The sequence below is a fragment of the Parasteatoda tepidariorum genome, chromosome 3, assembly GCF_982258835.1.
Source record: "Parasteatoda tepidariorum strain Cologne lab strain chromosome 3, Ptep-v5.0, whole genome shotgun sequence".
Taxonomy (NCBI): Eukaryota; Metazoa; Arthropoda; class Arachnida; order Araneae; family Theridiidae; genus Parasteatoda; species Parasteatoda tepidariorum.
Genome location: NC_141757.1, coordinates 59,442,310 through 59,497,168, shown reverse-complemented (window position 1 = coordinate 59,497,168; position 54,859 = coordinate 59,442,310). Strand labels below are relative to the sequence as shown.

The 54,859-nt window shown below is 29.2% G+C and overlaps 3 protein-coding genes across 11 annotated transcripts; all 3 read right to left on the bottom strand.

Moving 5' to 3' along the window:
• Nucleotides 1–6,033: 6,033 nt before the first annotated feature.
• Nucleotides 6,034–18,348, bottom strand: LOC107437930 (peptidoglycan recognition protein). The gene is made up of 5 exons (XM_016050076.4): nucleotides 18,210–18,348; nucleotides 11,784–11,855; nucleotides 10,542–10,736; nucleotides 9,088–9,293; nucleotides 6,034–7,267 (listed from the first exon to the last, which is right to left on the bottom strand). The coding sequence occupies exons 2-5, from the start codon at nucleotides 11,845–11,847 to the stop codon at nucleotides 7,127–7,129; spliced, it is 606 nt and encodes a 201-aa protein (XP_015905562.3). The 5' UTR covers nucleotides 11,848–11,855; nucleotides 18,210–18,348; the 3' UTR covers nucleotides 6,034–7,126.
• A 2,019-nt stretch (nucleotides 18,349–20,367) lies between these two features.
• LOC139425388 (peptidoglycan recognition protein 1) lies at nucleotides 20,368–36,609 on the bottom strand. Of its 7 annotated transcripts, none has more exons than XM_087159393.1 (6): nucleotides 36,492–36,609; nucleotides 31,348–31,419; nucleotides 31,163–31,230; nucleotides 27,535–27,732; nucleotides 26,469–26,674; nucleotides 20,368–20,723 (listed from the first exon to the last, which is right to left on the bottom strand). In XM_087159393.1, exons 3-6 carry the CDS (start codon nucleotides 31,227–31,229, stop codon nucleotides 20,535–20,537), a joined length of 660 nt encoding a protein of 219 aa, XP_087015519.1. In that variant the 5' UTR covers nucleotide 31,230; nucleotides 31,348–31,419; nucleotides 36,492–36,609; the 3' UTR covers nucleotides 20,368–20,534. The 7 variants fall into 7 exon arrangements, with proteins under 7 accessions (XP_087015519.1, XP_087015516.1, XP_087015517.1 ...); XM_087159390.1 differs by lacking the exon at nucleotides 36,492–36,609 and adding an exon at nucleotides 36,351–36,486; XM_087159391.1 differs by lacking the exon at nucleotides 36,492–36,609 and adding an exon at nucleotides 36,204–36,430.
• A 918-nt stretch (nucleotides 36,610–37,527) lies between these two features.
• Nucleotides 37,528–54,531, bottom strand: LOC107437177 (peptidoglycan-recognition protein LF). Of its 3 annotated transcripts, XM_043051675.3 has the most exons (8): nucleotides 54,375–54,531; nucleotides 52,239–52,295; nucleotides 49,107–49,440; nucleotides 48,739–48,813; nucleotides 48,112–48,192; nucleotides 45,184–45,381; nucleotides 38,871–39,076; nucleotides 37,528–37,896 (listed from the first exon to the last, which is right to left on the bottom strand). In XM_043051675.3, exons 3-8 carry the CDS (start codon nucleotides 49,417–49,419, stop codon nucleotides 37,741–37,743), a joined length of 1,029 nt encoding a protein of 342 aa, XP_042907609.2. In that variant the 5' UTR covers nucleotides 49,420–49,440; nucleotides 52,239–52,295; nucleotides 54,375–54,531; the 3' UTR covers nucleotides 37,528–37,740. The 3 variants fall into 3 exon arrangements, with proteins under 3 accessions (XP_042907609.2, XP_071036144.2, XP_087015515.1); XM_071180043.2 differs by lacking the exon at nucleotides 52,239–52,295; XM_087159389.1 differs by lacking the exons at nucleotides 52,239–52,295; nucleotides 54,375–54,531 and adding an exon at nucleotides 54,253–54,344.
• Nucleotides 54,532–54,859: the final 328 nt, after the last annotated feature.

The following is a 54,859-nucleotide window of genomic DNA, read 5'->3' as shown; positions in this document are numbered from 1 at the left end:
TTAGAAAATTAATTCATTATTATATAATTTATTATTTTAGCTATTCATTTGCAATTTAACACAAGAAAGGAAAACTGAAGACGATAGTGATTCCCATTTGGGTATTGCACGTCGTATTCAAAAATGGGTACTTGGTCGTGGATATTAATAGTTATTATTGTACTGCCTCAATACAATACAATATTTTATAATATTTTATTCCTTATGTTCATTGTACTAACGCGTTGTCTTAAACACCCAAAGCCTAATGTTCAAATTGTAAAACTTTTTTAAGAAGTGGGATTATTAAGAATGAGTAATTGGTAGACTTCGAAGTTTTAGATTTCGACAGAGTATGTCTCAATGATGATATGTGCGCTAAAAAAAGAAAGAAAAATTGTAGTGATGTAATTGATTCATCTGATGTAATTTCTCAATTTGGCTGCTTAGATATATTTCAATCGTAGCTACCATCATGCATTTCATTACCAATGATATGTAATTAAAACACGAAACAAAGTTTTTCCATGGAGCCTTTCTGGATGAACGGTTTCGACTATTCGCCAAGCATTCTGCAATGGGAGATAGCTGTTTCGAATTCTGCCACGGCCCTGGATGTGTTTTTGTGGTGACTTTCTGTAATTTTTTATAGTATCTACCGCCTTAAACAAAAATCTTTTTAAGTGTATTTGTTAATTACCACTCATTTTTTAAAAACGGATTTCTAATCCTCAATATCAGATTCGTTGGCGACATTGTTTCATGAAAATTAGTTAGCTAAAAAATCATAAAGTTTGTAATAGAGATCACGAATATTTCTGTGGGTAAAAATAACATCATTTCTAAAAGATTCAAGCACGATCTTTCAAATTGTGCCAACAGTTTTGACATGTAAAATCTTTAAAAAAAAAGAGCATTTGCTGTTAAGAGAAAGATTGTTTACATAAAGTTAGCATTTAAGTGTTTCCATATTTTTGTATCATCCCCTGTATGCGTAACAAATAAATAAATCGATAGATATGTGTTAGAAAGTGCTGCACGCATTTAGTAACTATATTATTGTATGATTGTCAGTTATTAAATAAAAATATTATACTTATTTTAATGCACTCGGATCACAGAAGATTATAAAAAGTCTGTTAAGAAAGAAAACAAAAGTACTGATTTTCTATTAAGGTAGTTCTTTACTTTTAAAAGAACTTATTTTTAATGAATAACTTCATATTAGTTAATTTAAACTATTATTGCAATAATAGCAGGGATGCCAACTGCACCGCTTTCTGTAAAAGTTTTAATAAATTGGTAGCGAATGAAATAGTAAGTTTGCGGAATGAGGATAATTACGTATACTCTTCAAAAGAGTAAACGCGAGATAAATGCATTAACCCTTTAATGGGCCATATATTTCAAGTAAAGGTAAATAAAAGCATTTTTGGAATTGAAATTGATATAAGAATCGTAATTGATATAAGGAAATAAAAATAATTTAGCTTATAAAAAATTAATCTACATTTTAATACCATTTTTTTGGTGATAATTATATTTACCACGATCTATTTGGAACTTATTGACTTTTATTTTTCGCTGTTTATAAAATAAATTTTATAACTGCTTCAAACTTCAAAAGGAATTATGTATTTTATGACTTTTATACGTTATCTTAAACTAACAAATGGTTACCAAATTTATTCAAACCCTCTTCAAGGAATCTGAAGTTATTAACAAATGGAAACCTAAATTAAAACTGGTAAAAAAGTTTGCCATGGACTTTAAAAAGTGGTGGTAAGTATACTTACCACGGCTTTCGAAAGGGTTAAAGATGCATTTCGTATGATACTTCGAATTTTCGATACGTAGTGGTGAAAAAATGACTTAAAATGAAAAACACTGAACTAAAAATAACTAAATTTCGTTACCACTAGAAAATACTTCTTACGAAGTGGAAAAAGTAGGTATCTCTGTAAAAAGTATATTTTCATCTCGCGTTTACTCTTTTGAAAAGTATGCGTAATTATCCTTATTCCGCAAACTTTACTGTTTAATTCGCTACCAATTTATTAAAAGTTTTACAGAAAGCGGAGCAGTTGACCTCCCTGCTTTTATTGCAATAATATTTTAGATTCCACGATGAATGGGATAGGGGCCGCTTCGCGTCAAAGGTGCGTAGTAAAATTAAAACGCTAGGGCTAGAAAAGTATATCTTAAAGAAATAAAGTCATATTTCAACATAAAACATTTTCTGAGGAGTACGTTTTATTAACAGTTAATAGTAAAATAACAATTTATGCTACTATGGAAAATGCATGTACACAATATAGTAAATGTAGTAAGTAGTAACTATATGGCAAATGCATATAATACTAATCACACAGTAAATATAAGTTAAGTAGAACTATCCTCCAAAGAAACCTGTGTAGATGAAATGTCTTAATAATGAAAACATCTACCAAAAAAAAAGGAATTGTTTAGTATATTCTAAGAAAAGAAACATTTATTATCGAAATATTCAAATAATACACATATTTATTATTATCTACAATACATATCGACTTTCTAAGTCAGGCATGGAGCTTGCTTTTACATTATGTAGCAGAAATAGGGCCAAAAGAACAAAAAAGCAACAGAAATTTAAAAAAGAAGAACAAATTATTTAGTGGTCTTTATTAAGTAATAGATTACTTTTAGTTGTTGCAGTAATTGGAGACTAGATAACTATCGACCTAATCATGGCTGTATTCACTTCTTTTTTAAAGGCAATTTATGTAAATCATCGATCAAGTTGTAAAAATTTCTAATCATGGTTATTTTTATGTTACCACACTGTTACATAAATCAAAATGTTATATTCACTGTAATAATATTTTTAAGATGGATGGGTTAGGGGCCGCTGCGTGGCCTAGGCACCCAGTTGTTTAAATAAAGCAAGCAAGCAAGACTATATAACTACTCAATTATGTCTTTCATTTTTCAAAAATCAATTATTGCACATATCAAATCATATATTATCTTTTTTTTTAATTTAAGTCTACAATCAATATTTCTAATGCTATGTAAAAACGTCAATTTGTCATATTGAATTTTTTCATTGTTTTATTACTTTTCAAGCAAACGGGTTGATTTCTTATAGCTTCCACAATGTTTGCCAAATCAATGTATTTTACTTTACTGCATGTAATTTAATGATGAATGGGATAGGGGCCGCTTCGCTGCCCAGGTGCCCAATTTATTTAAATAAAGCAAGCAAGCAAGACTAACTACTGCGGATTCTTCGAAGTTTTAGAAAACAATTTTACTTGTGGTAACAAGACAAGGTTAATTAGCTATTGTCTACTAACCTTGATAGCAAGGGTAATGTATTTGTATTTTAATAAATTAAAATTAAAAGAACTTCGCTCACCACTAAATGTAAGTAATTTAAACCGATACACATAACGTCATATGGACGAATACTTAAGTTCTTAAGTTATAATAATTTTTGTTTTAAAAAATCTGTTTGTTTGAAGAAATTCTGAATTGTTCACTACCATTCAAAAATAGTTGGAGTCTCTGAGAAATGGTGCTGTTACTATGACTTCAGTCAAAAATAATTGGAAATAATCTGCCAATTGTTGCGATTGGCTGTATTCTCTATACAGCGATGCCAACTTACTCCGGACTGCGGATAAATATTTTCCAATTATAGTGCTTTAATGTATGATAATTGTAAATTCGATTTACAGGATTTTCAGTCACCACTATTATTAAATAATTGAAAGTCTTTCGTGAAACGTCACTTCGTTACAGATATGTCGTGTTGAGTGATTGACAAAATTATTTGAAAATCTGCAAATTTTCGTTTATTGTTCGCAACCTTTTTTTAAAAATATTTTATGGAACCCGGGGTAGTTGGCATCTCTGTCATAACGCCAGTCAAAGCATACTTTAGACTTCCAAAGACATATTCTACCAGACAACGTTGCTGAACAAGCTCAAAATATTGACTCAGATGTTTTAAGCATGCCGATCGGTATGTGTAGGAGTCAGGGAACAGGTTCTGGGTTCAAATTCCGGGCAAGGCATTCCTTCCTTCTCTGCACTATCTGTCCTTACTGTGGGAGCAACGTTGGCCCATTTAATATGGTGCCCCTGAAAGAGAAGTAAAAAAATCTGCCCTTCAGATGCCTGTATGGCGAAAGGTCATTCTCCAGGTGGGCATTGGAGAAGGAAATTATTTTAAGAAAAATTTTATATTAATGTATAAGTTTTTGTGTACACATAAGAAACTGGAAAAAATATTACCCATGTTCTCTCTCACTCGACTTTTTTTTTATGGGTGAAAATAATATTTCGATAGGGATTAAAAAGGAATTGCTTTATATCATTTGTTGAGAACAGCTTTTTAGTGATTGTAACAGAAATACGATCTAATCTTGCTCTTTAGATTTTTATAGGTTCACGTAATTTTATAATTTTCCTTTTCTATTTAAGGTTTATAAAGATGGGAAACTATAAATAATAATAATTGCTTGGCTTTATATTTTACAGAAAGTTAACCCTTTGAAGCAGATGGAAAACCTGCGGCCATTTCATATTTTTTTCTGACACTCTAATTACAGTGTAAAATATATTTTGGTATTTTTTTAATTATAAAATACAGTCTAATAGCTACTAAAAAAGCTGTTAGATTATCGAAATTGTATATGTACTAAAATATTGAAAAAGAAATTCATTCATATTAAAAAATTAATCAATGATTTGTTTTTCAATTAATCAATCAAAAAATTAATCAATGATTAATCAATGATTAAAAAATTAATCAATGATAATGATTTTGTAAATTAAAGAAATTTCAATAATGAATAATTGTTTCTCTTAAATTTAAATAATCGCAGATAAGTGCAATTTGAAAAAATATTATTTGTAAGTGAACCATGTTCGGAACATTTTACCTTTAACGCAGAAAAAGACACAGGTTTCTTGCTATGCTTCATAACCATAAATTCTTAAAATGCTAAATATAATATTTTTCACTTATTTTGACCTGAAGTATTAAAAAATGATGAAAATAATAGGAAAAATAAGCTTAAAAAAATTATACGACAATGGGTTGAATGTCAGTCTACCATTAAGGGTAATGTCTGTTAACATTTTAGACGGTCCAAAAAAATCCTTGAAAGTTGTTATCGGAAATTTGAAAGTAGTGAACAGCAATAAAAAGCATAATACCCCATCCAATATCGGAAGAATAATGTATCTTAAAATATTTTCTCCAATTCTTGCATAATTAAACTTAAAACCTAAACTGTATAAAACATCTGGGCACCTGAGGCTGCTTGCGGCCCTTTTCCCATTCATCTTTAGCTTGATCTTTGTGGTGTTTCGATGAGGTTGTGGAACGCAAATGAAGTATTCATGTGGATCATTGAGGTTCTGACTGTGTAATTATATGCAGTGGGGTGATAAGACTATATTGTAAAAGTATGAACTTTAGCTAAGCTGATATGATGAAAATGAGGTTATGTGTATGCTATTGATGTCGGGAATATGATGCATCACTACAATAGTATGGTGCTATTGGTCTGATGCTCTTGTCTTCAGTTAAATTTTAAAATGGTAATATTTCATTGAAATTTGATGCCGAGTAAGAGGTGGCTTTTTCGTAGAATTTGAAATTTAATTTAACTATATGTTTGTCTGTTGCATCTATTTTGAGATCATGGTGTATTGTATCTTTTCTTAAGAACCATCTGGCTTTTGCTATCCTTCTTAGTATTTTATTCTGGCAGACTATAAATTTATTTAGCTGAGTTTGTGTTATATTTGTCAAGACTGGTGAAGTATGTGTAAGGATGGGGCGAATTAAGGATAAATAGAGCAATCTTTTGAGTTTTAATGCCATGTTGGATTGATAGAGTAGTACCTGGAGTTTGCTGCATGCTGCTTGTGCTTTACCGGTTATGCTTTTGATGTGGTCATTCTTGTTGAATTTACTATTAAGGATGAGTCCAAGGTATTTGGCTTTGTCAACTATTGGTATTGTTTCATTAAATAGAATTAACTTGTTTTGTTGTAGTATTTTTTTTATTTATTTATTTATTTATTTATTATTTATTTCGGATGATCAAAAGTTGTCATTTTTGGCCGTTTACTTGAAATTTCTAATCTAGGCACCACTTTTCTATGTCTTGCGTCTTTTCTTGTAGTTTACTGAGGGCTATATTTGGATTTTTGGATTTTACTATTATCCCGGTATCATCAGCATAGAGGGCAGTTATGCTATTGTAGTCTTGTTTGTCCATTGGAAAATCATATGGGTAAAAAATATATAAGATTGGCCCTAGAATACTTCCTTCCTGGGACTCCTGGTTTTATGTTTCTTCTTGTAGATTTAATGTTTTGAAAGCTGATTTGGAAGTTTCTGTTATTTATTTAATGTTAAATGATCTTAATCATGCCAGTTTTGAAGTTTAGTCGGATTAGTTTGCAGATGATACCAGGGTGCCAGTATCTGTCAAAAGCTTTTGATATATCAAGCATTAATATGACTGAGCATTCTTAGTCCTGGAGTCCTTTTCCAACGTAATCTACTATCCTATATTGACTTGCATAAACAGGACTGCCAACTTTCTACGTTTTCTATGAAAACTTATTCATGTAGTAGCTAAATTTATGTTTTAATGGATCATTTTTAATTCTTTTGATTTATTTTCCACAACTTAACATACAAATTATTTAAAAGTTCATATGCAACGCCATTTTTTCTCTAGCTCTTTCGTGGCGAGGCTTTTAAAAAGTTGAACAAAAAGCGTTACAAAAAGCGTAGTAGTTGTGGTCTAATTTTTTAATATTTGAGAACTTACTCCAATGCTACATTACTTGGACTTTAAAAAAATGTGCGAAAACTGAGAATGAGGCAGTGATTTTGGTAATTTTCATCTAGGGGAAAAATGCCGCCAAACTGGCAGTTTTTAAAGAAGTTTAATAACTTTTATAATATTTAAGTTATTTGTCTGTTCTAAAGCCCAGATAATTCTTCACGGCGAGATTATGTATATAGTTTAAAATCATCGCATATTTTAAGTGTATGGCACTTAAACTATAGCTTTTTTACTTTCCTTGGAGACAGAGCTTCGTAAAACAGAGTTAATGAAGTTTACTAGATGTTTCATCACAGACAAGAGTAATTTGAAATTCGTCCTCCTTTGTAATTCTTCCAATAACGAATGACGGAGTATAAATTATTTCCAGGTGATTCGGTACAAATAACATCTCGGTGACCATGTATTTCACGAGTTGGTGTCAAAAAACCCTGAAAGAAAAAACAAAGTAAATTTTAAGAGGGTGTGTGTAGTGTTTAAAAAATGAAGTGAAAATCACGAAAAAATAGGTATTTTTTGGTTTTGTGGGAAGTATAATATATTTAAATGTAGCAGTTTTTCTATATTTTTACCACATATAAAGAGAAACAGGGAGTTTATATTTTTGATAAAATATTTTATTTAAAAAAACAATGAAGATTAATTTATAATTACCTTTACCTTAACTACCTTTAACTTAATGTTTTGAAAGATGTGAATTTCATGGTGTGCAGCTTTTTAACTACATGTCTCAGATTAGGTTCAAAATTTAAGGTTTTAGCAGTTTTAGTTGTCAAATATATACTTTAGATAATAAGTTAATATGTGACAAATTTTACTTAACAATCGTTTAACAAAAACCTTGATTACTATTTTTAACAATTTAATAACATAATTGTAGTTTCATTCAATTTTTAAATTAATTACGACAACGGCGAAGGAAGGAACTCTTAATCTGCTGAACACCACACCAATGCGTTAAGTTTCTCAATTAAAGGTAATCATCTAATAGAGTCTCAATACTTTGTTGTTTCATAAGACATCGCCTCTATATGCATGATGTATTTAAAAAATATGAATTTTTGAGACTTGTCTTTACTAAATTCTAAAAAAAAGATAAGATTTAAGTTAAAATTCGTGTTTAAATTAATCGTTTTAAAATTCATTATATTTATTTCAGAGCCTTCCGGAGAATATTAGAAATTGTTTGAATCTTAAAAACTGCCAATTTGTTTCTGAAGGTTGTATATTGAATATATTGTGAAAGATTGTTTGAATCTGAAATTCGCTATTTCAGAAAGGAAAAAAAAATTCATATATTATGGTATCATGTATCACCATAGACTAATTGAATTATCCGGGTGTTTTCTAACTACAAACGTCACTCTGCAATGCGTTTGCAAGGTTCATTGCAATAGTCTTAACAGCGTCGACAATGTGAAAAGAGCCGAAATTTCCAATTAGCCTACGATACATAAACTGAAAATATAGAATATTTTTCTTCGCATAATTCTTATAGTTAATCTTATGCAGGCTTACTGTAACAATTGCACGTGATCCTTAAATTAATAAAATTTAGTAAAAATGCATTAAAAAATAGCAAAAACTTTAAAATAACTAAAGTAGCTTTAACAAAATATTTATTTTCCGAAGGCTGTGTCGATTAAATATTTTGTTGAAGGTTGTCTGAAGAATCCGAAATTCCCTTTTTCGTAGAAGAAAAGAACTTCATGTAGTTTGTCTACGGTAAGAACTCCCCACCCCGGCAACAAAGTCTGAGGACGTCTGCTGCCATGGTAACAAGAATAGCGCATTTCAGCGAGGGTAGCTTCTCTTCACTCTAGGTTTAACACAATAGACCGAAGAAAAATATTTTCTGTCGTCGACCCGAGTCAAAACCTGTCCTAAACAATGACCCCACACCCCTACTTAAAATAGTTATACCTCGTTACCATAGTCACCACCACGGGTCCAGACGAATGGCTAGGGAAGTTATTACTTTAGACAAACTATATATGCTATAGGCTCGTTGGATTCCCCGGCTATTTGCCAACTGCAAACGTCACTTTGCAATGCTTCTAAAAATCTCACTAATAGTAACAAATAATGTCGACAATTTGAAAACAGCCGGAATTTCCAAATAGCCTACAATAAACTGAAAACATAGATTATTTTTTTGCACAATTCTTATTGTTAGTCTTATTCAGGCTAACTATAACAATTGTACATGATCCTTCAGAGTTAAAAAAAATATTATTTTAACAATTTTTACTTGTTTCACTCCACAGTTAATAAGGCTTAAAGCAGCGTTAATGACTTTCTGAGTGGGTTTCTCAATATTGTAATTGCCTATAAAACCAATACCAATAGAAATGTAATTATATTTGATAGTATGAGACCCAACTTGTCTCCAACCTCCACCTTCGTAAACTCTTCCATCTCCACCAATCAGAAAGTTATATGAAATGTCGAACATTCCTGGAAATAGAATAAAGAATTTTATAATTCACTTGAACTTTTGTATGAACTGAGTACTTCAAATAATATACATATACAATTTGAAGGCTTGATGAAAAACAACGTTAAAGTTATCGCCTTATTAAGCAAATCCTTAAATAGTAGAGAATTTAATCTTCAAGAATTTAATATTTATTGCTTCGATTTTAAAATTTATATAAACCGAATTTTAAAATAAAATGTGCACTTTATCTGTACGCTTTAAAAATTTTTACGATAACTACAACAGTGGCATGACACCATATTCCAGTCAAAAATTTATTAAAAAAAACAAATAAAAATCAACAGTAAATTTATTTTGCAGTCAGTAGCAATTTATTAATTACTAGCAAAACAAAATTGCTACACATTTCCAGATTTAGGGAGTTTGTTGAAAATTATTATAATGGTTTATTATATGCGTATTATTCCTTTAGGTACTTGCAACTCAAGAAGAAGGGAAGTGATTATACGTAACCAAGTGATTTAAATCAGATTTAATTGGATACCTGCATGCGACGTCACGCATGTGGGTCGAACCTAATTGGTTTCTGAGTGGACAAATACATCTATTTAATACGATGACGTCACTTGCAGGTATCCAATTGATAAGACATCTATGAACAACATATATTACTTAAAATTTATTCAATTTTCCTAAATTATTTACGCAAAGTTTTAACTACCAAAATGAGGTAATTTTAGCCTATAATAGCTCTTTTTTAAGAAAATAACACTTTATTATTGGAAGAACGAAATGAATAGCAGAATAAATATTTTATTCGAAGAAAATATATATGGGTGCAGAAAGTAACTCGTGAATAATTTCGCAATTCACAAATGAAAGATAAATGTAAGTATCTTTCAGCAGTCTTAAAAATTTTAGTTACCACTCATTAATTTTTTCCAGGGTGTGGGAGTCCTGTAATATAAATACACTAATTGAAACTAGAATCTCAATATTGTTATTTTGCTTTATCAAAGTGGTATCTAAAAGAAGAAAATCTCCATCAAATTTAAATATAAGAGTTCTCTCCCATTTTTATGGTAAATTTGGTTTTAAAAAAGGAAAATTTAAAATTCCCAGCTAGTATGAAAAGTTTATAAAGTATAAGAAATATATATTTTATATTTCAATTATATTCTAATTTTAGGAATGAATTTGTCACTTAAACGAAGAAAATCTAATAATCACGAATAAAAAGTTTTATTTTTAGGACTATACATTACCATTGTAATCCATGCAGAAATCCTGAATCATTTGGACATTTCGAACGCATTGTGGTTTCGTTCGACAGAATGTGGTTACAGTATGAGCTATTATAACTTTATTGACTGGTGAAACCAAAGTTTTATTGTGAACTATGGGACGAGCTTTCCAATCTTCTCTCCAAACAATTTCAACGCCATCACAGTCTCTTTTATCTTTAAAGAAAAAAACAACATTTTTCTAATTTATGAAAGTATTTAAACATTAAAATTAGATTGTAACATATTTTTTCAATGTGATGTACTGTTTTTATTTCAGAGAAACACAATATGTATTTTGTTTCGCAACTGTATTGTCAAAGTATCGCAAATTGAACAAGCATATTTTTTGACATTTAAACTGCCCCGAAATTACGAATAATTGATTTTGAAGGATGGAAGTGATTGGTCTTAAAAGCAATTTTTTAAAAAAAATATTGGGAAATAAATAAAAAAATGGATTAATAATTAACGATTAATGAATATCGCAACATTAATTATTTATTTATCTCCAGAACACATCCCACAGCAAATTTAAAGTAATTAACAAAAGCAGTTGAAATAATTAACATAAATTATTTTTAAAAAATATATGTTGCTAATTTATATTTTTCCACCAAAAAATAATTAAATAATACAAATAACAGGGCTGTCAACTTTCAATGCTTTCTGGGAAAATTCCTTCCAGTGGTAGCAAAGTTTATGTTTTAATATATTTTTCCGTACCACTACCTGAGAATAATTCAAAAATTTTCCTAAAAATCCACATCGTTGTGTTTCCTTTGTGGTAAAAATTCGCAAAAAGCGTAGCAAGTTGACAGCACGACATACCTATAGTGCTGTATATTTACCAGAGGGAAAGTAAGTAGTGATGAATGGTTTATATTTAAAATTGTTAAAGCTTATTTTATTCCTCATAAAAGGCAGCTAAAAATATAGTGGTTTCACTATCAATGTAATCTCTTTTTTTAATTTTCAGCCCTGATATTGCGTACTGAACTTGACATGTCAATGCTGATGAGCACTAGAAACCGATTATCGCAATTATATTGAAAACTTATCGACAGAATAGTAAATTAAATACAAGTACAATAAAATAATAACAGTAATTTAATAAAATTTTCATTGGTTCAAAAAGTGATGATGATATTGATACATTATTTAGATTAGAATTTGATAAGATAACGATAAAAAACCAAAGTAATTTTTCTCTACTTAAATTACCTTTTAATGACGTAGTAGCGCAAAGAATTTCCAAAAATATTATGAATGATATCTTACTCATCATTATGAATTCTGCAAAATAATAAAACAACATATAAGCAAAATAATAAACACTTCAGTAATTATGATTGAAAAAAGTAATTTTGTTCATAAATCACTATCACTGTATATGTTTTGAATATAGTAACTTTTTCATAGAAAAATCCAGGAGCCGAAATTATTGAAAAACTCTATACTAGAATACTGATAGATTCATTCATTTGAAAAGATAATTCATGATATAATCCCATAGAAATATTACAAACACAGTTCGGAAGAAACGTAACAAAATTCTTCAAGTGATTACAAACATGTTTCAGAGACATCATTATTGAAATGTTTCAAGAAAGTGCTTACAGAACCATTTCCCTGGTGATTCATTTCAAATATTTCAAAACAGATACTTGAGAGCAAGCGCAACATCTGAAGTTAAAACAGTACGTTTTGAAGTCGTAACTTCCATTAATTCACACTCACGCTGCTACAAATTTTAGAGCGTGTGGTGCCCTGATATCGTTCGAATTTGCTTCAACAAAAACTATATCTTCTAAACTATTTCGGGGGAAAAAGGAAAAAAAAGGGAAAAGAAAAATTAAAAAAAGAGCGACTGAGAGAGAGAAGAAAAAACCTTTAGCAAAACCATTTTATGTCTAGCTCATTCTCTCGGAAAAAAATTCTCTGTGATTATAAAGACCAGAGGTCGCCAAAGTGGTCTATATAGACCCCCAGGGGTCTATTTAACAAAAGCGGGGGTCGATCTGAGACAGGGGGGCGAATGGGGGTCGATCCGAATCGGAAGGGTAGATTGTGGGTCGAAAGGAAAAACAGTTCTCAATACGCAAATCACACATACCTAATTAAGTATGTAAAATTTGTGAATTTTTTTTATAATTGACTCAATATCAGTTTCTTTATAAAACATAAATTAATAAACATATATTTATTGGGGTGAAACAAGTATTTACGTACCACCGCGTAGTGGCACGAACTCAGCGCAGTTTATAAGTCATATGCATATGTGCGCTTGTTCAAATGTCACGTGTGACGAGCATTGACGCTACAAATGCAAATATCATACGCAGTTTCAGCTATCTTTGCAAACTGTGTTGAATATTTGCAATGTCATTATTAAAACTTTTATAGTTTTGGATAATTAGTTATTGTTTCGATAAAACCATTCGTTTGGTTTAGATATCAATTTTAATTATCAATGCACAAAAAAGAAGGTAAGCATTAATAATATGGATTAGTACAGCCCGCGACAAAACTATAGCACACTTTGTATTTTTTTACAAAAATTGCAAAATTGACCAATTTTGACGAAAATTAAAATTGGCCAATTTTGAACCCAATATAGCGAACCTTGCAAAAAAAAAAAAAACATCTGGCACACCCATCTCATTGATCATGAAGCAGTAAATCTTTAGTTACTTTACTTTTAATTTCAATATTAATATATTTTTCATAAAACTATTGTTACACAATGTATTATTACTTTAATAAATGTTTAAAATCATAAAATAAATGTACAAACACAGTATCTAATAGAGTTTTATTTTAATTAACAGAAAATTACTTTTGTGGGGGTTGATGGAGATTTCGAAAAATTATGTAGGGGTCGATGATCAAAAAAGTTTGGTGACCCCTGATCTAGACCTATTAATATGACTTTTCCGACAGAGGAAATAGCAAAGAATATACGTAAAATTTTTAAATAAGGCAGAGTTTTTTAATTTTTTTTTTATCTCTTCCTTAAATAAGTTAGACAGGCCTGTATAATAGCGTAATTTCTTCCTTAAACTATATCACATGATATTATAGATCAATTTTCATAGAAAAAACAGCCTATTAAGTTGCATTAAATATGCACAGCATTATTTTTTAAAGTACCTAAATTATAGTTCAACGTTAAACCGATTATTCTAGAAGTGTAGCAGACTCCTAGATGAGAGATTCAAATTGCATTTTAACACGTTGAATGCCACAGGGGTCACCGGTGACCGGCACTGAGTTTGTTCATAGCGCCACGGGGGTCACCGGTGACCGGGGAAGCAAGATTATTAGAAACACATAATTTGAGTAAATTTTTATTACTTTTAATTTTTTAAATATTATTATCGTTACTATAATGGTTTGAAGAAATTAATGCAATATGGACAAAAATAGTTTTATTTATATACATAGAGATGCCAACTTGTTCCGGACAGCGAATAAATATTTTCAAGTGGTAGTTTATTAATTGTGATTCTTGGTTTAATAAATTCAATTTGGTAGATTTTTATCTATCACTATTTCTAAACAGTTTGTAGGCTTATATAATTCACCACTTTTTTCACCTTTTTTGGCAATTTATGTAAATCACCGCTCAAGTCAGTATATACCTCAAATCACGTTTATATTTTTGTAAGTGTTACCACAATGTCACAAAAACAAAATGTCTTATTCACTGCATAATTTTCATGATGTATGGGGTAGGGGCCGCTGCTCGGCCCAGGCACCCAATTTGTTTTAAATAAAGAAAAGAAAAGACACCTTTTAAATAACTAGCAAAATCTGTCTAATATTTACAAATTAAGTTCGTAGTTATTTACCGTTTGGTCAGACGGGCAAGCCATGTACAATTAGCGTGGAATTCAACGTGTTAAGAATTTGAATTCAAATTTGTCACAAACATTTTAGAAACTGAGGTTCAAATAAGTTGTCAGTATGCTGACAGTCTTACGTGAAATTGAATAATTGGAACTATTTTTGAAATCCCTTGGGTACCATTTTCGTCTGCAACTATTCTGTTAACTATTTTGACCTTAAATCACTGCTCAAGATGAGAATTTTTTGCTGTTGTTCAACTACGCGTGACTACGAAGGGCATACCTCCATTTGAAAAGGTAAATAAACTATAAACTTTAAATGATTTATTTCGCAAGAAAATTTTTAAACTATTTCTATCCCAAGGTGAATATATTTGTTTTAGTTTTTCATGTGATAGAGGAACGTGCATATACCATTACTTGTTTATCACCATATTAAACACTCATTTATCATTTAAATCAATATTTTCTTACTAACTACAACTCATGATAATATTAGGAAAAAAAAATAATTATTTTTTCCTTTTAATATAATTTTTGCTATTGGTATATATTGTAACAGCTCTTATTGGTAAACATTCTGGTTTAAAATTCCTTTACAGACAAAGAATTAATTATTTTTGTGTTTTCAAGACATAAGATATTGATGTTGTTGAGAAAAATCAATGTAATATAAACAAAGACTATTCTACAGATAAAAAATATTTTTTTTTCCTCAAACATACCACGATATGGATGTTTTTAGAGCTGCTACTTATTCAGAAAACATAAAGAACAGGTAGTAAAAATATTTCCTCTCTACACTGTAACTAATTTTGGTGTAAGATTGCCACCAATTTCGGTGTTGAGGTAAGTTAAATACATTTTAACTTTACAAACTGGAATTATCATGCAAAAAATTATGTTAAGTTGACGAAATAACAATTGTTTTAAAAAAAGCGTACATATATTGCAGTATAAATATTAGTACTACATGGTTTGAGAAAATGAATGTAAGTATAATAATAAAAATGTGTATGTTTTTTTAATGAAATATTTTCGCAATGAAATCAATAATATAGTATGTAATGATCCATAAATAAATTATTATGAGCATGAAAATATGTGTTGTTACTAAATAAGCAAACAAAAAATGAAAAATATCAGTAAATAAAACTATAACAGTGAAGAAGAAAATAAAAAATGTGACTGTATGCATAACAAAAAATTTAGTTTACTTCAACACCAGAAATGGTGGCAACTATGAACCAATATTTCTGTACAGTGTACCTTTTCTTTGAGAAAAGTAAGCAATCCGTAACTACCACTACTTAATAATAGTTAAAATTTGAAAATAAATTTTTACAAATTGCTATTGTTGTTGTAAAATTAATTTGTAAAAGTTCCCAAAGATTTCATATGTTGTAGCTGTTAATATATAGTAGCAACTACGAATAGTTTATTTTTCTCGAAAGAAAGGTAAAAATGATATATATTTTTACTACAAGCCATTTGTCTTTTCAACACACAATACAAAATCTTCAATTCTTTTCAACACATAATGCAAAATTAAGTTCAGTTCTTCATAATGTTGTTAATAAACATAAATAGTTTTATTTAATTCTGTGTGAATTGTTAATGTCATTTAGGAAATATTTTTTAAACGTGATAAGTGCAAGATATTTCCACCATTTTATTCTTTTTATTTAAGAATTTTAAAGGAGATTATTATTCTTTCTTCGTTTTTTTACGATTTGTATCTGCCTTCTGATTTGCGCCATTTTATACTACGCTTCGAAACATTAATCATATTTAATATATCAGTAAGAATTAGGTCCTCATAATACAGAACTGTTATTTACCCAAAAAGTAGAAAAAACTGATAGTAAAACTATTTTATTTCTATCCTATTTTATAGAGCAGTAAATAGTGAGGAATAATTTAGAATGGTAAAGACTTTCACATTTACTATTTTCACTTTATTTTTTAAATAATCGCGGCTGAACAGATTTCATGTGTAAATTTATGCATTACGTTAATGTGTGGAATTTTTTCAACTTTCAAAAACGAGTAAGAAATTAAATGGTTTTACTGCCAGTTTTTTTTCTTTTGGGATCTGCTGAAAATTTAAAATAATAAAGCGCAATTGTTTGTAAATTGTTAAACTGCGACAATTTTCATAAAACTTATCTCAATTTTAAAACAAATGAGATAGTTAGATAATATAAAGAAGATTGATATAAAGTAAAAATATACACTATAGTGGATTGAATGCAATAGAGGTCACCGGTGGAGCCAAGATTATTAGAAACACATAATTCGAGAAAATTTTTAATTTTTTTATATCATTATCGTTACTAAAACGGTTTGAAAAAATTAATGCAATATAGAACACACAAAAATAGTTTCATTTATATACACAGCGATTCCAACTTGCTCCGGACAGCGATATTTTCAAGTTTGTAGTTTATTAATTGTAATTGTTGGTTTAATAAATTCAATTTAGTAGATTTTTATCCACCACTACTTCTGAACAAATCGTATGCTTATATAATTCACCACTTCTACCATGCTAAACCTTTTAAAAACTAGCAAAATCTGACTTATATTTGCAACTTTAGATTGTAGTTATTTACCGTATGGCAAGACGAGAGAACCATGTAAAAATAGAGTGGCATTCAACGTGTTAAAATGAATAATGATTAATTTTTTAATCAGATACTAATACTTGACGCATTTTTTTAACATTTAATTTTTTTTTAGTTCAGATGTATATGTCATATATATTTTAAGCTATAATTAATATTTCTGTCTATTTGTAAACAAATTAATATTTCTGTCTATTTGTAAACAAATTAATATTTCTGTATATTTGTAAACAAAATTTTAACCTCCTTTCTTTTGAAACTTTAAATAATTGATTGAGGTTGGCTGGAAGTAGTTGCCAGACGTGGATTATACGGGTAAGGGTTTTACTAACCTATGTACGTATCCGCGTCTGGAAGGAAAGAAAAAAAAAGTTCAGATGTATTTAACTTTGCAATGTTATCATTAGTCCGCAAAAGGTTTTTCAATACCAATCATTTTAAATATCAGCTGCATTAAAATAAAGTATCAAAAATAAATGTAAAAAGTATCGACACATATTTAATAATACATATGCATATTTTTAAAGAAACATATTTTCTTGAAAAAATTTTAATTGTTATAAAATTAATTTTTACAGAAATGCTAAACCAAAGTTAACTTCCTTTAACTTGTTAAACGCTAATGCTTCATTCTTGAGTCACATGAGCACCTTGATTCCGAATCATTCTTTTTTTGGTTGATTACTCAATTCTTATACAATTTGAATGCCTCCTCGGCATGAATTGACGATCACATGTCGGTAAAAGAAAAAAACATTATAGTTATAGATAAGGCATTACACCCTTTTTTTAAAAACATTCAAAGCTTTGATATTAATTGATCTTTTGTTTAGAATGTTCTTTTCGATATATTTTTTTAGATTATAATATATTTCTTTGAGTAATTTACATATTCTAGTATTTTGTAAGCAAAAATATAGAAAAATGTCAATACAGTTTTGCAGCTGTACCCTCTTACATTCGAAAGCCGACTATTCAATAATGTCGCATATGATAAAGTCAATATTAAAAGAATTTTAAATTTCAGATTATGTAATTCAATAATGAATATGAATTTCAAACATTTCACCCAACTTTTTCAATAGCTTATTTAATTTTTAGTGATAACAATCATTCAGTTAACTCTAAAAGTATTCCGAGTAAATAGTACTAATACTTCGTTTGCTACTTACTTTGATAAGAAAAAGTAACGTAAACGTGGTCTGTTATATTTATTTCAAATTTCTTCAACGCAAACAGACATGTTGCAGATAAATTTAAATTCCAAAATCACTTTATCATCATAAAGTAAATAAAATACACGAACTTTAGTCAGCTATCTTTTTACTGCTCTTACAATGCCAAAAATATGGGAAAACCCTAACTGTGACAGAACAATATGACGTAGCACCGTTCTTTGTTTTGACGTATAATAGCGTGCCAGAATGGATGACTAAAATTTTATCAGATACATCCGCTTTCCTTGTGAAAGTAAACTAACGTGAATATTTTATGAAATTAACAATAAACTACGCTTTAGAATATATATATATATATATATATATATATATATATATATATATATATATATATATATATATATATATATATATATATATATATATATATATATATATATATATATATATATATATATATATATATATATTCAGAACTTTTTCTTATAGATAAGAATAAATAATGATGGAAGGGTCATAATTAAAAATACTAAAAGTTTAATGGTTTAAGATTTTACCTTACTATTAGGGGAAATAAAATTTCGAATAAAATAGTGATGTTGATAAAATGTTGATAAAACGTGATAAGTTGTTGATAAATATTGATAAATGTTAATCAATGTTGATAAAACTTTGTCACGAATGTTAAATCAGAATGGACAAATGTCTTATGAGGTGGTCGGAAATTTTAAAGGTTTTAATTTCGCTTTAATTTGAACACGGTTCATACGCTCATTGAAAAAATTGAAAAGTAGCAGTAATATTAATAGAAATTTTTTATATTATTATGTTTGTAGCTACTAGAATATTTTAATTTCTCTAAGTACATATAGATCCGAAGGTGGCAGATGGAAACTTTTATTTTGATAGAGGAAGCATATATTAAGAAATTTCCAGCTTCTTCATAACAAAACTGATACCAAATATTAATTATTTTCCAATTGAGTACGAACCCTGTTTAAGAGCTAAGTTGGGCAATTTTAATTACATTTTCTTTTGGTAATTATTGGTTGATAGGAATTAGATAAAACACTTCTTGCTTCAATCTTTCTCAACCTCGTTTAAAGTCTTATTGTTTCTAATGCCACTTGGACAAACCAAGCTCGTCAACCATAGTCCTGTGTAAATTAATAAGGAAGCTACATCTTTCGTTTAGCAAGAGAGCACCGCAAGGGTTGAAGTCTGTCTTAGCTCAGAACCACCGGATAGGTGGTAGCATCAATCATTCTTCAGACCACTTCCACAATTTTGACATAGATCTGAAGGGGAAGAAAATTTTCTCCAGATACCTGTATTCATGGTACTGCTCCACGACTGATAACGGGATTTTAAATTCCACCGGTGGTCTTACGAGCACGTATTCGGTGGATCTTAGCGGAGTCGAGAATCGAACCCTGGCCCCCTGCGAACCGGAGTCCGATTCTCTAACCGCTGGGCTACTATAGTTATCACTTTATAATTTTTGTCGACCTGCAGCCACCTGAAAAATGCCGCTTCAAAATAAATTACAAATAAAATTTTTTGTTACCAGCCTTTCTTTCCCCCCCCCCTAGATTAGTAGTAACTCTAGTAAAGTTGAAGTTCTGACTCTTCCCATCACTCTTATAAAAACTCAAAAGATGTCTGATTAAAATACTCCGAAAAATAACATACATCGCGATTCTCAACAATGAATTTTTAGACCATCATATTGCAAAGTTTAAATTGCAAAGTTTTTGTAAAAGCAATAAATTGTGATACCGCAGGATTTAATGACAAAAAGAATGAAGTTTTTGCTGTTAACCTGAAAAAAGACATAAGCCCGCGCCAATGGCTGCTTATTTTTGTAGCCGCGAATCTTTATCCAGAATACAAAACATTTCAATTTTTTTTCACTCCGATTAGCATTCCAGTTGCCAGTTATTGTTAGTGACATAAAAAGAAATGTTTCGAGTACTTAAATATACTTTGACTGCAATTTTAATTGAAAAAAAGATTTAGGGAAAAGAGTGAAAATTAGAAACTGTAGTAAAAAAATACATATAAAATACTTGACGAAGTTAAAACTTTTTTTCTCATTTAGTTTGGGTTTGACATCTGTCATACACGTAACAGAGTGACAGAGAAGTTAAAGTTATGAATCAAAAATATTTTATTGCAAACTAAATACATAAAGACATTACAAAACATTGTAATTTGTAAAATGATTTTACAATAGTGAAATATTACACTTATATGCTTGAAGCTAGTAAACTTTCAGGATAACCTTTTTTTTCTCTTGGCACAGTTAGAAAGGTGAAATTATGAATTGTCCTTTATCAAATCTTGACCGATCACCGGCTTATCGAGGGGTTTACAGTAAAAACTAGACATTCGCCCACCCTTGTAATTTTTCCATTGCCTGATAACTTTGTAAAGCTTTTCTCCCGGAGATTCCGTACAAGCCACATCTCTATGACCATGGATTTCCCGAGTAGGGGTTAGGTAACCCTAAAAAGAAATATTTGATTGTCTTAAAACACATTCTAATAATCCGAGTAATAGTATAATATGTAAGTTAGTATTTGCATTTGAAGGGTGATTTTACACATAAAATGATCAACACTCAAAATTTTTAATTCTCATTAAAATACTACTACACCAAAGCCAAAAAAGAAAATGATAATCTGACAATAAAAATATTGGTTTTTTATTTCTTTTTCGACAGTAAACTATTCCAAAGTACCACCACTAGAGTTTTAATCGACGAAGTTAAAATCTTTTAAAAGTAATTATAACTGTTACCAAAAATTTTTGCGTCCCTTTTTTGAGAGAGGGGTATCCCATATTATTAATAAATAAACATTTATTTATGAAAGGAAAAAATAAATTGAATATCATTTTTAGCCAATACAATCTTATGCAAGAAAACATCAGAAAATATTAGCAGAAATAAACTAAGTTCGCGAGTTCAATTATTGAGTTGTTACTTCTTCACGATTGTTTACATCACCAAAGTTCCGTTGCCGCTATTGATTGTGGTAATCAGTTAGAATAAAATTTTTAACTTCAAAGGTATTTATAATTTAGTAATATTTTTTAGTAAATTTTATAAATTTCAATGAAAGATACATAAAACTTTAAAGTAGTATCGTAGGCAGTGTTTTTTCTGCAGAAACATTCAGTGTACTTAATAATCTTGACCGCTTCATCAAAACATTCAAGAATTAATTTAATGATTTAATAAATCTATCAGTGAATATTATGATTGTGCTCATTTTTCATAATGTTCGCTCGCAGTTGTTGACTACTCTGTTAAAGCGTATTGTTTGACTATAAATTACAAGTATTGTAGTTAGTTTAGAATAGGCTCGAAAAAACACTGTTTACATGGTAATTCGCATATGACAGAATTTCACTGCAGCAATGATAAAGATAAAAATTCAAATTTAGTAAGCAAGTTTGCTATGTTAAAACAATTATTAATTAATCGGCTACTTTTTAGTTAAAACCATTACCTTTCAGATTGTTTGAAATTTCACTCACAAGACGAACACTATTGTTACAATATTTAAATTTCCTGTTAAATATATTGTAAAATAATGAGTTGAACATCTTTATTCTAATTTCTTGAATACAGACAGAATTGCATGTTTTTTGATACATGATTAATTATATTAATTTATAAATGATAGCAAATGGTTAAAAAAATAAGCAACAATATGGTCTACATTTTAATTTAGGAAGTTTTTAATAAAAATGTGAACATTTCCTATTGGCTCTATCAGTTTATGCAATGTACAAAAATATTTTGATAGTTAAGTGTCATTATACTTAATCTTTAAAAAGAAAATTAAAAGGTATTGAATTTGATATATTTTTGTATCTGTATACATACTTGAATATTCACTTCAATTGAAAAGGGCTTAAGGGTTTTGAACTATAATTTCTTCTTTTTTTTAAAAAAAATAATTAAGAAGGAATAAAATTATTACTTGAGAGCGGTTATAAATGAAATATTTTTCGATTCTTGCACGGTGATACTGAGATTTTTTAGTGCAGGTATTGTTACGGAAATCTACGCATTAAATTTTAGACATTTTCAAATTAAATGATTTAAGTTTTAAAGAAATATTCAATGCTTAATAGTTTTAAATTTACTTTAACTAATTTAATCTTTTCAATGTTAAGTAACGTAAAGTTTTAAATTTAGTGTTCTCAATGTAAAGTTCAACTTTTTTTCTCTTATAATTTTAGCTTCGTCCGAGGCTACTGGACAATGCAAATGGAAAATAACATTCTGGTTGAAAACGGGGGGCCGTAAGTTCAATCGAGACTGAAAACAAAACAACTAGCGTGTATATGCTGTTAGACTCTCTTTAAATCTGCCGGAGCTGAAAGTTCTCTTATTTGTTGTTGTGTAGAAGTTTGAAGAAAGGCCTATCTCTGTGTGGTGTATGGTTTACACATTGTTAACTGTTGCTGACAATTTTTTTAAATCTTTCAATAAAGCAAAGATTCTTCAGTTTATTGCTCTGAAACATAGTTGAACATAAACAAAAAATTGCAATTGAAGGGGAAGAAAAACTTCAAACTGCATGAAATGATTATAAAGTTTTGGAATTATTTTTATTTAAAAATACTAATAATTAAAATGATTACACATAGTCCAACTGTTGCTTTTTGCAGTAAAAATAATTTTATTTAATGACAAATATGCGTTCTTAAGGATTATCGATATGCTTATATCAAACAATGACGGTAAGAATATATTGCTTTTATAGTTGAGTAAGTTTATTCTGTGTTTTGTTTCAAAATAAAGCAATTAAATTGTGAAATAATGTTTGTCATGATTTGATTTGATTAATTTTTTTATTCTTAACTACTGCATTGTGTAATTTATTCTGCAACTTTGTAATAAATCTTCGGAATTTTAGAAAATGGGGTAGGCAAATATGTGTTCATTAATAAAACTTAATAAGACATAATGCCGGAAATTTTTTATAGTCATGATAGTAATGTTTAAGTATTATGAAATCAGATGTAGTTAAAATTCAGTTTCTTTTAAATTTTCAACATATCAGAAACAATTTTATTTTTATTTTAACATAATTGTTAAAGATTAACTCTAACTTATGAGCATTTATACTACTAACATTGTATTTTTACTTTAATTTTGAATTATTTGGCTCAAATTTCTGATAAGAAGTTTATATATATATATATATATATATATATATATATATATATATATATATATATATATATATATATATATATATATATATATATATATATATATATATATATATATATATATATATATATATATATATATATATATATATATATATATATATATATATATATATATATATATATATATATATATATCCTTAAAATTTAGCTGAACATTTATTTACATTATTGCTAAAGCAAAATATTTAAACCAACGTAGAGTAGAATCTTGTTTAAATTTTCCTCAGTAAGGTTCTTTGCAGAGCAAGTTTTTAAATGCATAATATAGTTTTTTTTTATGACTAATTGATCAATACCAGAAAATTGACTCCAGTGTCTGCTTAATTTTTTAAAATTTATTTTCTGAAAAAGTCTGTTTAAAATGTTTACATATTACACCTGCTTTTTTTTAATCCTATTTATGTCATAAAGCATAATCTATAATCAGTGAAATAAAAGGTATGGAATTGTTCTAAACAAAAATCTATTTCGTTATAACAACGTTCTCAAAAGAGTAATGGATTGTAATCAAATTTTGATCATTCATACTAAAGGCAACTTTTAAAAGATAATGTTAAAAATGTTATTATTTTTTCGTCTCATTCTTGTATGCAATTATATGTTTGTGCAAATTTAATTTGGATTAAACATAATATTTACTGACAGTTTTGAAATTAAAATATTATGTAAATTGTTTGCAAAGATTGTTGGTTTAGTACATAACACCTTTAAATAATTATCGAATTGATGAAAATTTCTGATGTGCTCAGAAAAGTAATTTTTACATTATAAAAAATAATAGCAATTTTCATAATATTAGTTGCTTTAATGATTTCACTCCCTAGAAAAATTTCTACGTTGTGTTTGGGTTCTGTTTTGGTTGTTTTGTTAAATAAAATTTTAGATACTAAAAGAATAAAGCTACGTTGGTATTTCTCCATTTAATTTCAGGGAAAAAGGAAGGGGAAGAAAATATGTGTAAATTTGTTGAAGTAAGTATTTTGAATATTTTGAAATTTTGTTCTTTATTGTGTCAATTATTACAAGAAATGACCACTTAAAAATTGAACAATTTTATTTTAACATTATAGGGGAAAAAATTAAGTTTATATTTCCACTCATTTCAAGTGTAAATGTATAACTTTACAATTATAATATTGTGGTTTTTATTACATAATTTCAGAATATAAATAATGAATGATAATTGTGAAATTACAAATGGCTTAAGTAACGACTTTTATAAACATGTTTTACAAACTAACAAATTAAATTAAAATTTTGATAAGAAAGGCTCATTTCTAAAAAAAAATTAAGAATACATTTTTAAATTAATGATTTTAAAATTATTAATGATATAAAATTCATCAGAAAACCCATTGTATGAAGAAAAGAAGAAAAAAATAGCAATAAAATTTGTAATATAGTATTATTTCTTAATTAAATTTGAAATATACAAAAAAATCAGCTGAACATAAGATATACTTTGGAGTAAGAAGGAGGAAAATAGATGGCTAGCAGAATTCGCTAATATAATTTTATTTAGTATTTCTGTATTGCTAAGTAAATAATGCATAGAAAGACATTATAAAACTATTGTTCTATGCTTTACTGCTTCACAGCAATACAGAAAATTAAGTAAAATTATATCGCCCAATTATTGTGCCACCATCCATATCTTCTTCTTGCTTACTTCAGAAAATAAAAAGCAACGGAAGATAATATCAGAAAATATATAATCTGATATTATATAGCATCAAAACTAATGCAAAATAATATTATCGCCGCCAACGCTAGATAATATTAATTTGCATGGAATCTAATATTATATAATGTAGAGCAAACAGCGACCTCTTGTATCTTTCTAATATTTGAAGTTGTGCAAGATAACGTCAAATTTCACCGATTTTCTGATGTTATCTAATATTAGGTGCTACTTGGGTTGATATTTGAACTATTTTAAGTTGTGATGGGCAACACCATTTTAAATCACATTTACTGAATCAAAAATTAAATGTTAAACGACGAGTTTCGCTACAACTAGAAATAAATCTATTTTTTTAAAAAAAATGTAAGAGTTAGTAGCCAAAAATTTGTTGTCTACTTTCTAGGCTTTTAAAAAGCATTTTCTAAAATATCTACAGCCTTGACAAATTACAACAGAATATCTTTTTTTAAAGTTAGTTTTAAACGCTTATGCATATCTATCCTTATACATGCGTCAGAAGAATTTAAATGGTGTGATATTTAAAAACAACTTTTTGTAAATATGAACCTTTGAATCGTGGAACCACAGAAAAATATTTCTAAAATGGAAAAATTGGTAACACTGCATTACATCAGGTAAAACTAATCCTTAAATCTAACTCGAAAATCGTATCAATTTAAAACTTTTATTTGGTTGCCAAAAAGTTCTGTTTGGTTGCTCTCGAACATAAAATCACACTTTTGAACTAATTATTGGCAACAATCTGGAGTCCATTTATAAGGATGATCTGAAGACTATATTGGCATATGCGTGCACAACACAACCAATTTAGACCGGAAGGCAAATGATGGTAGTAATCAAGAGCCCTTTATTTTTCACTACGTCTGATTCGTGCAGTAGGTGATAGCACTCACATATATTCGGCCCATGCGCCAGCAGTTCATTCTACATAGTTTTGGAAGTTTTATGTAAAAGGAGTTGCATTTTATGGAGGAGAAATGGATGCAGTTAGAATCACTTTATGACACGATAGGAGAAAGTGCAGTCCGATTAAACACTCAGCTTCAATACCGGGAATTGAACTTCCGTCGCAACCGAGGTAGACGAAGGTTTTACCCACCACAACGATTGGGTCACTGCTGATGAAATAGATTATAGCGATAGTAAAATAAAGTTTCAATAAGATTTCGAATACCTCTTTTACACAGGCACTCAGGTATCTCATTGAAGGAACCTTCCATGATGCAAATAAAACTTTTTTAAAACAATGAATATCATTTTTCTTACTTAAATATAATTAAAAAATAAATTACCTTTCTTACTCCACAATCCACTAATCTTAATGCGGCTTGTATCATCGACTTTGTGGGCGCGTCATTGTTAAAGTTTCCCATGAATGCAACCCCATAAGAATTGGTGTTGTAATTAACAGCATGAGCCGCCGTTAAATTCCATCCTCTTCCTTCATAAACTCTGCCATCTCCACCAACTAAGAAACTATAGGCAATATCCCACCAACCTGAAATTTTTAGTAAAAATATGTAACATTAAAATGTAGAAATGGTGCACACGTTCTAAGAACATGTACTAATAAAACATCAAAGCAAAATTCTGCAAATTGGGAAGTTTTGGCGGTTATTAAGTTTAACTGTATTAGTAAAAAAAAGTATTATTTGAAATAAATATTTTTTATTAATTTTTAAGTCTTAGAGTCTCATTTTCTAGCAGCTCTCTTACCACTTAATAATACAAAAAACATTATTTCCCATTGAATATCTATACTTTTATCCTTTAAAATTAACACTTGCTGTGTTGTTTCTATAAGTTAATTTTTTAATCTTTAAATGGGTTTTTTTACGAAGTAAAAAAGTTTGAAACTCATATTTCACACAATTCCCACACGCATAGCAATTTAGAATGTTTAAAATCGTTGGCATTACAATTTGGGTAGAAACGGTGCTCATTACGGGTAGAAACGTTATAGGTTGTTTACGGTAAGAACTTCCCCCGACTCTAAGTCTGAGCCAGTCTGCTGCTATGGAAGCAGGGATAGCGCATTTCAGGAAGGGAGACTTCTTTTCATTCTAAAGCTAACACAAAAGACCGAGAAAAAAGATTACTTTTTTTTCGCCAACCCGAGCCATAACCTGTCCTGAAGAATGACCCCACACCCCTACTTTAAATAGTTATACCTCGTTACCATAGTCACCGCCACGGGCCCAGACAAATGGCTAGGGGAGCTCTTACTTTAGATATACTATACTATTAAAACAGCAAAACAAATTTCAAAAATTGAGAAGTTTTGGCGGTTATTAGGTTTAACTATTAGTAAATTCTGATTTCTCCCCCCCCCCCCTTTGAACTAAATACTTTTTTTACCTCTTTCATCCAAGTGAAGATCTTGAATGAGTTGAACTTGCCGCATACATTCTACTTGTTTCTTACAAAATGCTGTCACTGTATGCAATATGACAACATGGTTCACAGGAAGATTCATTTCTCTCTCCCGAACTGCGTTCCTTGCTCTCCATTGCTTTCTGGTAACTATCTCTAGTCCTTCACAATCATACGATATTTCTAGTATAAAAGAACGAAGAAAAAAATTAAAGTCATAAAAAAGCATGTCTTGAAAGAATATCACTGGTATGACACATTACAATGAAGTATATTGATCTAACATTATTATGGAGGTCAGACTAAATGTGGTAATGAGAACGAGATTAGTCAATTAAAGTTTCGTTAGACATCCAATAAAAAAGTTGGGCGCACTTTAATTCAGCGGCTGCAGTGTCTAGTAAAAATTAAAAAAAAGACAGGTAGAAGATTTATATTTTTGCCTGTTTTTAGATAAAACGAGATCATTTAACTATTGTAGGTCTGGTCTGTTTGGTCTAGCTGGGCTCCTGAGGCCTATTATGGCCCTTTTCTCATTCATTCTATAATGAGAACATAAGCGAAAACAATAGACAGATTACATAAAATCGACAAATAATGGCGCATGTTAAGGTAGAGAAAAAAGAATGGTACTTTGCCATGATAAAAAGTAATAAATAATTGAATGTATGGAAAAATTCAAGACATATTAACAAGTAGGGGAACGAAAATTACATGAAGGAAAAATATTTACGAAAAAGGGAAGAATTAACAAATATTCATAACGTTAAGATCATAAAAAACTTTATTAACTAAAAAGTGTACCTCTGTTAAAGTAGAGACCCGACCGTCCTGGTTATTACCACTTGTGTCGGGTTGCTCTCTATTAGCTACTGTAGCATAATAACAATTTAATTAATAATATTTAGTTCTTAAACTCATAACGGTATTATTCGTAAAGTAAAAATCTAAATATTAAATATTGCATCAGCATTAACGCCAATTTATACTTTTGTTTGATAGTGTAAACTAAATCAACTAGTACATTTTAAATGCTTATACACTGCGACCACTGCTTAAACAGAACTGAAAATGTAAAGAGTAGCAACAATTTGTGTAATCAAATCTAACACTGTGATTAAAAATTAAAATCATTATACCGTATATTTAGATTTACATTCAATTATTAATAGACACTGGAAATATCTTGTTTTCTCTAAAATATTGATGTTTGAAAAAATTTCGGACCGCTTTTTAACGTTTGACTGTATTTTATTCGAATACTAACCGACTCCAGCGACCAACTGGTTCGCCTTTTTAAGCAAGTAGAATTTCAAGTTTCTCGAGACTTAAAATAGTGCAGTCAAAAATTAAGACAAATTAAATAAATCTCAAGACAATGATTTTCATTTGTAAAGGTTTTTAGACCATATTTGCTTCCAGAATGAGGTTTTTCGATTACCTTCAAAGCAGAGGACTTATAATCAAAGCAGAGGATAATTCATCCGGTTTAGCAAACACTTAAAAGCATTGAAACTACCCCAGAAGTTTTAGCTCCCCACAATATTTTAAGTGGTAGCGAAATAACAAGCATCGAAACTTTAATTAAATTTTGCTTTCACTTCAAATTTTAATGGCACGATTATCTGGTTTCATATGTTTGTCTAGATTGTTTACATATACTGGAGGCCAAAATCATTGTAAGCCTATTTATTAAATTAATAATAAAATACTAGAGCTTCAAGTTTATTACCACTTGAAATTTGAGAACAAAAATCCTATCCGAGTTGTTTTTAATGTAAGTGCTATAAATTTTTACCCCATTCATAGCATAACTCTTTATATGTGTTTGAGTTATCGAATTACCATAATGATCAAGAATGTTTTGTGTTTACTTTTGAAAAACATGAAATACATTTATGACAAAAATTTATAAATCACTATAATAATTTTTAAGGACCACTAGACGTTCTGACAAATGCATTTAACATAATATTTTTCTTGAAGTGCTAGCAAACTTCATGCTTTACCTTCTGGTTTACAATGATTTTCATCCCATCCGTAGCATAACTCTTTATATGTGTTTGAGTCATCAAATTATCATGGTGATCAAGAATGTTTCATGTTTACTTTTGAAAAACATGAAATACATTTTATGACAAAAATTTTTAAATCACTATAATAATTTTTAAGGATCACTAGACGTTCTGACAAATGCACTTAACATAATATTTTTCTTGAAGTGCTAGCAAATTCCATGCCTTACCTTCTGGTTTACAATGATTTTCATCCCATCCATAGCATAACTCTTTATATGTGTTTGAGTCATCGAATTACCATGGTGATCAAGAATGTTTCATGTTTACTTTTCAAAAACATGAAATACATTTTATGACAAAAATTTATAAATCACTATAATAATTTTTAAGGATCACTAGACGTTCTGACAAATGCACTTAACATAATATTTTTCTTGAAGTGCTAGCAAATTTCATGCATTACCTTCTGGTTTATAATGATTTTCATCCCATCCATAGCATAACTCTTTATATGTGTTTGAGTCATCGAATTACTATGGTGATCAAGAATGTTTCATGTTTACTTTTCAAAAACATGAAATACATTTTATGACAGAAATTTATAAGTCACTATAATAATTTTTAAGGACCACTATGTTCTGACAAACGCATTTAACATAATCTTTTTCTTAAAGTGCTGGCAAACTTCATGCTTTACTTTTTGGTTTACAATGATTTGGACAACTATGACATATAAACAAACAGTAAGAACTGATAATAGTGCTGTTAGGTTTTTAAAACATCCGTCTCCAATGTTCCAATTCTCGAAGTACATCTTTTTGTTAAAAAAAAATAGTAAATTGATTTAGTTATTTATTTCGTGACGTTAAGGAGAGTGTGTATTGTTAATATAAACAGCCTCATATCAATCTGAAATCTTTCCATTGCGATTTCTTTTAAACTAAAGGTTGTAGCTTCTCCTTCATCATCATCATCAGCACTATAGCCAGGTGCAAGGCAAGGCTTTCTAACTTTGCTTCCTCCATGCAGAGAGGTTAGATACAAGATTTTGCCTTCTCTCTACTTTTATATCTTTGATATCTTTCTCGACGCATTCAAGCTTATAAATATTTGCTTGTATTATTTGGAAAGAATTTCGTTTCGAAACTGTTTCGAATTAAGATGTTAGTAGTTGTAATTGGTTGTAATCGCCATGGGAAGGTAAATTGTGGTATTTGTAGACTCAGAAACCAATCAGGTTCAACACACATGCGAGACGCCACTTACAGGTATAAAATTAAATTTGATTTAAATCAAGTAGTAAGGCCTAATCACTTCACTTCTTCTCACGTTGCATGTATTCAATCGAAGTTTAGTAGTTTAAAAGAAAAAAAATTAATATTAAAAGCAATGAAAAAAACGCGTGTTTGTTATTCAATAAAATAACAAAAACATTTTATCTTATCAAATTGATCACAACCACATTCATAAATGATGAAAAGCCGTATAATCTTTTCATTAGTTACATCATCTAACATCAAAACAATATTAAAAGACACTTTACGAACATAACAATAATTTGAGGACACTTTACGAAACATTAAAAGAAAATAAACCTTTAGTTGATACTCCACTATTTATAATTACAACAATTAAGACAAAATGAGTCCATGAGGAGAACATCCTGCAAAATACACAAACTATTAATGTGGAATAAGCTTGGAAACAAGAAGTAAAACATTTTACTAAAAAACTTTGAGATATCTGCATCACAAGTACAGAATTTTTTATTTTATTTTACCTATTATTTGCTGGCCTAAAATTGAGTGATGCAAAATCATAGCTCACGAATCTGCTCGACAAATCACATGATCTAAAATCAAAATTGAACGATGTTAATAAACTAAGACTTATGCAAAACAAATTGCTTTGATGAAAATATTTAATGATATTATAAAATACTTAAGGAGTTTAAATACATTTAGAAAAGCGCGATTTATTTTAAATGTATTAAAAAGACTAAAATAATTTTTTCAAAAAAAATTTTACATAAAAAATTAAATATGGAAAGAAAACAAAAACATCTACAAAGAAATTAATACATTCGAACGAGAAATTCACGTCAAAATAAAAAACTAACATTCAAATACATTATGATGATTGTTGCTTTATTACAAATCTCATTGCAAAGGAAGATTTCTGAAAGTTAATGAATTAATTATCATTAGTTCAGAGATCATTATTAAACCATTTAAAAAATATTATTGATTTAAATTTGTGTAGAAAAAGTATAATTAGCTGTAACTTTTATTAATTTTAAAATTTTTAGTCTCAAACAATTTTTGAAGTTATACTTCTTATGCGACTTTCAACAAGGTTGCGTTAAACATTTAACGCTACATTTTTATTGGCCGGGAAATCACGTGGTATGATCCAGTTTTCTCCCTCATTCATTTCCATATTGTTTGGTTCTCACTAGCATAAAAATAATAAAAGTCATAAAACTTTTGTTTTTCTATAAATATTTTTTTAGTTTGTTCTGATACACATATAATTTAATAGGGAGCAGGAAAAAGAGTCGTTGAATAGAACTAGTGACCTTTCTACGACTGCTGATTCTTCTACAATTAACGTCGCAGGTTACGAAGTTTAACTTCTTCCGCGCGGAGGGACTCCACGCACTTTTTTTTTCTATCTTACAATACACTTTTTAAACACCCGAAGTCAAGCATTACTGGCTGTCGTAAGTATGCTGGTTGGTGACCACTTTGATCAGCCTGCGTAGCTACCAAAGCGGGGGAGTCATCCTTCTGCGGAGGATCAAAATTATTACGGCATGTCGTCGGATCATCCTCAGGGATGTTTGCCTGACTGTCGGTGTCGTAAACAGGCCATTGCGCAGCTCAAGTGCGACGTAAATAAAAAAAAAAAATTACTTTTTCGACACAATTGCTTTGTTCTTTAAAAATGAACTAACAGCTAACTATTTTTACAGTACAGGTTCATAATAAACATACTAATAATTAAGGAAATAAACGTTTTTAAACATGAAACCTTGGTTTTAAAATAAATTTTTACAGTTGAAGTTTACCTTTTTGACTACTGCAATAGGGCTTCTACGGTCTGGAAATAAAGGAAGTGGCAAAAATGTTTCAAAATGCTGATAAAAATGGGAAATGTTTTGATTTCACTTTCATTTGAGCAGAGGTGTATCTATGGAAAGAAGCTCTTACTGGCGCCTTTCCTAAAATATTAATATTCTCTTTCTTTTTTTAAATGCAGTACGAAATAAAAGTATAGTTTAAAGTATTTAATTATTTTGGTAATGTTGCAAGAAAGATTGCATTGTATTTTAAAAAAAATAGATTGATAAATAAATAAATATATTTATTTAACAATAAAATAGTCTCTTTTTAATCACTATGCATTCACGTGTATTCGAAATCATCACTGGTTAGAAATAAAAAGACCTGTTTTATCACATTTATAGAAAGTTCTATTGCGTTTTTTTCTATTGTCAATAAAAATTCTAACAATTTGTTTAATTAAGTACAATTATATTTTAAAGTTTCAGAAATATAATTTGGAAGCAAAAATACGCACACACAACAAATGTAGCTCTGAGTTAAGGAAGAACTATAACATACCGGATGATTACCCAACATTTTCAACAGATCACCCAACTTTAAAACAGAAGGAAATTAATTTTTTTTAAAAATAATCACGCTTTACTAAGATCAAAACAATAAAACCATCGCGATATAATAAATTCATTAAAGATCACAATGTTAATAATTACGATTTGTTATGATAATTTCAAATAAAATAGCTACAATCAAATGATATATTTCGGTAAGTTTATTTACTGTTCAATTAAAAAAAACAATGCCCCTCATATAATTAAGTTTTACAAACATTATATAATAACAGATAATGAGAAAAAATATACACATATTTACATACAAAACACTAGAATTAATAGCGACAATAATACATTATTTAATGAGAAATAAACTAGAGGAAGTTGACGTTTTAGTTTAAGAATATCAAAAAATAATTCATTTGCTAACAGTAAAAATAAAAGGCAAAAAATAAAGAAATAGACCAGAATACAATTCTGGTATATTTAATAAAATAACAAATTTTGAAAAATTCTCTTCACAATGGAACAAATTTAAGATAAAGCAAAATATTAAACAGATTTGAATTATAAATTTTTAGACGTTCAGTGCGCAAAAAAAAGGGAAAAAAATAAATAAATAAACGGACCACTCTGTTAACTTTTGATCTGATAATCAGATCTTCACTTTCTTCTAATTTGGGGTTGACTTAAAATATGATAATTAATAGGTGCAAGGACTATATTTTAAGTTACCAAATCAGATACTAAAACTTACTTTCTCTGAACTTTTCGACGGATTTGGATTTCTGAACCCCAAAATATAAGAGGTAGTCGCAATCTGAGAAAGTAAGGCGAGAGCTTTTCAAGCAAATAGAAATGTTTTCTTCTCACAATTATAAAGGTCGTTTATAATTGTGTAAATTGTTAAAAAATAACTTTTAGTAAATATTTATTATTTTATTTAATAATAATCGTAAAAAATTTTGAATTGTAAGGCATGCATTTTTTACATTGTTTTAAAAGAAGGTAATTTAACTTGGTAAAATACAATATTTCAGCAAAATTAATCGAACAGTTAATGAGAAATCAAATTTAAATATCCGACTTTTTAAAAATTCGATTTCCCAGAAATACGAACTCCATATTCGAACTACATGAATTTAGACCAACCAGCAGAACAGGTTTTTTTAATAAGAAAACTTTTTAAAACTAATCAAAATTAATCAGATTTAAATGTTGTTTTTAGGAGGGAGAAGAGGAAAGGAAAAAGAGAAATATAAATTATTGGAATATTTCAGGAGAAGATGGCTTTTTGCATCTTTATGAAAATACATTATAAGAATGCCTATGCTTCATAACTAAACAGGCTCTAATTTTTCAGTATATAAGATGCTTATTGTTTTTTTTTTTTGTGATTGTCACTATCTTGATAACTTTTTGTTCGAGTTACTAAACTGTTGTAATGATTGGTTATAAACTACATATTATAACCTTAATATTATTTTGTTAACATTTTACTCTAATTATAAGAAATAAATATAAATGGAGAACACTTTATGAATCCTTTTAAAAACAGTATAATTTTTTTTCAAGTAATATGATATGGAGTGACATAAATGTAATGTAAGTGATATATATTTTAAAAGACTTACAAAATTGAAAAAAATAGTATTTATTTAATCTATATTTTTTTTAAAAAAAGGACGAAAATGGCAATCTGAAATAAAAGAAAAGATATAGGAGAAAGATTTACAAAATTTTCCTCCCGAAAAATATGGCAGCGTGTTCTATAACTCGAAGGCTGATTGATAAATATTTAATAAATATAATTTAAAAATTCAAAACAAACATGTCTTTGAAAATTTCTTTTTTTTTCACTTTATAAGTAGAAGGATTAATTGAAATTTACACTTAAAGCAATAAAATATAATAGAGATTGTTAGTGAATAATACTTCTATGACGTAGAGTGTTTAAACTATGCAATACGGGAACTTAAACGTAAAGTGGTATCTAAAAATATAGGAAAATCTTTCTAGCGACAACTACAACTATTACATTTTTCCAATAAGCCTAGTTAATTTATTACATTTACGTTACAGCAGTAGCGTAAAGCAGAGCTGCAACATTCGGCGGTTTTTGGAAAGAAGAAAAAATTCAAGCAAATTTTATGTTTTAATGTATAATCCTTTGTTTAGTAAATTTTATTTAATGTTTACATCAGTCTTTGTTCAGTGCAAATGGTAAGCAATGAACTTATCAATAAAATAATAATATATAAATTAATTCATAAAAATACTAATTTATAATTAATGTCATTCATAAAAACACTCATTTTTTAATCTTTAAAAAAAGGGCAATTTTTTTGTGAATTTATTTGAATTTAGCATTTAATCAATTGTATTTTGTAGAAACAAGATACCTCTGCCTACCATAGTATATTAATAATATAAATATTTATATTCAGGTCAGAAGTCCTACATAGAGAATTTATAAAACTAAAGCGGTAGATTCCAGAAAGCATTATGTTCCACTATATTTCTTACATGCGTAATTTTAATATATAGACCCACTTTATATGGTTAAATGTAATGGGTTACAGATTGAAAATGATTTATGTAACTTATTTATTTCAATTATCGGGTCACACTAAACAAATTAATTTTATAGAGTATAGCAAAATATGACGTTACAGAAGTTCAATTTCGTACTATTTTACACATACCTGATAATTTTAAAAACTCTCTGAATGTAAACTATCAAAACATTAATTGTATCGTGATTACTATTTATTAAATATTTAGACATTGAAGTTCTGTAAATAATTAAATAAAACAGTAGACGACATTCAGATAAAAAATTATATTCCTTTTGCTGGTAGGGGGGAGAAGTATAAGTTCGATGCTAACACAAACTCTAAAATTCTTTTTGTCTTTGAAACTCTCTTAAAAACTGCATCTGAAAAATAAGAGTTTACGATTCTCTTTTTCTAACTAATAAAGGGAGGGGTGTCCAAAATCATCAAAAACATGCTTACGTAATGCCTGAAAGAACATTGGTTTAAAATAATAGTTTTCTAAATGAGTGAGTGAATTTCTGACATCATTGTAACAATCAATTAAATAATTATAAACAAAGATACTTTTTACGAAGCACTTATTAGAAGCAGAGAGCATATATTTACTAAATTATTCTTCCATGATCGAAGACAAAAATGAAGGCGTAGACGAAATGAACGAGTTGAACGTGCTGTTATCCTGCAATGTTGATATGGGAATTGAAAGACACAAAGAAAAGCAATAAATGACGTCAGGAATTTCATTACCCAAGGAGAAATCATTGAAACAGAGGTTGTTGTAGTAAATGAAAACGAAGTTGTTTCCCGTCTGGCTTTCGTAATGCGTATGAAATATTGCTAAAAGTGAATGGGATCTCGAAATCGCTAACTACGTGATGCTGAGAAAAAGTGTCGAAAGTTGGAGAGCATCAGAAAAATCGGCATATTTCGTTCGGAAAAGATGTTTGTTTTCATTAAGTAATAAAATTTTTATGTTTCGATTGTCGTCATTTTTGGGGAATTCCTGATACTACTCCTCGAAAACCAACTTTTTAAGTGGGTATATATATATATATATATATATATATATATATATATATATATATATATATATATATATATGTATATATATATTTATACATATACATATATATATATATATATATATATATATATATATATATATATATATATATATATATATATATATATATATATATATATATATATATATATATATATATATATATATATATATATATATATATATATATATATATATATATATGTTTGTTTCTTTTTAAATGTTGAAGAAAATAAGCTGTGTTCACATTTCGAAGTGTGTTGTGGTGGTCTGAACGACACTATGCATAATCAATATTTTGCATTCGAAGTTAAGAGAATTAGACATGTGTATCGAACATGTGACTTCATTTGCATTCTACAAAGATTTCCATTATGAAATCTAGATTTCAAGATGGTGGCCCAAGGCACCGAGTCGAAGAAATAAGTTCAATATTGGAGGAATTTTTTTATTGTTAGTTACATAAAAAGAAATGTTTCAAGAACCTAAAATATACTTTGGTTGTAACTACAATGGGAAAAAGACTTAGGGAAAAAAAATAAAAAGTGAAACTTGTAGTATTAAATACTTGAGTATTAAAAACATACATACTTATTACATACAAACTTGTAGTATTAAATACATATTAAATACTTGACGAAGTTAAATTTTTTTTATTTTCATTTAGTTTGGGTTTGACATCTGCCATACGTGTCAATATGCAACAGAGTGACAGAGAAGTTAAAGTTATAAATCAAAAATATTTTATTGTCAACTACATGTATAAAGACATTATATACTACAAAACATTGCAATTTGTAAAATGATATTACAACAGTGAAAAATTACACTTCAATGCTTGAGGCCAGTAAACTTTCAGGATAACCTTTTTTTTTCCCCTGGCACATTCAGAAAGGAACAGTTATGAATTGTCCTTTATCAAATCTTGACCGATCACCGGTTTATAGAGGGGTTCACAGTAAAACGTAGACTTTCGCCCCCCTTGTAATTTTTCCATTGCCTGATAACTTTGTAAAGCTTTTCTCCCGGAGAATCTGTACAAGCGACATCTCTATGACCATGGATTTCCGGAGTGGGTGTTAGGTAACCCTAAAAAGAAATATTCGATTTTCTAAAACACATCCTAATAATCCAAGTAATGATATAATGTATGTTAAGTATTTGCACTTGAATGATGATTTTACTCATAAAATGATTACCACGCCAAATTTTAAAATTTTTACTTCTCATTAAAATACTACTACAACAATACCAATAAAACAAAATGATAATATGACATAAAAATGCTTTTTTACTTCTTATTCGCCAGTAAACTATTCCGGAGTACCGTCACTCGAGTTTTAATGAACACACATAAAATCTTTTGAAAGTAAATATAACTGTTAATTAATAATGGTAATCACAAATAATTTACTCTTTTTGAAAAAAGGAGGAAATGTCCCTTCATTAGTTTTTTTTTTATTATTATTAATATTGAGTAAAATAGCTGCAATTTTTTTTTACTTTTCACTAAAGCTGAAAATTTAAATTTTCAATTAGTAGCCACCGGACGGTTTACTTTAATAACTTCACTGTCACTTTTTCCTCAAGAATAATGAGTCAGTGACCGATATCGATAGGTTCTTTTTATTTAATAGTCACATTTTGCAAGCTTTTCTTTTCACTTAGATTAAATTACGTTGTTTAAAATACTTAGTTTTAGATGCTTTACGTAAAAGGAGCTGCATTTTTCTGGAGGAGAAATAGATGCGGTGAATCACCTTATGGCACGATCGAAGAAAATGCAATCCGATCAAACACTCAGCTTCAATACCTGGAATTGAACTTCCGTCACAACCGAGGTAGACGAAGGTTTTACCCACCACAACGATTGGCTCACGGCTATTCAAAGAGATTATAGCGATAGTAAAATAAAGTTTCAATAAGATTTCGAACATCTCTTTTACAGGGGTTCCCAGGTGTCTTATTGAAAGAACAGGATCCTTTCATGATACAAATAAAACTTCTTTTTAAAACAATGAATATTATTTTTTCATATTTAATTATAATTGAAAATGCATTACCTTTTTTATACCACAATCCACTAATTGTAATGCGGCTTGTATCATTGGCTTTGTTGGCGTGTCATTGTTAAAGTTGCCCATGAATGCAACCCCATAAGAATTAGTGTTGTAATTTACAGCATGAGCCGCCGTTAAATTCCATCCTCTTCCTTCATAAACTTTGCCATCTCCACCAACTAAGAAATTATAGGCAATATCCCACCAACCTAAAATTTTTATTAAAAATATATGACCTTAAAATATAACTATTTGGGTAAAAACGGTGCACAAGTTCTAAGAACATATACTTATAAAACAGCAAAACAAATTTCAGTAAATTGGGAAGTTTTAAGATTATTAAGTTTAACAGAATTAGTAAAAAAAAATATATTATTTGGAATTAAAAATATCTATTAATTTCTAGACCTATGAAATCTCGTTTCCTCGCAACTCTTATCATTAACAAATACAAAAAACAATATTTCCCATTGAAGTGTGGTGCGCAAGAGCAATAACATAACAAGCATTTATATTTAGTTTTATGAAAAATAAAAACAACGTTGCTAAGACAACTCAATAATAATAATTACTATATTGACGTTCCAGACATTGGGATGTAAAAGTATTAATGGATTTATATATTTTATATTAACTTGTAAATAACTGTGTATATTAAATGTTGTGATGTCTCCAATTTACTTCGTTTTTATTTATCCAAAATCGCACATAGTAGGAAGATAGAAAACCTTCCCTTACAACTGGTGACCTCAGGACGTGATTAGTTTAACAGTGCGAAGATTTTATTTGGATAAAAGAAAGGTTTGTGCATTACCATTATTTTATAATTATCTTTATATTAAACATGGAGGAAAGCACAAACGATAATTTAAATTCATCAACTCAAGATAATGTGAATTTAGAAGTAAACAAAGTGGCAGTTAAACCACCAATTTTTTGGCGACATAAACCTAAGTTATGGTTCTTACAACTTGAAGCACAGTTTGCTAACGGCAATATTACTCGTGATTTAACTAAGTATAACATTGTCGTTGCCTCATTAGACGAAAATGTCTTAGATTTCGTAGAGGATATTTTGTTAAACCCGCCAATGAATGGAAAATACGACGCCTTAAAAAATGCATTGTTAAGTAGATTGACAGATTCTGAAGAAGCCAGGTTAAAAAAAGTGTTGACTACACTTAATCTTGGCGATAAGCGTCCATCTGACTTGTTGCGACAAATGAAAGGTTTGGCTGAAAATTCCATTTCTGAGGAATTGTTAAAATCACTTTGGCTACAGAGGCTACCACAACAGGTTCAAGCTATATTATCTATTAGCTCTGATTCTTTGGATAAAATGGCAGAGATGGCAGACAAAATTATTGGTATATTTAGCTCAACAGAGTTATGTACAGTTGATAAAGTATCCAGCAAAACTTTTGAGCATAATAACATTAGTAACGAAAAATTTAATTCATTGGAGATTAGTATTGCAGAATTAACTAAGAAATTTGATACATTCATCACAAGGAGTAGACCTCAAGATAAACCTGTAACAGCTCGAGACCGTAGCCGTTCGAGATCCCAATCTTCTCGTTATAAGTTGTGTTGGTACCATTTTAAATTTGGAAACAAGGCACATCGCTGTGTTAAACCTTGCCAATTTCAAAAAAATACTTCGGAAAACTAACGGGCCAGTCGATTGAAGAGGCCAACGACTACGGCCATCCAAATTGCCGCCTCTTTCTTTTTGACAAGTCAAGCAAAAGGCACTATCTTATTGACACTGGGGCTGACGTGTCTGTAATTCCACCGCCAAAACCCAATAAACTGTTCCTATCTGATTTTAAACTTTATGCTGCAAATTCAAGTTCAATCAAAACTTACGGCAAGCAACTTATCAGTTTAGATTTAGGCTTGAGAAGACGTTTCAAATGGAATTTCATCATAGCAGACGTCTCAAAGCCAATAATTGGCGCAGATTTTCTTAAGGCACATGGACTTTTGGTAGACATTAAACAAAAACGTTTGCTTGATCCTTTAACATCATTGACAGTCTCAACTAAAATAATCAAAGGACCATCTTCATTTTTAACACCCCTCGATAGTAATAATCTAGATCCAGATATTCATTCTCTACTGCAAGAATTCAAAAACTTATCTTCAGAAAAAATAGAACTGAATAAAGTTAACTTAAACCATAATGTCACTCATGCTATTGTTACAAAAGGCCCACCCATAACATCTAGAGTGCGTAGATTGGCTCCAGAGAAACTAAAAATCGCCAAAGCAGAATTTGACTACATGCTTGAGCGTGGCATATGTCGACCATCAAGCAGCCCTTGGTCTAGTCCATTACATCTGGTCAAGAAAAAAAATGGCGAATGGAGACCGTGCGGAGACTATCGTGCTTTAAATGCAGCTACATTACCGGATAGATATCCTATACCACACCTGCATGATTTTACACACCAATTAGAAGGTTGTACTATATATTCCACATTGGATCTTCATCGAGCTTATCATCAAATTCCCATGGAACCAGCAGATATAGAAAAAACAGCTATTAGTACACCATTCGGACTGTTCGAATTTCCTTTGATGACTTTCGGACTTCGTAACGCAGCGCAGACATTCCAGAGATTTATGCACGCCGTTCTACGTGGTCTAGAATTCTGTTTCGTCTATCTGGATGACATATTAATTGCATCACGCTCTAAAGAGGAACATCTACAACATCTCAGAATAGTTTTAGAGAGATTGCAACAATTTGGATTAACATTGAATCTCAGTAAATGCAACTTCGCTAAGCCTGAGGTGAATTTTGTTGGCCACAATGTTTCTCTAAAAGGAATTCGTCCAACAGAAGAAAAAGTCAAAGTCATTGAAGATTTCAATAAACCCAAAACAGTCAAACAACTTAGAAGATTTTTGGGAATTATAAATTTCTACAGAAGATTTATTCCTCAAGCGGCTCAACACCAAGCATGCTTATATGATTATTTAAAAAACAGCAAGAAGAATGATAATCGAACTATCGAATGGTCAGACGAAGCTTCAAATGCTTTTACGAAATCCAAAGAATTGCTAAAATCCGCAGCAATTTTGTCTCACCCAGTGCCATCTGCTAAACTTGCCCTTATGGTAGACGCTTCCAATATAGCGATAGGTGGAGTGGTGCAACAACTCGTCAATAATGATTGGCAACCGCTAGGTTTCTTTTCTGTTCGACTGACACCTACACAAAAGAATTATAGCACCTATGATCGTGAACTGCTAGCTGCATATTCGTCTATTAAGCATTTCCGATATTTGTTGGAGGGTCGAGAATTTACGTTATTCACTGATCACAAGCCGCTGGTATACGCTTTTCAACATAACTTGGAGAAAGCATCACCCCGACAACAAAGACATTTGGAGTACATTAGCCAATTCACATTAGAAATTCAACACATTTCTGGAAAAGATAACATGGTTGCTGACGCTCTTTCAAGATTGGAAGAAATAAGAATTACTTCCGAAATTGACTTTGAATCCCTAGCCAAAGCTCAAGAAATCGACGATGAGTTAAAAGATTTAATGACGTCTCAAAACTCTTCTTTGAAATTTGAGCTAGTTCCTATTTTTGGCTCTAATCATTCATTATATTGCGATACAACCACAAAAATTAAAAGACCATTCATTCCAATTAACTTTAGAAGACAAGTATTCAAAAGTGTTTACAATCTCTCACATCCTGGAATTAAAGCGACTGTTCGATTAGCAACATCAAAATTTATTTGGCCATCAATAAACAAAGATATTCGTGATTGGACCAAGAGTTGTTTAAAATGCCAGAAATCCAAAATTTCTAAACATAATCATTCTCCATTACAAGAATATCCTATAGTTGGTCAACGATTTCAAGACATTAATCTGGACCTGATTGGACCTTTGCCATCATCAGAAGGATTTCGTTATTGCCTTACGATAATTGATCGCTACACGCGATGGGCAGAAGCCATTCCTTTACCTGATATTCGAGCAGAGACAGTTTCTGATGCTTTATTGAAAAATTGGATCGCTCGCTACGGTATTCCAAGCGTAATTACAACTGATCAGGGTGCGCAATTTGAGTCTCAATTGTTCCAAGAACTTTCGAAATTACTTGGTTTTAAAAGAAATAGAACTACTGCATATCACCCACAAGCTAATGGCTGTGTAGAACGTTGGCATCGTACTTTGAAAGCAAGCATAATGTGTCATGAAAATCCAAGCTGGACAAAATCACTTCCGATTATTCTACTTGGTTTACGCACAACCTTGCGAGATGACTGTCAAGCCACCCCAGCAGAACTCTTGTATGGTGAAAATATAAAACTACCATATGACTTTTTTGAAAATTCAAACATCGAAGCGCAATCAGAATTCATTCAGAATTTAAAAAGCACCATGGAAAAATTAAAACCCGTCCCATTTCGTCATCACTCGAAGCAGAAACCATTTATATTCAAAGATTTAAAAACTTGCTCACACGTGTTTGTCCGTACTGACAGTGTTCGTCATAGTTTGCAACAACCATATCATGGACCGTATAAAGTTTTAAAGAGAACCGATAAAATTTTCACTGTTAAAATGAAGCAAAAAGAAGTTAATGTATCTATAGATAGAATAAAGCCCTATTTTTCGGACATTTCTACAGAATCTGAAAAGACTTCAGAAACACCTTTACTGGTTGAAAAGAATTGTGGACCTATTTCATCGTCTACAATTTCTAGAGCTGCTACAGAGCAAGGCAACAGAAACAAAAGAGTGAAGCTTGTTATTCCACCCCAAGTGACTAGATCTGGACGTACAGTGCGCATTCCAGCACGTTACACATGAGGTTCTTCATCGTTCGAGTAACTCACTAGGGGGGGAGTGCTGTGGTGCGCAAGAGCAATAACATAACAAGCATTTATATTTAGTTTTATGAAAAATAAAAACAACGTTGCTAAGACAACTCAATAATAATAATTACTATATTGACGTTCCAGACATTGGGATGTAAAAGTATTAATGGATTTATATATTTTATATTAACTTGTAAATAACTGTGTATATTAAATGTTGTGATGTCTCCAATTTACTTCGTTTTTATTTATCCAAAATCGCACATAGTAGGAAGATAGAAAACCTTCCCTTACAGAAGTACCTATACTTTTATCCTTTAAAATTAACACTTGCTGTGTTGTTTCTATAAGTAAATTTTCCATTTGGTAAAAAAGTTTGAAACTCATATTTCACACAATCCTTCACTCTTAAAAGGCCTGGTTTCTTAGGACAGGACGCCGTCAGCTGGAAATCAGCGTTAACCTCTGATTGGTCCATTTGTGAGTTTGATAGTATACGTCATCGAACGCTCATCTTGAGCTACAATTGCCGTCCAACTCAACTGCAGTTGGATTACAGCGTGACGTTAACCACAGAAGCAATGGCGGACAACATCCAACAGCACATTGAAATCAGCCAAGATTTTGATTTTGACATTACACATAGCTTCTTCATTAAACATAGCACTCTTCATTTAGCTCAGCTATAATGTGTTTTTTCTTGGACAAAGTCATTATTTGTTCTCTAAAACACTGGTCGACAATAACAAAATCAATACAAATTCAAAATAAATATTTGTTTACGTTATTAACGCATGCGCAATGAGAGATAATGTCTGCGTTGGACCGACTGCTCACGCTGAGCTAACAAAAAAGTATTTTTTTGGCGTCCGTTCTGTGTCAACTTTACGCTGACGCCCAGATAATGCGCTAGTTCTAAGAAACCAGGTCTTGAGCTAACATACCAGTATTTTGTTGGCGTCAGCGGGGCGTTGACGTCCCGCTGACGCCCAGATAAGGCGCTTGTCCTAAGAAACCAGACCTTTAGTGAGTCAGAATGTTTCAAATCGAGATGGCATTACTATTTGGGTAGAAACGGTGCTCATTAAGAACATGTACTAATAAAACAGCAAGAGAAATTTCAGTAAATTGGGAAGTTTTGGTGGTTATTAAGTTTAAATGTATTAGTCAATGTTAGTTTTTATTTTGTTGAACTAAAGAACGTTAGAAATTTTTAATATCTCAGTGCGCTGCCGTGTAGCAGCAGTAACTGATTCAACGGTAATTAAATATTGATAATGCTGGGTAGTGTTGAGGAACTGTAGTAGGAGAGAACAGTACTAAAAACAGAGGTGCCTTGCACTAAAGTGGGTAACGTGAAAGCTAATTGGTCGCATATACAAGCTAGACATAAGTTGAGAAAATCGATTTTATGTAATAACAATACAATAGTTGAGTATTGTTGAACTAAATACTTTTTTTACCTCTTTCATCCAAGTGAAGATCTTGAATGAGTTGAACTTGCCGCATACATTCTACTTGTTTCTTACAGAAGGCTGTCACTGTATGTAATATGACAACATGGTTCACAGGAAGATTTATTTCTCTCTCCCGAACTGCGTTCCTCGCTCTCCATTGCTTTCTGGTAACTATCTCTAGTCTTTCACAATCATACGATATTTCTAGTATAAAAGAACGACGAAAAAAAAAATAAAAAGTCATAAAAAGCATTTCTGGAAAAAATATCACTGAAACAGTGGTACGACACACCGCAATGAAGTTGTAATTGAGTAGCTGACGTAGACTTAGGTGCGCTACCCTGTAAGATTTATAAGTGTGTCCCTATCTGAGACTCACCATAAAAAGTTTAAAATTATAATATGAAGCGAAAACAATTTGGTGATGAGATATTTGGGTATATTTATAATCACTATTTTATTAAAGAAAATTAAAACAGCAATTGCTATGAAATTTGGCAATAAATTGTAACACTGTATACACTTACCATATTGAAATTAAAAAGTTCTTTTTAATAATAGGAGGAAATCTCTCACTATCTTATAGTCATTATATTCACAATTCATTTAAGTATTGTTACTATTTATGAAGTAAGCTAAAAATATTTCAGAAAACTTAAAATGCTTTTATTTTAACCCATAGTGTTATTTTTTTCTGGTCTCAAGTCTCGTATGCCCCAGCACTGCAGAGGTATTATTAATGATATTAGGCTAATGTGCATAATGCTACTGTTAGAAACAAAACAAAAAATTTTAAAAAAAGACTCAACTTCCTATATTTAATAAACAAGGTTTTTATTTAAATTGCATCAATTTTTTATATTTTTTTGGATGAAGTTGAAGAAACATGTAACAGCAATAAATCTAATAAGCTAGTTTTAAAAATAATCAAGTTATCATAAATATGAGACTGATGCTTCAACTACTTTTATAACACTAAGGGAAACTTTAATACTTTCTTTTCTAACAGAGATATGAGAATCAAAAAAATTTTTTTTTGTTCTTAAAATCAAATGAATCACGATTGTGCCATAAATATTATTAAAAAAAATCTTTTAAGACTAAGGGCTTGTGTTTGCGAGCTTTCAAAACTATAAGTTTATTTTAAGATTTCATTTATCAATAATGTAAGCAGTGTAATCTTTTTTTTCCTTTTTTGTTTTTAATTTGCAGTGGAAATAAACATTTAAAAAAAATAATAATACTCTAACTGGTACATACAAAATAAAAAAAATAAATTTCAAAGCACATACAAAAATACAACTGATAGTAATCAACTTCCACGTTAATTAATATTTCTTCACAATTGTTTCAGTGAACAAGAAATATTGCTTGAGAAAAGGAAATTTGGTTAGGAAATAAGAAGATTCATACTTCAATCAATTTGGATTACATTTTAGGTTAAAGAAATCTAAAAATTAAGATTGATTGGAGTTTTCAATATTTTGGAGAATATTCTACAGGAATAATAAAAGAATGACAATACTAAGTGTTAGGAATTGCCAGTTAATCATTTAATTGAAGAAAAAGAAGAATTAGACTGTATAAGAACATTGGTTGCTGGAAACTATTAGGATAAATTCAGATAAGGTATCTCAGATTTGGAAATTTCAGAATCATTTGAACAAAATATGAAGTATACCAACAAAAGATATGAAACTTGGCATAATTTATATTATTAATTTTCATTATTGAATTAAATAGTTAAACATTCAATTAAGAGTTAGATAATTCCTTAGGCTTAAGTTATTAAATGGCAATTTGAATGGCATTGTTAAGGTAATATTTGCATGTAACTGAGTTTAAAAAAACCCTGCTGTTTTCATATTTTTTCTTTGATGTTATTTAGACATACAGCAGTTTTTATTAATTTTTAGGAATTTAAAAACTGAAAGCTAGGTGTGACAATTGTAATCACATTACTTTCCTAATAACCAGCTTTTTAATTCACAAAATTTCTGAAATTTTTAGTAAATTTAAATGATACCAAGAGTTTTTCAATAAAAATTGCTAAAACTATTTAACTTTTTCATTAAAAGTTATATCATTTAAAGTGTGTAAACATCATGTGCGTCATGATGGAAACGCTTAAAAATAATCTTGTAATCTGAAAATTTTTACATATCAGGCTAAAACAATAAACTCATTTAGTTTAAACAGTTTTAATTTTGCACTTAATTCAAATTTCTTAAAGATTTATTTTAAGCAGTGAGCAGTTTATTAGACTTTGTTAAAAACTATATATCCTGACTCCAAAGTTTACACTTCTTTCTTTTGGGGGGGGGGGGGTGGTATTAGATATGCTTTCAGAAAACTGTGTTTTATAGAATTTAATGTGTCACAAAGTGGGGTTAAACTTTATTCTCTACATTATTAAGCTTATCATATCAGATTATAATATTTTGAACTTTATTACCATCTTATCAAACTATGAAGTAATGGATTCATAATATATTTATTCCATATAATATAATTCTTTCGATTTCAGTATTGGAAAAAAAAATGAAAATGAAATGTTTAAAGAACAGGTATGAATTTTTGGTTAGTTTTTATGATTTGATTGATTATGATTGGTTACTATGATCTTTAACCCTTTGTACTTAGGTTCTAGGTTTTTCTGAGCAGTCATTTTTACCTAAATTACTGTTGATATGAAATCAGATGATATTGAATAGGAATGTAATGTGCAGCAGATAAATTTCAGCTAAGTTTTTTTCCAGGGAGAAGAACGCTTGAAAGAAGAAAAATATGCTTAAAAAAAGCCTTTTAGTTAAAAAATCTGCAATTCAGAAAACTAAAATAAGATTTTTAATTAGAAAAATGTTAAGGGTCCTCTCAAATGAAAAGAGGAAGAAAAAAAGAATTTCTTTTGAAAACAGACACAAAAAAATATACCTCCAGTACATGCATCTTCTGTTGTGAAAATACCAGAATCTTCCAAGCGTACATCAAATGATACTGAACGACATGATGAAACTAAAAAGTAAATGTATTGATAAGAAAATTAAAATAAATTTAACACCTAGAAAATTTTATATCCAATAAAATTAAAATAAACTTAATATGTATATACATACAAGAATTAATGAGTTTTAATTTATTTTTTCGCAAATATTAGAAGACCAAAAAAATCTAAATTCATAAAAAAAATTTTTAACCACAACTTTAAGTAACAAAACATCATTCAAAACTTTTATTTTAAACATAATAATATAATTTTTTTTAAAAATTTAAATTCCAGATAACGAAGATGTTTTACTTTTCAAAACACTTTTTCCCGATTTTTTTTAAAAGTTATTAACCGTTTTAATCATCTATCTAAATAGCACTGGTAATATTTCAAAATATTATAAATATAATAATTCGTAAACTGAAGCTATTTCCATACAAAATATGGGTTGGATAATGTAAGACTTGTACTAGAATCAAAATTTTAATTTACATACTACTATCCTGTTTTATTGTAAGTATAAACTCTAAAATATCTGCTTTACAAAGTAAATTGTTTTTAACACAGCTTACTTTCATCTACTTGAAGTGGACTTTCTTCACTCTGAACTTGCAAACATCTCTGTATATAAGATTTAGCATCTAATTCTGAAAATATAAAAATTAATAAGAAAAAAAGCATTCAATTAAGAAAAAAAACTTCAATTAGATGCAAATTCAAATTTATACAAATTTATTTTACAATCTATTAATTAACTTTAACATACTATTCATGAACATACAATTTTTACCACTAAATCTAAAAAAATATTACACTTTATAAATCTTGGTAAGACTAATTTATAATGAGAAAAGTAAAATTATTTATGATAAGAAAAATTTTTTGATAAAATATTAGAAAAATAAAAATATTTTCATAAATATTTGTATGAAAAAAATACCAAATTTCGGTTGCAAGTCTTGCAGAATATCATGTCGACCCATATTTTCCAGGTATTGAATAAGCAGGCCAATGGTTGTATGAGGAAGTACAGTCCATGCATCTATTATTTTAAGAGTTGGACTATCATATCTTTCAAAAATTCGCACTTCATTATATTGAAAGTCCATCTGATCTGCCAATCCACGATAGTCCCGAGCAAAACCATTTTTAAATAGAATTTCTTGTCTCGGATCAAGAAATTCTCTCAATTTCAGTCTAGTTGAACATCTAAGAGCTTTGGCTGGAACGGTATTAAAATCCAAAACTTCCATGCCAAAATTTTAGACATTTACCTGCAAAATAAGAAATTATGGTTTTTTGCAGCCACATACTTTAATGTCAAAGAAGGATCAGTTCATTTCACTTTAATCAAATTTTGAATTAGGTGAGGTTAAGTTAGTAGTATATACATGATTTTTTTTCCATTTATTATGGCTCTTTGATATAAGATATAAGAGTAACATTTATAGTTTTTTAATACAGTAAAATTTATAATTTTTTTACAGTGGCATACTCTTGTGTCTGCAGGTAAAAAGGATCTTGGTTTTCTTTTAAAATCTCAAATTAGTTATAAAGTAAAATTTTAATTTAAAATTTAAACAAATTTTAAAGCGTATTTTCTGGATTAATTTTAAACAAAATTCATTTATTTAATTCTGAATGTTTAACAAAAAAAACAAATTTTGCTGCAATTTTCGAAGACAACATGGCCAAACTATTAATTTCATGAAAGAAAAATTTGAATATTTTAATTAAAATGCTTGATCTGGCGCCATTTTCTTAACAACAAATAAGAAGCAAAATTTCCCTAAGGAAAAGGCCGAAGAACTTGAAAAAACTCTCCAGAATATTGGTAAATCTTTCAGAAACAGAACACGCCAAACATTTTAAGAAAAATTCCCCAATAATTTTTAACTTCATTATCAACAAACTTGCAACTGATAACTCCCGATTTCGGGATTGCATACTGTTACAGATGTGTGTATTACGGTAAAATACATTTTTTCTGTCTTCAATTCATTACAAATTAAAGTTTTCAGGGATGAGAGTAGTCAGAAAGTAGAAAAGAGGAAATCCAAGAATATATATATATATATATATATATATATATATATATATATATATATATATATATATATATATATATATATATATATATATATATAAAAATAAATCGCACTTTTTTTGTCTAATTTTTGTTTAAACTTGTAATCCATGTGATTATAAATCCCGATATGAGGCTTTTAAATCACGTGCATATGAAACTCTACATCGAATTTAAAAAATGCGAAAATACAAATCACGATGCGTAATTTTTAGATCAAGATGCATAATTTTAAAATCGCGCGATATTACAACCGCAAAAACGAATCACGACATTGGATTTTAAGCTCGGGTAGCTACATAGGGTTTTAAAAGCTCGTAAATACAAATCGCGAAATTGGTTTTTTAAATCTCGTAAATAAGAATCGCAATGTTCAATATTTAAATGGCCTGAATAAGAATCGAAATGTTCAACTCTTAAATCAGGTAAATACGAAAATCGATTATTGATATTAAAATCGCGTGAATAAAAATCGAGATATTTGCAGAGTTAAGGACTTGGGATTTCTAAAAGGATTGTTTGAATTGTTTTTTGTCTACACTATAAATAAAAATTTACAAGATTAATAAATATGCAAATAAATATTTTCACCACAAATCCACCTCTATTTTTTTTCGCTTTTTTGTTTGCTTTCTCTCCAGAATACAAGAAGCAGCGACGTCTAAATTACGAAAATACGAGCTATCCCGCCGACGGATAAAAAATACGGAAAATCTTATTTTCTGTGCGTGAAATCGGAGAAAATAGCTAATATAAGTAAACATGCGGAAAGATTAGCAGCTAGGACGTAGTTGGAATTTTCTGTTTTTCTTTCAAAATCGTAAATAAATATAATAATTTGACTTCAACGACTGAATTTTTTTAAAAAAAAAAACGGGATATTTATAAATAAATAAATAAAAAAAACGAAACTTTTAGAGAATCTGAGTTTTTGATAAAAAAGCTGAAATTCGAGAGACAAAAGCGAAAAAAATCTCATCCCTGTATAAAGGTCAACCAGTTTTATCCCAAGGAAATGATTTTTAGAGAAACTTCAGAGGGAGGAGGTCTTCAATAATTTCGCTCCGCGGAAAATTAAATTCCTCATAAAGTATTTTAACTTGTGAAAAAAAAAATTTCGGCGGAAATTAGCGGGAAAAATGGAGAAATCTGAGAAAAAGCGGAAATCCGCGAATCCGCGGAAGAATCTCATCCCTGAGTTTTGTCAACATTGCTTTCTTCATTCCAATGAATAAATGGGAATTCAGAACGTACAGAACTGTAATAGTTATAGAATATTCTTCTTCTTTACAGAATAGTATATATTTCTGTATCTATATAATTCGGAAAAAAATAAAGAATCACCCGAATTACTTGAAATACTAGTATCATTTGTGCTGATTATTAATAAATTTTTATCGTTTTCTTGTTAGTTATTTTTCAGTTTTGAAAGAATAATTTCAACTAGAATTCAGCTATTCTGTTTTTAAGCTACATATTAAAATTCATATCGAGATCTTGCAATTATAAAATTTTGCTGTGTAGTATGTTATCTAAAAGTAATGAAGGGATAGACTATGTATATATTATTTGAGAATAAAGTTTTCAAACAAAGAACATAACATTTTGGAATTCTCCGGATTTATAAATCAGGTTAGTGTTATGATTTTTATAATAAAAAATTTGCTTGCAAATATTTTTTTTTCTTATTTGATGATTGTCCTCTACAGAATGATTTTTTACGTCTGATTAAGAACTATAAGAATAAAAAAGGAAACAATAAGTAAGTTTTTTATTTCAATATGAGAAATTTTTAAAATAATTTTTTTATCCTAAGAATTCTTTATTTTACGTGTTTTAGTGTATAATTTTTTGAGAAAAATTGGTGTTAAAATAGTTTTTTTGAAAAATGAAATGGTATAACATTATGTGTTTATGTATACTTCTTGCATATTCCAATGAAGTAATATGATTCAGAAAAGTATGGAATAAAAATTCGGTACTTACGTATTAACGCCACCGCAACTACAGATTTGGCGGTTTTTAAGTGCAGCCAACCTACACCTAAAATGTTTGCGACAAATCATAAAATAAAACACTTTATTTAAAATCAAAACGCTTTCAAAATTCAAAACACTTTATTTAAAATCAAAGTAGTTAATCGGATTTCTGTGGAAAATGAACTGATATAGAGTTTAACATAGATTCAAAACAATCTCTATTTTATTTCACCTGATGCTGTCTCCATATGAACTCTCATAAATAAGATTTCAAATGAAATTATATTACCGAAACGTACGTTTACATAATAAAGTTTCATGTCATGAGAATTGGTAATTTTTTTTTTTTTTTTTTTTTTTTTTGCTAAAATATTTCGCTTCTGAAGAAATGAAATTGCATCTTGTTCTATTTTTGGCAAATCCCAACGACGCATATTCGTAGCACCAAAAAATTGTGTCAAAAATCGAAGAACATATAATTTTAGAATTCTTCGAATTTATAAAGCAGGTAAGTGTTATAATCTTTAAAATAAAAAAATTTACTTGAAAATAATTTTTTTTCTTATTTGATGATAGTTTTTCATAGCATGGTTTTCTACGTCCGATTATGAATTAAAAAAAAAAAAGTAAACATGTAAGTTGCTTATTTTAATGTAAGGAATTTTTACAATTGTTTTTTGTTTTGTTTTGTAAGCATTCTTTATTTTACGTTTTTTAGTTTCGAAATAATGGTTTTTATTAAAACTTTCTGATAAAAATTGTTGTCAAAAAACTTCGAATTAAAAATTAAATTATATAAAATTATGAGGCTTATGTATACTTGCTTATTTTAATGTTTGAAATAATATGATTCTTAAAACTACGGATGTAAAGTTTAAATAGGCCTTTCATGTTATATCATTAAATTTCGTAAAACTATTTCTCAAAGAGAGAGACCATTTTGTTTTCGTTTGCATAAGAAAGATTTTTTAAATTCAATAAGCCACAATAAAGAAGGATCGTTACAATATGCTACACGCCACATTAAAGACGTCTCCAGAGTAAAGGAATGACTGTTCATATAGAAATCGCAGGTATTCGTCTCATACAACAACGCCCACTATAGTTCGTTGCGATCGCGAATTAAAAATTTATGGTGGGCAATCACACTTGGGAAAAATACAGTGAAGATATTTAGTTGAAACCTTTACTCCCAATCACTACTCCACAAACACAAGTACAACCCACACAACATCGGCTTCAATGATGAGAAAGAAAAAAAAATCAGGAAAAATATAAGCGGCACATAGCAAATCAGTTCGAAAACGAATTAAATTTACAAACTAGATCAATTAAATTTATAACTCAATATAAAGTAATAATTTGTCAAAAAAAGGAAAATTAAAAAAAAACATATAATTAAAATTATAAGGTTTTTTAAGTTATAGATAGTTTACTGGAACTGCTACACTTGAATTGCTTAAAGATTTCTGAAGAATAAATTGGAAAAAATAATGGTGGTTGTCAAAAGAGTAACATATTTATACACTTCATTAATCACAGGAAATAGATAGGAAAACTAACAAATAATTCTACACAAACATTAAGAAAAAAATACGTGAATAATTTAGTATTAAAAAGAAAAATTTAGAGAAAGAAAAAGTAAACTTTTTATCTATCTCAGGATAAAAAATTTCGAAGAGCAAAGCAAAAGATATCATAACATAAAATTGAAAAGACTAATAATATGGTGAAACTAAGAATAATAAAACAATATATTCACCATGAAATGTTTACAAAAATTAAACAAAACAGAGAAAGTGAAAGTATTCATTTTTTGGAAAGATAAAGGTTTCCTAACTTGATAAATTTTTAAGATAATTTTTTACTAACACAAAAAAAAAAGAAAGTTTTAAGCAAATGCGTTATAAATGAAACTCTGATTCATGCAAATAGCACTGGCTGAAAAACTTATTAGTGTTTTTCAATTGATTCAAAAAGATCTTCAACATATCTGTATCATTTTTATTTTCGAAAGTTACCTCAAGAAAATGAGATAATTTTTGTCATGGACTAATCTCGCTACTTTCAGGGACCAATCTCGCTGCGAGCAAAACATTCACTAGCCATGCGTTTTTTAACCTGATTAGTAAAATACACTTACTGCAGGAATCTCATCAATCAGGCCCTCGTTCATATCAATGAATTCGCATTCGCGTTTCTTTCACATGCAACGAAAAGCTCTCTTTACCAACATCACCGAGATAGTGGGACAAGGCCTGAGTACGGGAGGAGGCAGACCGTTAGATAGGGAATGGGATGGTTTCTTTGCTTATCTTATTACGTTATGCTTCACCACTTAATCATCTCAATTTGTTAGCTTCTTGTAAATTTGAAGATAGAATGTTTTTATAACTTTTTGCAGCTTTGATTTAATAAATTCATTTGGAAACAAAATTTATTTGATTTAAATTAGTTTTTTTTTAAAAAAAATATTAAATCATGATTTTTCTTGATTTTAAAGACTTTGTTAAACTTCATTTACAACACACTAATAATTTATATCTTTCTTTTAGAAAAAATACAAAATTAAAGAAAAGTTAATTAATATAAAAAGTAACTCAAAATTATTTACAAATTGAAGATAAA

Bases quoted from the DNA above. Each gene is read 5' to 3' on its own strand.
- LOC139425388 (XM_087159393.1), bottom strand. From the start codon at position 31,229: ATGTTCTCCTCATGGACTCATTTTGTCTTAATTGTTGTAATTATAAAT. The intron at 26,675-27,534 runs GTAAAAAAAGTA...TAAAAATTTCAG, and splicing joins TCTTCACTTGGATGAAAGAG to GTTGGTGGGATATTGCCTAT. The intron at 20,724-26,468 runs GTAATTTATTTT...ATTTCTTTTTAG, and splicing joins TGGATTGTGGAGTAAGAAAG to GGTTACCTAACCCCTACTCG.
- LOC107437177 (XM_043051675.3), bottom strand. From the start codon at position 49,419: ATGGAAGTTTTGGATTTTAATACCGTTCCAGCCAAAGCTCTTAGATGT. The intron at 48,814-49,106 runs GTATTTTTTTCA...TTATATTTTCAG, and splicing joins AGACTTGCAACCGAAATTTG to AATTAGATGCTAAATCTTAT. The intron at 48,193-48,738 runs GTAAGCTGTGTT...TTTACTTTTTAG, and splicing joins TCCACTTCAAGTAGATGAAA to TTTCATCATGTCGTTCAGTA.
- LOC107437930 (XM_016050076.4), bottom strand. From the start codon at position 11,847: ATGATGAGTAAGATATCATTCATAATATTTTTGGAAATTCTTTGCGCT. The intron at 9,294-10,541 runs GTAATGTATAGT...TTCTATTTCCAG, and splicing joins TTTCTGCATGGATTACAATG to GAATGTTCGACATTTCATAT. The intron at 7,268-9,087 runs GTAAAAATTGTT...TTTTTCTTTCAG, and splicing joins TTAACTGTGGAGTGAAACAA to GGTTTTTTGACACCAACTCG.